Source organism: Bos indicus, chromosome 7 (assembly GCF_029378745.1).
Source record: "Bos indicus isolate NIAB-ARS_2022 breed Sahiwal x Tharparkar chromosome 7, NIAB-ARS_B.indTharparkar_mat_pri_1.0, whole genome shotgun sequence".
NCBI lineage: Eukaryota > Metazoa > Chordata > Mammalia > Artiodactyla > Bovidae > Bos > Bos indicus.
Genome location: NC_091766.1, coordinates 18305 through 81553, shown reverse-complemented (window position 1 = coordinate 81553; position 63249 = coordinate 18305). Strand labels below are relative to the sequence as shown.

Here is a 63249-nt window from a genome sequence, read left to right as displayed (position 1 = left end):
CTACCCTGGGATAGCGACCAGAGAACGACTGGCCCGAGAGCTCGGCATTGACGAAAGCAGAGTTCAGGTAGGCCCCCCGCCTCTCCACCCGTTCTCCCTTTCAAGGCTCTCCATGCCGATCCAAGGCAGCTGAAAGCATCTGGCGGCCTTTCTCCTGAGAAGGAATTCTCTCTGTTTGCCCCTAGGTCTGGTTTCAAAACCAACGTAGAAGACGGTCAAAGCAGAGCCGGCCGCCGTCTGAACACGTGCGCCAAGAAGGGGAAGGGGGGCCAACGTCCACGCCCAGGCCACCGTCGCCACCTCCCCGACCTCAGTCTTCCTCTCAAGGTAAATTAGCCAGCGTTCTCTCCAAAGGCAAGTCCCCCAGAGGGGGTCCCGAACCCTCCCCCCTCTTGCCAGAGAATACTCTCTGCTGGTGGATGAGCACGGGAGGCCCAGAAACACCACGGGGGTGGGGGTGGGGGGTTAGGGGGGAGGGGGAGGGGGGTGAGGAGGAGGAGGAAACAGGGCTGTGTGGTTGCTGCCCCCATCAGTGTCCCAGATCGGGGCAAGACGCCCCCAGTCGGCGTGGGCGGGCCGCAGGGTTCCCCCTTCGCACCCCCTCCCCAGCCCCCGTCGGGAACCTTAGGCTCCGGCTGCCCGGGCAGCCTTGGCCGAGGACCATGCTTCAGGGCACTCGGCGGCAAGGCCGGAGGAGGAGAGAGACACCCAGGGACATGCGTGTGTGGGGAGTGTGCGTGCACACGCACGCGCCCACCAGGGACCCAGGCACGCGATCCATCTGTGGGTGTATTCCTTAGAGCCCTGCCCCGGCGGCAGAGCCACCTGTAGTGATTCAGGGGTGTGGGCCTCTCCCTCCCCTCCACACCCTCTAGGGTGTCTGTGCCGTGAACGCCCCACGGGCCTTAACGTCCTCCCCTCTCGGTGTGTTCCTTTCGTTGGTAGAAGACTCGGCCAGAGAGGCCCGGAGAAAGAGGACAGTCATCTCTCCTTCTCAGACCAGGATCCTCGTGCAAGCCTTCACGAGGGATCGCTTCCCGGGGATTGCCGCCAGGGAGGAACTGGCCCGTCAGACGGGAATCCCAGAACCTCGCATCCAGGTAAGTTCTCCAGCCAGCGCACGGGCCCAGGACGTGGCCCAGGAGCAAGGAGGGTTCAGCCCTGCCAAGCGTCTGGAGCTGGATACACGTAGGCTGGGGCTGGGGCTGGGGCTTGGGGGGGAAGGGGCCGAAAGTCGGCGGCCTGAGTGGAGGGTTTTGGGCCGCTTCTGGCCGTGCGGGCACCCCTCATTTCCCAGGGCCAAGGGATTCGTTTGCAGAAAATGGCCCTGCAGAAGTCGCCCTGGGCCTGACAGACCAGAGGCCGGGCGGCCGGGCGGGCTGTCGAACGGGCGCCGCCGCGGCGCCAGCACGGTGGGTGATCTGGACGGCCACGGCTTCTGATGTGCCTGTCTGCCTTTTGCTCCCCTAGATATGGTTTCAAAACCGAAGAGCTCGGCACCCCCAGCGGAGCCCAAGCGGGCCCGGCAACGGCCGGGCCCAGGGGCCAGGCGGCGCACCAGCCACGACGACGACTCCTGCTCCAGAGGACCGAAGGGCCCCACCCGCTGTCCAGAGCACCTCTCCTCCCCTTCGCCCCTCTCAGCCACAGGAGAGCATGCCACCCTTGGCTGCAGCTGCTCCTTTTGGGGCCCCCACTTTCTGGGTGCCCGGGGCTGCCTCTGGGGTCTGCGTGGGCCAGCCGTTGATGATCTTCGTGGTCCAGCCCAGCCCGGCGGCCCTCCAGCCAAGTGGGAGGCCACCGCCTCCTCCCCAGGGAGCAGCTCCCTGGGCCGCGTGCTCCCCTGCCGTCACGGCCCCCGGGCTGCCTGGGCAAGGGGCCATCCTGCCGCCTGGGCAGCCGGAGACACACATCCCGCGGTGGCCGGAGTCACCCTCCGGCGAAGGCACGGCCCCTCCGCTGGAGCCGCAGCCCCAGGCCCCCAGCCTTCCAAGCTCGACGAGCCTCCTAGATGAGCTCTTGGCGGCCACGGGCGTCCCGGACACGCAGGCGCCTTCCCCGGGGGCCGCTGCCGACGAAGGGGTGGGCCCTGCCCTCCCAGGGGCACCCAGCTTCCTAGACGAGCTCTTGGCGGCCACGGGCACCCCGGACACGCCGGGGCCTTCCCTGGGGCCCTCTGCCGATGAACGAGCACACCTCGCCCTCCCGGGCGAGCTCCTGGCTGCCGCGGGCCTCCCGGGCTCGCCGGGCCCTTCTCCGGGGTCCTCTCCTGTCGTCGCAGGGCCCCACCCAGCCCTCCCCGGGCCACCCAGCCTCCTAGAGGAAATCTTGGCTGCCACGGCCATCCAGGACACGCCCTGGTCTTCCCCGGGGTCCCCTGCGGGGGAAGAAGGAGTTGAGGCCACCCTGGAAACACCCCTCAGTGAGGACGAGTACCAGGCCCTCCTCGACATGCTGCCAGGCTCCCCAGGCCCTGGGGCTTAGAGGGAGAGGAAGGAAGGGGCCACCTTCTCCCCCTAGCCACGTTCAGGTCTCCTTGCCTGGGATGTGGGGCCACGGAGCTCGGGGAAAGGGAGGGAGGGTGGGTGGGTGGGTGGGAGCTGTTTTGTGTGGGAAGAGGAGAGAATACAGACGGGATGTCTACGGACAACCCTGGGGACAAACCCGAGTGCTGGACCTTTGGGAAGCTGGGCCCCGCCCCAAACGGGGACACCCTACCTGAAGCCTCAAGCCCTCCCTGCATGGCAGTGACCAAGGGGCTGCCTCAGAGGGAACATTCCATGGGCCCGGGAAAGAAACCCCGTGCCCGGCACAAGTTCTTTGTGTCTGGCTCTTCTGTCTTCTGGTCCCGTCTTTCCAGCAGTCCACATAGGAGGAGAACTCCTTCCCTATGCCAGGGGCAGCAGAGGGAGGGGGAGCGGGAGACCGGGGAGTGCGAAGGTGGGAGGGTGGGAGGTGCCAGGTGGGAGGGGGCCGAGTGGGTGGGGGGCGCAGGGAGAGAGTTGGGGAAGGCTGAGTGGGAGAGCGGGAGAGGGAGGGAGGCGGGGGGAGTTGGGGACAGAGGGAGGGAGGGAGAGGGGGGTCGGGGGAGGGGGGGGGGGTGGGGGTGGGCAGAGCCCGCGTCTGGGACTCAGCTTCAAGCCCCCGGCACGCCCTGCAGGTATCCCTAGAATGCTGCGTCAGGGACACGTTTCCCTGGGTTTCAAGGTGCCTTCTCTGGGCGGGTGTCCGGAGGTCAGATCCTCGGAGCCAGCAGTAGGGACCTACCCACACAACCGCTTTCACGACCAGACTCCCTGTCCATGTGTGCCCACATGCCCGGTCGTATATCTGCAAAGGCCCGTCATCTCCCTGTCTCTCTCTCTGACCCTCACAGTACAGTGACTCAGCTCGCCCTGCCGCCAGCATCCTCCCGTCACCGGCAGACATACAGACAGACATACGTGCTTTACTTGCAAACCCGTTCCTGAGTTTCACAGGCCCCATGGTTTTGAAGTACATACGAACGCCTGCCTGTTCTCACGTGAAGCCCCGTGGTGGGTTTAGAAGCCCGGCTGGCCAAAGAATACATCGGCCCAGACGGTGGGGTGGGGGCAGGGGGAGTTGGGGGCGGGGGTGCGGTGGTGGTGTGCTGCTGTGGCTCGTTCGTTTCTTTTCAGTTCACTCTTTTCACCCTGTTCACCGCGCAAAGAGAAGTGCCTCTCATCGTCCATCCCCCGCGGTGCTTGACACCGCCTTCTTCCTCCTTTGTCTGCTCCGGCCTCCTGATTTCCTCCTCCTCCTCGCCGCCCTCCATGTCTTCGAGAAAGCACACGCTCTTTCCATGTCACCTTGTTGGCGCACGGGTGACGGCTCCGTTGTGTCCAGAACGTCCATGCTTCCTTCCTTGGCTTAGTGGAACCTCCTCCCTAACAGTGTGTGTGTGTGTGTGTGTGTGTGTGTGTGTGTGTGTGTGTGTGTGTGTTGGGGGGGGGGGGCGCGCGGGGGTAGGTTGTACACTGTCTGTCCCCTTTCGCGGGTATCTCCAGGGCACTTGGGCTGGGGGGTGGGCTGGGGAGACGCGGGCCTCAGGCTCCACATGAAGAAGCCCCAAATGGCACGAGCTGCTGTTTGAGACGCTGGCCCTTCACATCTCTGGCCGGAGCCTTGAGCTCCAGGCGGCTCAAAGCCCTGGGGGTGGTGGTCTGGGACTGCTGCAGGGAAAGGACGCCAAGAGGGCACGGAGGAGTTGGGGAGGGGCGTGGGGAACGGAGGCAAGGAAAGCGAGGGATCTAGGTGGAGGCATTGGAGAGAGCATCGGGTGTCCCGCCATGCCTCGCAGGAGCCGGCGGGGGCAATTGAGGTCAAGGGACGTGTGGAATGTGAAAAGGCGGGAAAACCCAGAGCGGCTTGGAAGGCAAGGCAGGCTGGGCAAGGGGGCGTGGCCGGCCACGTCAAAGGGACCCCAGGGGAATTCCCGGGCAGTTAGCTCTCTGGGCACTGCTGACGGCCCCTGGGCCCGGGGTTGACCCCACCCGCTGCGTGGGAGGGCCACAAACCAAAGCCCCCGAACTGCCCGCCCAGCCCAACGGTGGACCTTGGGGGTCTGGGGCACGGGCCGGGCCCGTGGAAGCCCACTGGCTCCACTGGATTCTTGTCCAGGGTCTCTCCTGCGAAAGAGGCCAGGGGCGTCCCCTCCATCTACGCACCCACCCCTATTTACATAAATAGGGGCGGAGCCGCCTCCCGCTCTCCAAGGTCCTGAGCGGCTGGGTCCCGGCCCACTAGGCCAGCAGTCTGCAGCGTCCGTGCGGCTCTCCCACCATGGCTTCGTCCGGCTCCTCCAGCACCTCACGCGGTACGTTCGCCCTCGGGTCCCTGGGGTCGGGTCACGTCTCGGGGGATCCGTGGATCGCCTCGGCCACGGGTTCACGGCAAACGTGTCCACCCACCACCGAGAACGGCAGGGACCGGCCGGCTGGGGCCACGGTTCCCAGGAGTCGGCTGTGCCCAAAGGGGCATCGTTTGTTCGTTTTGCTCCTTTGGCACACACGTGGCTTCTCCCTTCTCTTTTCTGGGAAGACGGTGTTGTTTGAAGGGGGTGGGGGTGGGGGTGGGGGTGGGGGGTGGGGGTTGCGGGGGCTGGGATGGGGCCCTTTATCCTCCTCTTCCTGCCGGAATGGGAGTCGGGGAGCTCTGGGGCTTGGCCTCCTTCAGTGGCTTTCTCACAACAATGGCCTGGTGCCTTCTGCCATTGAGGGTTGGGCTTCGCTTCGTTTCCCTTTCCTTTTCCGCTACTGGCGGCAAATATGGCCCGTGCTCGTGTTAGCCCGGAGAAGCCAGGTCCCCTCCCGTTGGCATCGTGATGGAGGGAAATGTGGGAGAAGCCCCATCCAGACGTTTCCCAGGCATCTCGACCAGACGGGTGGAAACATGCGGCGGGATAGTGTCGTGGTCTTCGTCGGGGGGGGTGGGGGTGGGGGTGGGGGTGGGGTGGGGGGTGGGGACTCTTTGCCGCCTTTGTTTTGGGGCTGGGTTTGGTTTCCTTTCTGCTTGCTCGCGTTTCTTGCATTCCGGCCTGGGTGGGGGTGGGTGTGGGGGCTACCGCCCCTTGCCTCTCAGCCTGGCTGTCGGGCTGTAGCCAAGCGACTTCCAAATGCACACCCCGTCCCCGGGCTCCCGGCTCTGCTCAGGCACAGGGGCAACTGCCCTGGGCGGGGAGCATGCTTGGGCTCCTCCGTCGAGTCCTCCACCAGGTGCTCTGGTCTGAGGCGCTTCCCTTTCTTCTCTTCTTCCACAGGCCCCATCGCCACAGGATCTCGAAGGAGGAGGCTCGTTCTGAAGCCGAGCCAGAAGGACGCCCTGCAAGCGCTCTTTCAACAGAACCCCTACCCTGGGATAGCGACCAGAGAACGACTGGCCCGAGAGCTCGGCATTGACGAAAGCAGAGTTCAGGTAGGCCCCCCGCCTCTCCACCCGTTCTCCCTTTCAAGGCTCTCCATGCCGATCCAAGGCAGCTGAAAGCATCTGGCGGCCTTTCTCCTGAGAAGGAATTCTCTCTGTTTGCCCCTAGGTCTGGTTTCAAAACCAACGTAGAAGACGGTCAAAGCAGAGCCGGCCGCCGTCTGAACACGTGCGCCAAGAAGGGGAAGGGGGGCCAACGTCCACGCCCAGGCCACCGTCGCCACCTCCCCGACCTCAGTCTTCCTCTCAAGGTAAATTAGCCAGCGTTCTCTCCAAAGGCAAGTCCCCCAGAGGGGGTCCCGAACCCTCCCCCCTCTTGCCAGAGAATACTCTCTGCTGGTGGATGAGCACGGGAGGCCCAGAAACACCACGGGGGTGGGGGTGGGGGGTCAGGGGGGAGGGGGGGTGAGGAGGAGGAGGAAACAGGGCTGTGTGGTTGCTGCCCCCATCAGTGTCCCAGATCGGGGCAAGACGCCCCCAGTCGGCGTGGGCGGGCCGCAGGGTTCCCCCTTCGCACCCCCTCCCCAGCCCCCGTCGGGAACCTTAGGCTCCGGCTGCCCGGGCAGCCTTGGCCGAGGACCATGCTTCAGGGCACTCGGCGGCAAGGCCGGAGGAGGAGAGAGACACCCAGGGACATGCGTGTGTGGGGAGTGTGCGTGCACACGCACGCGCCCACCAGGGACCCAGGCACGCGATCCATCTGTGGGTGTATTCCTTAGAGCCCTGCCCCGGCGGCAGAGCCACCTGTAGTGATTCAGGGGTGTGGGCCTCTCCCTCCCCTCCACACCCTCTAGGGTGTCTGTGCCGTGAACGCCCCACGGGCCTTAACGTCCTCCCCTCTCGGTGTGTTCCTTTCGTTGGTAGAAGACTCGGCCAGAGAGGCCCGGAGAAAGAGGACAGTCATCTCTCCTTCTCAGACCAGGATCCTCGTGCAAGCCTTCACGAGGGATCGCTTCCCGGGGATTGCCGCCAGGGAGGAACTGGCCCGTCAGACGGGAATCCCAGAACCTCGCATCCAGGTAAGTTCTCCAGCCAGCGCACGGGCCCAGGACGTGGCCCAGGAGCAAGGAGGGTTCAGCCCTGCCAAGCGTCTGGAGCTGGATACACGTAGGCTGGGGCTGGGGCTGGGGCTTGGGGGGGAAGGGGCCGAAAGTCGGCGGCCTGAGTGGAGGGTTTTGGGCCGCTTCTGGCCGTGCGGGCACCCCTCATTTCCCAGGGCCAAGGGATTCGTTTGCAGAAAATGGCCCTGCAGAAGTCGCCCTGGGCCTGACAGACCAGAGGCCGGGCGGCCGGGCGGGCTGTCGAACGGGCGCCGCCGCGGCGCCAGCACGGTGGGTGATCTGGACGGCCACGGCTTCTGATGTGCCTGTCTGCCTTTTGCTCCCCTAGATATGGTTTCAAAACCGAAGAGCTCGGCACCCCCAGCGGAGCCCAAGCGGGCCCGGCAACGGCCGGGCCCAGGGGCCAGGCGGCGCACCAGCCACGACGACGACTCCTGCTCCAGAGGACCGAAGGGCCCCACCCGCTGTCCAGAGCACCTCTCCTCCCCTTCGCCCCTCTCAGCCACAGGAGAGCATGCCACCCTTGGCTGCAGCTGCTCCTTTTGGGGCCCCCACTTTCTGGGTGCCCGGGGCTGCCTCTGGGGTCTGCGTGGGCCAGCCGTTGATGATCTTCGTGGTCCAGCCCAGCCCGGCGGCCCTCCAGCCAAGTGGGAGGCCACCGCCTCCTCCCCAGGGAGCAGCTCCCTGGGCCGCGTGCTCCCCTGCCGTCACGGCCCCCGGGCTGCCTGGGCAAGGGGCCATCCTGCCGCCTGGGCAGCCGGAGACACACATCCCGCGGTGGCCGGAGTCACCCTCCGGCGAAGGCACGGCCCCTCCGCTGGAGCCGCAGCCCCAGGCCCCCAGCCTTCCAAGCTCGACGAGCCTCCTAGATGAGCTCTTGGCGGCCACGGGCGTCCCGGACACGCAGGCGCCTTCCCCGGGGGCCGCTGCCGACGAAGGGGTGGGCCCTGCCCTCCCAGGGGCACCCAGCTTCCTAGACGAGCTCTTGGCGGCCACGGGCACCCCGGACACGCCGGGGCCTTCCCTGGGGCCCTCTGCCGATGAACGAGCACACCTCGCCCTCCCGGGCGAGCTCCTGGCTGCCGCGGGCCTCCCGGGCTCGCCGGGCCCTTCTCCGGGGTCCTCTCCTGTCGTCGCAGGGCCCCACCCAGCCCTCCCCGGGCCACCCAGCCTCCTAGAGGAAATCTTGGCTGCCACGGCCATCCAGGACACGCCCTGGTCTTCCCCGGGGTCCCCTGCGGGGGAAGAAGGAGTTGAGGCCACCCTGGAAACACCCCTCAGTGAGGACGAGTACCAGGCCCTCCTCGACATGCTGCCAGGCTCCCCAGGCCCTGGGGCTTAGAGGGAGAGGAAGGAAGGGGCCACCTTCTCCCCCTAGCCACGTTCAGGTCTCCTTGCCTGGGATGTGGGGCCACGGAGCTCGGGGAAAGGGAGGGAGGGTGGGTGGGTGGGTGGGAGCTGTTTTGTGTGGGAAGAGGAGAGAATACAGACGGGATGTCTACGGACAACCCTGGGGACAAACCCGAGTGCTGGACCTTTGGGAAGCTGGGCCCCGCCCCAAACGGGGACACCCTACCTGAAGCCTCAAGCCCTCCCTGCATGGCAGTGACCAAGGGGCTGCCTCAGAGGGAACATTCCATGGGCCCGGGAAAGAAACCCCGTGCCCGGCACAAGTTCTTTGTGTCTGGCTCTTCTGTCTTCTGGTCCCGTCTTTCCAGCAGTCCACATAGGGAAGGAGAACTCCTTCCCTATGCCAGGGGCAGCAGAGGGAGGGGGAGCGGGAGACCGGGGAGTGCGAAGGTGGGAGGGTGGGAGGTGCCAGGTGGGAGGGGGCCGAGTGGGTGGGGGGCGCAGGGAGAGAGTTGGGGAAGGCTGAGTGGGAGAGCGGGAGAGGGAGGGAGGCGGGGGGAGTTGGGGACAGAGGGAGGGAGGGAGAGGGGGGTCGGGGGAGGGGGGGGGGTGGGGGTGGGCAGAGCCCGCGTCTGGGACTCAGCTTCAAGCCCCCGGCACGCCCTGCAGGTATCCCTAGAATGCTGCGTCAGGGACACGTTTCCCTGGGTTTCAAGGTGCCTTCTCTGGGCGGGTGTCCGGAGGTCAGATCCTCGGAGCCAGCAGTAGGGACCTACCCACACAACCGCTTTCACGACCAGACTCCCTGTCCATGTGTGCCCACATGCCCGGTCGTATATCTGCAAAGGCCCGTCATCTCCCTGTCTCTCTCTCTGACCCTCACAGTACAGTGACTCAGCTCGCCCTGCCGCCAGCATCCTCCCGTCACCGGCAGACATACAGACAGACATACGTGCTTTACTTGCAAACCCGTTCCTGAGTTTCACAGGCCCCATGGTTTTGAAGTACATACGAACGCCTGCCTGTTCTCACGTGAAGCCCCGTGGTGGGTTTAGAAGCCCGGCTGGCCAAAGAATACATCGGCCCAGACGGTGGGGTGGGGGCAGGGGGAGTTGGGGGCGGGGTGCGGTGGTGGTGTGCTGCTGTGGCTCGTTCGTTTCTTTTCAGTTCACTCTTTTCACCCTGTTCACCGCGCAAAGAGAAGTGCCTCTCATCGTCCATCCCCCGCGGTGCTTGACACCGCCTTCTTCCTCCTTTGTCTGCTCCGGCCTCCTGATTTCCTCCTCCTCCTCGCCGCCCTCCATGTCTTCGAGAAAGCACACGCTCTTTCCATGTCACCTTGTTGGCGCACGGGTGACGGCTCCGTTGTGTCCAGAACGTCCATGCTTCCTTCCTTGGCTTAGTGGAACCTCCTCCCTAACAGTGTGTGTGTGTGTGTGTGTGTGTGTGTGTGTGTGTGTGTGTGTGTGTTGGGGGGGGGGGCGCGCGGGGGTAGGTTGTACACTGTCTGTCCCCTTTCGCGGGTATCTCCAGGGCACTTGGGCTGGGGGGTGGGCTGGGGAGACGCGGGCCTCAGGCTCCACATGAAGAAGCCCCAAATGGCACGAGCTGCTGTTTGAGACGCTGGCCCTTCACATCTCTGGCCGGAGCCTTGAGCTCCAGGCGGCTCAAAGCCCTGGGGGTGGTGGTCTGGGACTGCTGCAGGGAAAGGACGCCAAGAGGGCACGGAGGAGTTGGGGAGGGGCGTGGGGAACGGAGGCAAGGAAAGCGAGGGATCTAGGTGGAGGCATTGGAGAGAGCATCGGGTGTCCCGCCATGCCTCGCAGGAGCCGGCGGGGGCAATTGAGGTCAAGGGACGTGTGGAATGTGAAAAGGCGGGAAAACCCAGAGCGGCTTGGAAGGCAAGGCAGGCTGGGCAAGGGGGCGTGGCCGGCCACGTCAAAGGGACCCCAGGGGAATTCCCGGGCAGTTAGCTCTCTGGGCACTGCTGACGGCCCCTGGGCCCGGGGTTGACCCCACCCGCTGCGTGGGAGGGCCACAAACCAAAGCCCCCGAACTGCCCGCCCAGCCCAACGGTGGACCTTGGGGGTCTGGGGCACGGGCCGGGCCCGTGGAAGCCCACTGGCTCCACTGGATTCTTGTCCAGGGTCTCTCCTGCGAAAGAGGCCAGGGGCGTCCCCTCCATCTACGCACCCACCCCTATTTACATAAATAGGGGCGGAGCCGCCTCCCGCTCTCCAAGGTCCTGAGCGGCTGGGTCCCGGCCCACTAGGCCAGCAGTCTGCAGCGTCCGTGCGGCTCTCCCACCATGGCTTCGTCCGGCTCCTCCAGCACCTCACGCGGTACGTTCGCCCTCGGGTCCCTGGGGTCGGGTCACGTCTCGGGGGATCCGTGGATCGCCTCGGCCACGGGTTCACGGCAAACGTGTCCACCCACCACCGAGAACGGCAGGGACCGGCCGGCTGGGGCCACGGTTCCCAGGAGTCGGCTGTGCCCAAAGGGGCATCGTTTGTTCGTTTTGCTCCTTTGGCACACACGTGGCTTCTCCCTTCTCTTTTCTGGGAAGACGGTGTTGTTTGAAGGGGGTGGGGGTGGGGGTGGGGGTGGGGGGTGGGGGTTGCGGGGGCTGGGATGGGGCCCTTTATCCTCCTCTTCCTGCCGGAATGGGAGTCGGGGAGCTCTGGGGCTTGGCCTCCTTCAGTGGCTTTCTCACAACAATGGCCTGGTGCCTTCTGCCATTGAGGGTTGGGCTTCGCTTCGTTTCCCTTTCCTTTTCCGCTACTGGCGGCAAATATGGCCCGTGCTCGTGTTAGCCCGGAGAAGCCAGGTCCCCTCCCGTTGGCATCGTGATGGAGGGAAATGTGGGAGAAGCCCCATCCAGACGTTTCCCAGGCATCTCGACCAGACGGGTGGAAACATGCGGCGGGATAGTGTCGTGGTCTTCGTCGGGGGGGGTGGGGGTGGGGGTGGGGGTGGGGTGGGGGGTGGGGACTCTTTGCCGCCTTTGTTTTGGGGCTGGGTTTGGTTTCCTTTCTGCTTGCTCGCGTTTCTTGCATTCCGGCCTGGGTGGGGGTGGGTGTGGGGGCTACCGCCCCTTGCCTCTCAGCCTGGCTGTCGGGCTGTAGCCAAGCGACTTCCAAATGCACACCCCGTCCCCGGGCTCCCGGCTCTGCTCAGGCACAGGGGCAACTGCCCTGGGCGGGGAGCATGCTTGGGCTCCTCCGTCGAGTCCTCCACCAGGTGCTCTGGTCTGAGGCGCTTCCCTTTCTTCTCTTCTTCCACAGGCCCCATCGCCACAGGATCTCGAAGGAGGAGGCTCGTTCTGAAGCCGAGCCAGAAGGACGCCCTGCAAGCGCTCTTTCAACAGAACCCCTACCCTGGGATAGCGACCAGAGAACGACTGGCCCGAGAGCTCGGCATTGACGAAAGCAGAGTTCAGGTAGGCCCCCCGCCTCTCCACCCGTTCTCCCTTTCAAGGCTCTCCATGCCGATCCAAGGCAGCTGAAAGCATCTGGCGGCCTTTCTCCTGAGAAGGAATTCTCTCTGTTTGCCCCTAGGTCTGGTTTCAAAACCAACGTAGAAGACGGTCAAAGCAGAGCCGGCCGCCGTCTGAACACGTGCGCCAAGAAGGGGAAGGGGGGCCAACGTCCACGCCCAGGCCACCGTCGCCACCTCCCCGACCTCAGTCTTCCTCTCAAGGTAAATTAGCCAGCGTTCTCTCCAAAGGCAAGTCCCCCAGAGGGGGTCCCGAACCCTCCCCCCTCTTGCCAGAGAATACTCTCTGCTGGTGGATGAGCACGGGAGGCCCAGAAACACCACGGGGGTGGGGGTGGGGGGTCAGGGGGGAGGGGGGGTGAGGAGGAGGAGGAAACAGGGCTGTGTGGTTGCTGCCCCCATCAGTGTCCCAGATCGGGGCAAGACGCCCCCAGTCGGCGTGGGCGGGCCGCAGGGTTCCCCCTTCGCACCCCCTCCCCAGCCCCCGTCGGGAACCTTAGGCTCCGGCTGCCCGGGCAGCCTTGGCCGAGGACCATGCTTCAGGGCACTCGGCGGCAAGGCCGGAGGAGGAGAGAGACACCCAGGGACATGCGTGTGTGGGGAGTGTGCGTGCACACGCACGCGCCCACCAGGGACCCAGGCACGCGATCCATCTGTGGGTGTATTCCTTAGAGCCCTGCCCCGGCGGCAGAGCCACCTGTAGTGATTCAGGGGTGTGGGCCTCTCCCTCCCCTCCACACCCTCTAGGGTGTCTGTGCCGTGAACGCCCCACGGGCCTTAACGTCCTCCCCTCTCGGTGTGTTCCTTTCGTTGGTAGAAGACTCGGCCAGAGAGGCCCGGAGAAAGAGGACAGTCATCTCTCCTTCTCAGACCAGGATCCTCGTGCAAGCCTTCACGAGGGATCGCTTCCCGGGGATTGCCGCCAGGGAGGAACTGGCCCGTCAGACGGGAATCCCAGAACCTCGCATCCAGGTAAGTTCTCCAGCCAGCGCACGGGCCCAGGACGTGGCCCAGGAGCAAGGAGGGTTCAGCCCTGCCAAGCGTCTGGAGCTGGATACACGTAGGCTGGGGCTGGGGCTGGGGCTTGGGGGGGAAGGGGCCGAAAGTCGGCGGCCTGAGTGGAGGGTTTTGGGCCGCTTCTGGCCGTGCGGGCACCCCTCATTTCCCAGGGCCAAGGGATTCGTTTGCAGAAAATGGCCCTGCAGAAGTCGCCCTGGGCCTGACAGACCAGAGGCCGGGCGGCCGGGCGGGCTGTCGAACGGGCGCCGCCGCGGCGCCAGCACGGTGGGTGATCTGGACGGCCACGGCTTCTGATGTGCCTGTCTGCCTTTTGCTCCCCTAGATATGGTTTCAAAACCGAAGAGCTCGGCACCCCCAGCGGAGCCCAAGCGGGCCCGGCAACGGCCGGGCCCAGGGGCCAGGCGGCGCACCAGCCACGACGACGACTCCTGCTCCAGAGGACCGAAGGGCCCCACCCGCTGTCCAGAGCACCTCTCCTCCCCTTCGCCCCTCTCAGCCACAGGAGAGCATGCCACCCTTGGCTGCAGCTGCTCCTTTTGGGGCCCCCACTTTCTGGGTGCCCGGGGCTGCCTCTGGGGTCTGCGTGGGCCAGCCGTTGATGATCTTCGTGGTCCAGCCCAGCCCGGCGGCCCTCCAGCCAAGTGGGAGGCCACCGCCTCCTCCCCAGGGAGCAGCTCCCTGGGCCGCGTGCTCCCCTGCCGTCACGGCCCCCGGGCTGCCTGGGCAAGGGGCCATCCTGCCGCCTGGGCAGCCGGAGACACACATCCCGCGGTGGCCGGAGTCACCCTCCGGCGAAGGCACGGCCCCTCCGCTGGAGCCGCAGCCCCAGGCCCCCAGCCTTCCAAGCTCGACGAGCCTCCTAGATGAGCTCTTGGCGGCCACGGGCGTCCCGGACACGCAGGCGCCTTCCCCGGGGGCCGCTGCCGACGAAGGGGTGGGCCCTGCCCTCCCAGGGGCACCCAGCTTCCTAGACGAGCTCTTGGCGGCCACGGGCACCCCGGACACGCCGGGGCCTTCCCTGGGGCCCTCTGCCGATGAACGAGCACACCTCGCCCTCCCGGGCGAGCTCCTGGCTGCCGCGGGCCTCCCGGGCTCGCCGGGCCCTTCTCCGGGGTCCTCTCCTGTCGTCGCAGGGCCCCACCCAGCCCTCCCCGGGCCACCCAGCCTCCTAGAGGAAATCTTGGCTGCCACGGCCATCCAGGACACGCCCTGGTCTTCCCCGGGGTCCCCTGCGGGGGAAGAAGGAGTTGAGGCCACCCTGGAAACACCCCTCAGTGAGGACGAGTACCAGGCCCTCCTCGACATGCTGCCAGGCTCCCCAGGCCCTGGGGCTTAGAGGGAGAGGAAGGAAGGGGCCACCTTCTCCCCCTAGCCACGTTCAGGTCTCCTTGCCTGGGATGTGGGGCCACGGAGCTCGGGGAAAGGGAGGGAGGGTGGGTGGGTGGGTGGGAGCTGTTTTGTGTGGGAAGAGGAGAGAATACAGACGGGATGTCTACGGACAACCCTGGGGACAAACCCGAGTGCTGGACCTTTGGGAAGCTGGGCCCCGCCCCAAACGGGGACACCCTACCTGAAGCCTCAAGCCCTCCCTGCATGGCAGTGACCAAGGGGCTGCCTCAGAGGGAACATTCCATGGGCCCGGGAAAGAAACCCCGTGCCCGGCACAAGTTCTTTGTGTCTGGCTCTTCTGTCTTCTGGTCCCGTCTTTCCAGCAGTCCACATAGGGAAGGAGAACTCCTTCCCTATGCCAGGGGCAGCAGAGGGAGGGGGAGCGGGAGACCGGGGAGTGCGAAGGTGGGAGGGTGGGAGGTGCCAGGTGGGAGGGGGCCGAGTGGGTGGGGGGCGCAGGGAGAGAGTTGGGGAAGGCTGAGTGGGAGAGCGGGAGAGGGAGGGAGGCGGGGGGAGTTGGGGACAGAGGGAGGGAGGGAGAGGGGGGTCGGGGGAGGGGGGGGGGTGGGGGTGGGCAGAGCCCGCGTCTGGGACTCAGCTTCAAGCCCCCGGCACGCCCTGCAGGTATCCCTAGAATGCTGCGTCAGGGACACGTTTCCCTGGGTTTCAAGGTGCCTTCTCTGGGCGGGTGTCCGGAGGTCAGATCCTCGGAGCCAGCAGTAGGGACCTACCCACACAACCGCTTTCACGACCAGACTCCCTGTCCATGTGTGCCCACATGCCCGGTCGTATATCTGCAAAGGCCCGTCATCTCCCTGTCTCTCTCTCTGACCCTCACAGTACAGTGACTCAGCTCGCCCTGCCGCCAGCATCCTCCCGTCACCGGCAGACATACAGACAGACATACGTGCTTTACTTGCAAACCCGTTCCTGAGTTTCACAGGCCCCATGGTTTTGAAGTACATACGAACGCCTGCCTGTTCTCACGTGAAGCCCCGTGGTGGGTTTAGAAGCCCGGCTGGCCAAAGAATACATCGGCCCAGACGGTGGGGTGGGGGCAGGGGGAGTTGGGGGCGGGGTGCGGTGGTGGTGTGCTGCTGTGGCTCGTTCGTTTCTTTTCAGTTCACTCTTTTCACCCTGTTCACCGCGCAAAGAGAAGTGCCTCTCATCGTCCATCCCCCGCGGTGCTTGACACCGCCTTCTTCCTCCTTTGTCTGCTCCGGCCTCCTGATTTCCTCCTCCTCCTCGCCGCCCTCCATGTCTTCGAGAAAGCACACGCTCTTTCCATGTCACCTTGTTGGCGCACGGGTGACGGCTCCGTTGTGTCCAGAACGTCCATGCTTCCTTCCTTGGCTTAGTGGAACCTCCTCCCTAACAGTGTGTGTGTGTGTGTGTGTGTGTGTGTGTGTGTGTGTGTGTGTGTGTGTTGGGGGGGGGGGCGCGCGGGGGTAGGTTGTACACTGTCTGTCCCCTTTCGCGGGTATCTCCAGGGCACTTGGGCTGGGGGGTGGGCTGGGGAGACGCGGGCCTCAGGCTCCACATGAAGAAGCCCCAAATGGCACGAGCTGCTGTTTGAGACGCTGGCCCTTCACATCTCTGGCCGGAGCCTTGAGCTCCAGGCGGCTCAAAGCCCTGGGGGTGGTGGTCTGGGACTGCTGCAGGGAAAGGACGCCAAGAGGGCACGGAGGAGTTGGGGAGGGGCGTGGGGAACGGAGGCAAGGAAAGCGAGGGATCTAGGTGGAGGCATTGGAGAGAGCATCGGGTGTCCCGCCATGCCTCGCAGGAGCCGGCGGGGGCAATTGAGGTCAAGGGACGTGTGGAATGTGAAAAGGCGGGAAAACCCAGAGCGGCTTGGAAGGCAAGGCAGGCTGGGCAAGGGGGCGTGGCCGGCCACGTCAAAGGGACCCCAGGGGAATTCCCGGGCAGTTAGCTCTCTGGGCACTGCTGACGGCCCCTGGGCCCGGGGTTGACCCCACCCGCTGCGTGGGAGGGCCACAAACCAAAGCCCCCGAACTGCCCGCCCAGCCCAACGGTGGACCTTGGGGGTCTGGGGCACGGGCCGGGCCCGTGGAAGCCCACTGGCTCCACTGGATTCTTGTCCAGGGTCTCTCCTGCGAAAGAGGCCAGGGGCGTCCCCTCCATCTACGCACCCACCCCTATTTACATAAATAGGGGCGGAGCCGCCTCCCGCTCTCCAAGGTCCTGAGCGGCTGGGTCCCGGCCCACTAGGCCAGCAGTCTGCAGCGTCCGTGCGGCTCTCCCACCATGGCTTCGTCCGGCTCCTCCAGCACCTCACGCGGTACGTTCGCCCTCGGGTCCCTGGGGTCGGGTCACGTCTCGGGGGATCCGTGGATCGCCTCGGCCACGGGTTCACGGCAAACGTGTCCACCCACCACCGAGAACGGCAGGGACCGGCCGGCTGGGGCCACGGTTCCCAGGAGTCGGCTGTGCCCAAAGGGGCATCGTTTGTTCGTTTTGCTCCTTTGGCACACACGTGGCTTCTCCCTTCTCTTTTCTGGGAAGACGGTGTTGTTTGAAGGGGGTGGGGGTGGGGGTGGGGGTGGGGGGTGGGGGTTGCGGGGGCTGGGATGGGGCCCTTTATCCTCCTCTTCCTGCCGGAATGGGAGTCGGGGAGCTCTGGGGCTTGGCCTCCTTCAGTGGCTTTCTCACAACAATGGCCTGGTGCCTTCTGCCATTGAGGGTTGGGCTTCGCTTCGTTTCCCTTTCCTTTTCCGCTACTGGCGGCAAATATGGCCCGTGCTCGTGTTAGCCCGGAGAAGCCAGGTCCCCTCCCGTTGGCATCGTGATGGAGGGAAATGTGGGAGAAGCCCCATCCAGACGTTTCCCAGGCATCTCGACCAGACGGGTGGAAACATGCGGCGGGATAGTGTCGTGGTCTTCGTCGGGGGGGGTGGGGGTGGGGGTGGGGGTGGGGTGGGGGGTGGGGACTCTTTGCCGCCTTTGTTTTGGGGCTGGGTTTGGTTTCCTTTCTGCTTGCTCGCGTTTCTTGCATTCCGGCCTGGGTGGGGGTGGGTGTGGGGGCTACCGCCCCTTGCCTCTCAGCCTGGCTGTCGGGCTGTAGCCAAGCGACTTCCAAATGCACACCCCGTCCCCGGGCTCCCGGCTCTGCTCAGGCACAGGGGCAACTGCCCTGGGCGGGGAGCATGCTTGGGCTCCTCCGTCGAGTCCTCCACCAGGTGCTCTGGTCTGAGGCGCTTCCCTTTCTTCTCTTCTTCCACAGGCCCCATCGCCACAGGATCTCGAAGGAGGAGGCTCGTTCTGAAGCCGAGCCAGAAGGACGCCCTGCAAGCGCTCTTTCAACAGAACCCCTACCCTGGGATAGCGACCAGAGAACGACTGGCCCGAGAGCTCGGCATTGACGAAAGCAGAGTTCAGGTAGGCCCCCCGCCTCTCCACCCGTTCTCCCTTTCAAGGCTCTCCATGCCGATCCAAGGCAGCTGAAAGCATCTGGCGGCCTTTCTCCTGAGAAGGAATTCTCTCTGTTTGCCCCTAGGTCTGGTTTCAAAACCAACGTAGAAGACGGTCAAAGCAGAGCCGGCCGCCGTCTGAACACGTGCGCCAAGAAGGGGAAGGGGGGCCAACGTCCACGCCCAGGCCACCGTCGCCACCTCCCCGACCTCAGTCTTCCTCTCAAGGTAAATTAGCCAGCGTTCTCTCCAAAGGCAAGTCCCCCAGAGGGGGTCCCGAACCCTCCCCCCTCTTGCCAGAGAATACTCTCTGCTGGTGGATGAGCACGGGAGGCCCAGAAACACCACGGGGGTGGGGGTGGGGGGTCAGGGGGGAGGGGGGGTGAGGAGGAGGAGGAAACAGGGCTGTGTGGTTGCTGCCCCCATCAGTGTCCCAGATCGGGGCAAGACGCCCCCAGTCGGCGTGGGCGGGCCGCAGGGTTCCCCCTTCGCACCCCCTCCCCAGCCCCCGTCGGGAACCTTAGGCTCCGGCTGCCCGGGCAGCCTTGGCCGAGGACCATGCTTCAGGGCACTCGGCGGCAAGGCCGGAGGAGGAGAGAGACACCCAGGGACATGCGTGTGTGGGGAGTGTGCGTGCACACGCACGCGCCCACCAGGGACCCAGGCACGCGATCCATCTGTGGGTGTATTCCTTAGAGCCCTGCCCCGGCGGCAGAGCCACCTGTAGTGATTCAGGGGTGTGGGCCTCTCCCTCCCCTCCACACCCTCTAGGGTGTCTGTGCCGTGAACGCCCCACGGGCCTTAACGTCCTCCCCTCTCGGTGTGTTCCTTTCGTTGGTAGAAGACTCGGCCAGAGAGGCCCGGAGAAAGAGGACAGTCATCTCTCCTTCTCAGACCAGGATCCTCGTGCAAGCCTTCACGAGGGATCGCTTCCCGGGGATTGCCGCCAGGGAGGAACTGGCCCGTCAGACGGGAATCCCAGAACCTCGCATCCAGGTAAGTTCTCCAGCCAGCGCACGGGCCCAGGACGTGGCCCAGGAGCAAGGAGGGTTCAGCCCTGCCAAGCGTCTGGAGCTGGATACACGTAGGCTGGGGCTGGGGCTGGGGCTTGGGGGGGAAGGGGCCGAAAGTCGGCGGCCTGAGTGGAGGGTTTTGGGCCGCTTCTGGCCGTGCGGGCACCCCTCATTTCCCAGGGCCAAGGGATTCGTTTGCAGAAAATGGCCCTGCAGAAGTCGCCCTGGGCCTGACAGACCAGAGGCCGGGCGGCCGGGCGGGCTGTCGAACGGGCGCCGCCGCGGCGCCAGCACGGTGGGTGATCTGGACGGCCACGGCTTCTGATGTGCCTGTCTGCCTTTTGCTCCCCTAGATATGGTTTCAAAACCGAAGAGCTCGGCACCCCCAGCGGAGCCCAAGCGGGCCCGGCAACGGCCGGGCCCAGGGGCCAGGCGGCGCACCAGCCACGACGACGACTCCTGCTCCAGAGGACCGAAGGGCCCCACCCGCTGTCCAGAGCACCTCTCCTCCCCTTCGCCCCTCTCAGCCACAGGAGAGCATGCCACCCTTGGCTGCAGCTGCTCCTTTTGGGGCCCCCACTTTCTGGGTGCCCGGGGCTGCCTCTGGGGTCTGCGTGGGCCAGCCGTTGATGATCTTCGTGGTCCAGCCCAGCCCGGCGGCCCTCCAGCCAAGTGGGAGGCCACCGCCTCCTCCCCAGGGAGCAGCTCCCTGGGCCGCGTGCTCCCCTGCCGTCACGGCCCCCGGGCTGCCTGGGCAAGGGGCCATCCTGCCGCCTGGGCAGCCGGAGACACACATCCCGCGGTGGCCGGAGTCACCCTCCGGCGAAGGCACGGCCCCTCCGCTGGAGCCGCAGCCCCAGGCCCCCAGCCTTCCAAGCTCGACGAGCCTCCTAGATGAGCTCTTGGCGGCCACGGGCGTCCCGGACACGCAGGCGCCTTCCCCGGGGGCCGCTGCCGACGAAGGGGTGGGCCCTGCCCTCCCAGGGGCACCCAGCTTCCTAGACGAGCTCTTGGCGGCCACGGGCACCCCGGACACGCCGGGGCCTTCCCTGGGGCCCTCTGCCGATGAACGAGCACACCTCGCCCTCCCGGGCGAGCTCCTGGCTGCCGCGGGCCTCCCGGGCTCGCCGGGCCCTTCTCCGGGGTCCTCTCCTGTCGTCGCAGGGCCCCACCCAGCCCTCCCCGGGCCACCCAGCCTCCTAGAGGAAATCTTGGCTGCCACGGCCATCCAGGACACGCCCTGGTCTTCCCCGGGGTCCCCTGCGGGGGAAGAAGGAGTTGAGGCCACCCTGGAAACACCCCTCAGTGAGGACGAGTACCAGGCCCTCCTCGACATGCTGCCAGGCTCCCCAGGCCCTGGGGCTTAGAGGGAGAGGAAGGAAGGGGCCACCTTCTCCCCCTAGCCACGTTCAGGTCTCCTTGCCTGGGATGTGGGGCCACGGAGCTCGGGGAAAGGGAGGGAGGGTGGGTGGGTGGGTGGGAGCTGTTTTGTGTGGGAAGAGGAGAGAATACAGACGGGATGTCTACGGACAACCCTGGGGACAAACCCGAGTGCTGGACCTTTGGGAAGCTGGGCCCCGCCCCAAACGGGGACACCCTACCTGAAGCCTCAAGCCCTCCCTGCATGGCAGTGACCAAGGGGCTGCCTCAGAGGGAACATTCCATGGGCCCGGGAAAGAAACCCCGTGCCCGGCACAAGTTCTTTGTGTCTGGCTCTTCTGTCTTCTGGTCCCGTCTTTCCAGCAGTCCACATAGGGAAGGAGAACTCCTTCCCTATGCCAGGGGCAGCAGAGGGAGGGGGAGCGGGAGACCGGGGAGTGCGAAGGTGGGAGGGTGGGAGGTGCCAGGTGGGAGGGGGCCGAGTGGGTGGGGGGCGCAGGGAGAGAGTTGGGGAAGGCTGAGTGGGAGAGCGGGAGAGGGAGGGAGGCGGGGGGAGTTGGGGACAGAGGGAGGGAGGGAGAGGGGGGTCGGGGGAGGGGGGGGGGTGGGGGTGGGCAGAGCCCGCGTCTGGGACTCAGCTTCAAGCCCCCGGCACGCCCTGCAGGTATCCCTAGAATGCTGCGTCAGGGACACGTTTCCCTGGGTTTCAAGGTGCCTTCTCTGGGCGGGTGTCCGGAGGTCAGATCCTCGGAGCCAGCAGTAGGGACCTACCCACACAACCGCTTTCACGACCAGACTCCCTGTCCATGTGTGCCCACATGCCCGGTCGTATATCTGCAAAGGCCCGTCATCTCCCTGTCTCTCTCTCTGACCCTCACAGTACAGTGACTCAGCTCGCCCTGCCGCCAGCATCCTCCCGTCACCGGCAGACATACAGACAGACATACGTGCTTTACTTGCAAACCCGTTCCTGAGTTTCACAGGCCCCATGGTTTTGAAGTACATACGAACGCCTGCCTGTTCTCACGTGAAGCCCCGTGGTGGGTTTAGAAGCCCGGCTGGCCAAAGAATACATCGGCCCAGACGGTGGGGTGGGGGCAGGGGGAGTTGGGGGCGGGGTGCGGTGGTGGTGTGCTGCTGTGGCTCGTTCGTTTCTTTTCAGTTCACTCTTTTCACCCTGTTCACCGCGCAAAGAGAAGTGCCTCTCATCGTCCATCCCCCGCGGTGCTTGACACCGCCTTCTTCCTCCTTTGTCTGCTCCGGCCTCCTGATTTCCTCCTCCTCCTCGCCGCCCTCCATGTCTTCGAGAAAGCACACGCTCTTTCCATGTCACCTTGTTGGCGCACGGGTGACGGCTCCGTTGTGTCCAGAACGTCCATGCTTCCTTCCTTGGCTTAGTGGAACCTCCTCCCTAACAGTGTGTGTGTGTGTGTGTGTGTGTGTGTGTGTGTGTGTGTGTGTGTGTTGGGGGGGGGGGCGCGCGGGGGTAGGTTGTACACTGTCTGTCCCCTTTCGCGGGTATCTCCAGGGCACTTGGGCTGGGGGGTGGGCTGGGGAGACGCGGGCCTCAGGCTCCACATGAAGAAGCCCCAAATGGCACGAGCTGCTGTTTGAGACGCTGGCCCTTCACATCTCTGGCCGGAGCCTTGAGCTCCAGGCGGCTCAAAGCCCTGGGGGTGGTGGTCTGGGACTGCTGCAGGGAAAGGACGCCAAGAGGGCACGGAGGAGTTGGGGAGGGGCGTGGGGAACGGAGGCAAGGAAAGCGAGGGATCTAGGTGGAGGCATTGGAGAGAGCATCGGGTGTCCCGCCATGCCTCGCAGGAGCCGGCGGGGGCAATTGAGGTCAAGGGACGTGTGGAATGTGAAAAGGCGGGAAAACCCAGAGCGGCTTGGAAGGCAAGGCAGGCTGGGCAAGGGGGCGTGGCCGGCCACGTCAAAGGGACCCCAGGGGAATTCCCGGGCAGTTAGCTCTCTGGGCACTGCTGACGGCCCCTGGGCCCGGGGTTGACCCCACCCGCTGCGTGGGAGGGCCACAAACCAAAGCCCCCGAACTGCCCGCCCAGCCCAACGGTGGACCTTGGGGGTCTGGGGCACGGGCCGGGCCCGTGGAAGCCCACTGGCTCCACTGGATTCTTGTCCAGGGTCTCTCCTGCGAAAGAGGCCAGGGGCGTCCCCTCCATCTACGCACCCACCCCTATTTACATAAATAGGGGCGGAGCCGCCTCCCGCTCTCCAAGGTCCTGAGCGGCTGGGTCCCGGCCCACTAGGCCAGCAGTCTGCAGCGTCCGTGCGGCTCTCCCACCATGGCTTCGTCCGGCTCCTCCAGCACCTCACGCGGTACGTTCGCCCTCGGGTCCCTGGGGTCGGGTCACGTCTCGGGGGATCCGTGGATCGCCTCGGCCACGGGTTCACGGCAAACGTGTCCACCCACCACCGAGAACGGCAGGGACCGGCCGGCTGGGGCCACGGTTCCCAGGAGTCGGCTGTGCCCAAAGGGGCATCGTTTGTTCGTTTTGCTCCTTTGGCACACACGTGGCTTCTCCCTTCTCTTTTCTGGGAAGACGGTGTTGTTTGAAGGGGGTGGGGGTGGGGGTGGGGGTGGGGGGTGGGGGTTGCGGGGGCTGGGATGGGGCCCTTTATCCTCCTCTTCCTGCCGGAATGGGAGTCGGGGAGCTCTGGGGCTTGGCCTCCTTCAGTGGCTTTCTCACAACAATGGCCTGGTGCCTTCTGCCATTGAGGGTTGGGCTTCGCTTCGTTTCCCTTTCCTTTTCCGCTACTGGCGGCAAATATGGCCCGTGCTCGTGTTAGCCCGGAGAAGCCAGGTCCCCTCCCGTTGGCATCGTGATGGAGGGAAATGTGGGAGAAGCCCCATCCAGACGTTTCCCAGGCATCTCGACCAGACGGGTGGAAACATGCGGCGGGATAGTGTCGTGGTCTTCGTCGGGGGGGGTGGGGGTGGGGGTGGGGGTGGGGTGGGGGGTGGGGACTCTTTGCCGCCTTTGTTTTGGGGCTGGGTTTGGTTTCCTTTCTGCTTGCTCGCGTTTCTTGCATTCCGGCCTGGGTGGGGGTGGGTGTGGGGGCTACCGCCCCTTGCCTCTCAGCCTGGCTGTCGGGCTGTAGCCAAGCGACTTCCAAATGCACACCCCGTCCCCGGGCTCCCGGCTCTGCTCAGGCACAGGGGCAACTGCCCTGGGCGGGGAGCATGCTTGGGCTCCTCCGTCGAGTCCTCCACCAGGTGCTCTGGTCTGAGGCGCTTCCCTTTCTTCTCTTCTTCCACAGGCCCCATCGCCACAGGATCTCGAAGGAGGAGGCTCGTTCTGAAGCCGAGCCAGAAGGACGCCCTGCAAGCGCTCTTTCAACAGAACCCCTACCCTGGGATAGCGACCAGAGAACGACTGGCCCGAGAGCTCGGCATTGACGAAAGCAGAGTTCAGGTAGGCCCCCCGCCTCTCCACCCGTTCTCCCTTTCAAGGCTCTCCATGCCGATCCAAGGCAGCTGAAAGCATCTGGCGGCCTTTCTCCTGAGAAGGAATTCTCTCTGTTTGCCCCTAGGTCTGGTTTCAAAACCAACGTAGAAGACGGTCAAAGCAGAGCCGGCCGCCGTCTGAACACGTGCGCCAAGAAGGGGAAGGGGGGCCAACGTCCACGCCCAGGCCACCGTCGCCACCTCCCCGACCTCAGTCTTCCTCTCAAGGTAAATTAGCCAGCGTTCTCTCCAAAGGCAAGTCCCCCAGAGGGGGTCCCGAACCCTCCCCCCTCTTGCCAGAGAATACTCTCTGCTGGTGGATGAGCACGGGAGGCCCAGAAACACCACGGGGGTGGGGGTGGGGGGTCAGGGGGGAGGGGGGGTGAGGAGGAGGAGGAAACAGGGCTGTGTGGTTGCTGCCCCCATCAGTGTCCCAGATCGGGGCAAGACGCCCCCAGTCGGCGTGGGCGGGCCGCAGGGTTCCCCCTTCGCACCCCCTCCCCAGCCCCCGTCGGGAACCTTAGGCTCCGGCTGCCCGGGCAGCCTTGGCCGAGGACCATGCTTCAGGGCACTCGGCGGCAAGGCCGGAGGAGGAGAGAGACACCCAGGGACATGCGTGTGTGGGGAGTGTGCGTGCACACGCACGCGCCCACCAGGGACCCAGGCACGCGATCCATCTGTGGGTGTATTCCTTAGAGCCCTGCCCCGGCGGCAGAGCCACCTGTAGTGATTCAGGGGTGTGGGCCTCTCCCTCCCCTCCACACCCTCTAGGGTGTCTGTGCCGTGAACGCCCCACGGGCCTTAACGTCCTCCCCTCTCGGTGTGTTCCTTTCGTTGGTAGAAGACTCGGCCAGAGAGGCCCGGAGAAAGAGGACAGTCATCTCTCCTTCTCAGACCAGGATCCTCGTGCAAGCCTTCACGAGGGATCGCTTCCCGGGGATTGCCGCCAGGGAGGAACTGGCCCGTCAGACGGGAATCCCAGAACCTCGCATCCAGGTAAGTTCTCCAGCCAGCGCACGGGCCCAGGACGTGGCCCAGGAGCAAGGAGGGTTCAGCCCTGCCAAGCGTCTGGAGCTGGATACACGTAGGCTGGGGCTGGGGCTGGGGCTTGGGGGGGAAGGGGCCGAAAGTCGGCGGCCTGAGTGGAGGGTTTTGGGCCGCTTCTGGCCGTGCGGGCACCCCTCATTTCCCAGGGCCAAGGGATTCGTTTGCAGAAAATGGCCCTGCAGAAGTCGCCCTGGGCCTGACAGACCAGAGGCCGGGCGGCCGGGCGGGCTGTCGAACGGGCGCCGCCGCGGCGCCAGCACGGTGGGTGATCTGGACGGCCACGGCTTCTGATGTGCCTGTCTGCCTTTTGCTCCCCTAGATATGGTTTCAAAACCGAAGAGCTCGGCACCCCCAGCGGAGCCCAAGCGGGCCCGGCAACGGCCGGGCCCAGGGGCCAGGCGGCGCACCAGCCACGACGACGACTCCTGCTCCAGAGGACCGAAGGGCCCCACCCGCTGTCCAGAGCACCTCTCCTCCCCTTCGCCCCTCTCAGCCACAGGAGAGCATGCCACCCTTGGCTGCAGCTGCTCCTTTTGGGGCCCCCACTTTCTGGGTGCCCGGGGCTGCCTCTGGGGTCTGCGTGGGCCAGCCGTTGATGATCTTCGTGGTCCAGCCCAGCCCGGCGGCCCTCCAGCCAAGTGGGAGGCCACCGCCTCCTCCCCAGGGAGCAGCTCCCTGGGCCGCGTGCTCCCCTGCCGTCACGGCCCCCGGGCTGCCTGGGCAAGGGGCCATCCTGCCGCCTGGGCAGCCGGAGACACACATCCCGCGGTGGCCGGAGTCACCCTCCGGCGAAGGCACGGCCCCTCCGCTGGAGCCGCAGCCCCAGGCCCCCAGCCTTCCAAGCTCGACGAGCCTCCTAGATGAGCTCTTGGCGGCCACGGGCGTCCCGGACACGCAGGCGCCTTCCCCGGGGGCCGCTGCCGACGAAGGGGTGGGCCCTGCCCTCCCAGGGGCACCCAGCTTCCTAGACGAGCTCTTGGCGGCCACGGGCACCCCGGACACGCCGGGGCCTTCCCTGGGGCCCTCTGCCGATGAACGAGCACACCTCGCCCTCCCGGGCGAGCTCCTGGCTGCCGCGGGCCTCCCGGGCTCGCCGGGCCCTTCTCCGGGGTCCTCTCCTGTCGTCGCAGGGCCCCACCCAGCCCTCCCCGGGCCACCCAGCCTCCTAGAGGAAATCTTGGCTGCCACGGCCATCCAGGACACGCCCTGGTCTTCCCCGGGGTCCCCTGCGGGGGAAGAAGGAGTTGAGGCCACCCTGGAAACACCCCTCAGTGAGGACGAGTACCAGGCCCTCCTCGACATGCTGCCAGGCTCCCCAGGCCCTGGGGCTTAGAGGGAGAGGAAGGAAGGGGCCACCTTCTCCCCCTAGCCACGTTCAGGTCTCCTTGCCTGGGATGTGGGGCCACGGAGCTCGGGGAAAGGGAGGGAGGGTGGGTGGGTGGGTGGGAGCTGTTTTGTGTGGGAAGAGGAGAGAATACAGACGGGATGTCTACGGACAACCCTGGGGACAAACCCGAGTGCTGGACCTTTGGGAAGCTGGGCCCCGCCCCAAACGGGGACACCCTACCTGAAGCCTCAAGCCCTCCCTGCATGGCAGTGACCAAGGGGCTGCCTCAGAGGGAACATTCCATGGGCCCGGGAAAGAAACCCCGTGCCCGGCACAAGTTCTTTGTGTCTGGCTCTTCTGTCTTCTGGTCCCGTCTTTCCAGCAGTCCACATAGGGAAGGAGAACTCCTTCCCTATGCCAGGGGCAGCAGAGGGAGGGGGAGCGGGAGACCGGGGAGTGCGAAGGTGGGAGGGTGGGAGGTGCCAGGTGGGAGGGGGCCGAGTGGGTGGGGGGCGCAGGGAGAGAGTTGGGGAAGGCTGAGTGGGAGAGCGGGAGAGGGAGGGAGGCGGGGGGAGTTGGGGACAGAGGGAGGGAGGGAGAGGGGGGTCGGGGGAGGGGGGGGGTGGGGGTGGGCAGAGCCCGCGTCTGGGACTCAGCTTCAAGCCCCCGGCACGCCCTGCAGGTATCCCTAGAATGCTGCGTCAGGGACACGTTTCCCTGGGTTTCAAGGTGCCTTCTCTGGGCGGGTGTCCGGAGGTCAGATCCTCGGAGCCAGCAGTAGGGACCTACCCACACAACCGCTTTCACGACCAGACTCCCTGTCCATGTGTGCCCACATGCCCGGTCGTATATCTGCAAAGGCCCGTCATCTCCCTGTCTCTCTCTCTGACCCTCACAGTACAGTGACTCAGCTCGCCCTGCCGCCAGCATCCTCCCGTCACCGGCAGACATACAGACAGACATACGTGCTTTACTTGCAAACCCGTTCCTGAGTTTCACAGGCCCCATGGTTTTGAAGTACATACGAACGCCTGCCTGTTCTCACGTGAAGCCCCGTGGTGGGTTTAGAAGCCCGGCTGGCCAAAGAATACATCGGCCCAGACGGTGGGGTGGGGGCAGGGGGAGTTGGGGGCGGGGTGCGGTGGTGGTGTGCTGCTGTGGCTCGTTCGTTTCTTTTCAGTTCACTCTTTTCACCCTGTTCACCGCGCAAAGAGAAGTGCCTCTCATCGTCCATCCCCCGCGGTGCTTGACACCGCCTTCTTCCTCCTTTGTCTGCTCCGGCCTCCTGATTTCCTCCTCCTCCTCGCCGCCCTCCATGTCTTCGAGAAAGCACACGCTCTTTCCATGTCACCTTGTTGGCGCACGGGTGACGGCTCCGTTGTGTCCAGAACGTCCATGCTTCCTTCCTTGGCTTAGTGGAACCTCCTCCCTAACAGTGTGTGTGTGTGTGTGTGTGTGTGTGTGTGTGTGTGTGTGTGTGTGTGTTGGGGGGGGGGGGCGCGCGGGGGTAGGTTGTACACTGTCTGTCCCCTTTCGCGGGTATCTCCAGGGCACTTGGGCTGGGGGGTGGGCTGGGGAGACGCGGGCCTCAGGCTCCACATGAAGAAGCCCCAAATGGCACGAGCTGCTGTTTGAGACGCTGGCCCTTCACATCTCTGGCCGGAGCCTTGAGCTCCAGGCGGCTCAAAGCCCTGGGGGTGGTGGTCTGGGACTGCTGCAGGGAAAGGACGCCAAGAGGGCACGGAGGAGTTGGGGAGGGGCGTGGGGAACGGAGGCAAGGAAAGCGAGGGATCTAGGTGGAGGCATTGGAGAGAGCATCGGGTGTCCCGCCATGCCTCGCAGGAGCCGGCGGGGGCAATTGAGGTCAAGGGACGTGTGGAATGTGAAAAGGCGGGAAAACCCAGAGCGGCTTGGAAGGCAAGGCAGGCTGGGCAAGGGGGCGTGGCCGGCCACGTCAAAGGGACCCCAGGGGAATTCCCGGGCAGTTAGCTCTCTGGGCACTGCTGACGGCCCCTGGGCCCGGGGTTGACCCCACCCGCTGCGTGGGAGGGCCACAAACCAAAGCCCCCGAACTGCCCGCCCAGCCCAACGGTGGACCTTGGGGGTCTGGGGCACGGGCCGGGCCCGTGGAAGCCCACTGGCTCCACTGGATTCTTGTCCAGGGTCTCTCCTGCGAAAGAGGCCAGGGGCGTCCCCTCCATCTACGCACCCACCCCTATTTACATAAATAGGGGCGGAGCCGCCTCCCGCTCTCCAAGGTCCTGAGCGGCTGGGTCCCGGCCCACTAGGCCAGCAGTCTGCAGCGTCCGTGCGGCTCTCCCACCATGGCTTCGTCCGGCTCCTCCAGCACCTCACGCGGTACGTTCGCCCTCGGGTCCCTGGGGTCGGGTCACGTCTCGGGGGATCCGTGGATCGCCTCGGCCACGGGTTCACGGCAAACGTGTCCACCCACCACCGAGAACGGCAGGGACCGGCCGGCTGGGGCCACGGTTCCCAGGAGTCGGCTGTGCCCAAAGGGGCATCGTTTGTTCGTTTTGCTCCTTTGGCACACACGTGGCTTCTCCCTTCTCTTTTCTGGGAAGACGGTGTTGTTTGAAGGGGGTGGGGGTGGGGGTGGGGGTGGGGGGTGGGGGTTGCGGGGGCTGGGATGGGGCCCTTTATCCTCCTCTTCCTGCCGGAATGGGAGTCGGGGAGCTCTGGGGCTTGGCCTCCTTCAGTGGCTTTCTCACAACAATGGCCTGGTGCCTTCTGCCATTGAGGGTTGGGCTTCGCTTCGTTTCCCTTTCCTTTTCCGCTACTGGCGGCAAATATGGCCCGTGCTCGTGTTAGCCCGGAGAAGCCAGGTCCCCTCCCGTTGGCATCGTGATGGAGGGAAATGTGGGAGAAGCCCCATCCAGACGTTTCCCAGGCATCTCGACCAGACGGGTGGAAACATGCGGCGGGATAGTGTCGTGGTCTTCGTCGGGGGGGGTGGGGGTGGGGGTGGGGGTGGGGTGGGGGGTGGGGACTCTTTGCCGCCTTTGTTTTGGGGCTGGGTTTGGTTTCCTTTCTGCTTGCTCGCGTTTCTTGCATTCCGGCCTGGGTGGGGGTGGGTGTGGGGGCTACCGCCCCTTGCCTCTCAGCCTGGCTGTCGGGCTGTAGCCAAGCGACTTCCAAATGCACACCCCGTCCCCGGGCTCCCGGCTCTGCTCAGGCACAGGGGCAACTGCCCTGGGCGGGGAGCATGCTTGGGCTCCTCCGTCGAGTCCTCCACCAGGTGCTCTGGTCTGAGGCGCTTCCCTTTCTTCTCTTCTTCCACAGGCCCCATCGCCACAGGATCTCGAAGGAGGAGGCTCGTTCTGAAGCCGAGCCAGAAGGACGCCCTGCAAGCGCTCTTTCAACAGAACCCCTACCCTGGGATAGCGACCAGAGAACGACTGGCCCGAGAGCTCGGCATTGACGAAAGCAGAGTTCAGGTAGGCCCCCCGCCTCTCCACCCGTTCTCCCTTTCAAGGCTCTCCATGCCGATCCAAGGCAGCTGAAAGCATCTGGCGGCCTTTCTCCTGAGAAGGAATTCTCTCTGTTTGCCCCTAGGTCTGGTTTCAAAACCAACGTAGAAGACGGTCAAAGCAGAGCCGGCCGCCGTCTGAACACGTGCGCCAAGAAGGGGAAGGGGGGCCAACGTCCACGCCCAGGCCACCGTCGCCACCTCCCCGACCTCAGTCTTCCTCTCAAGGTAAATTAGCCAGCGTTCTCTCCAAAGGCAAGTCCCCCAGAGGGGGTCCCGAACCCTCCCCCCTCTTGCCAGAGAATACTCTCTGCTGGTGGATGAGCACGGGAGGCCCAGAAACACCACGGGGGTGGGGGTGGGGGGTCAGGGGGGAGGGGGGGTGAGGAGGAGGAGGAAACAGGGCTGTGTGGTTGCTGCCCCCATCAGTGTCCCAGATCGGGGCAAGACGCCCCCAGTCGGCGTGGGCGGGCCGCAGGGTTCCCCCTTCGCACCCCCTCCCCAGCCCCCGTCGGGAACCTTAGGCTCCGGCTGCCCGGGCAGCCTTGGCCGAGGACCATGCTTCAGGGCACTCGGCGGCAAGGCCGGAGGAGGAGAGAGACACCCAGGGACATGCGTGTGTGGGGAGTGTGCGTGCACACGCACGCGCCCACCAGGGACCCAGGCACGCGATCCATCTGTGGGTGTATTCCTTAGAGCCCTGCCCCGGCGGCAGAGCCACCTGTAGTGATTCAGGGGTGTGGGCCTCTCCCTCCCCTCCACACCCTCTAGGGTGTCTGTGCCGTGAACGCCCCACGGGCCTTAACGTCCTCCCCTCTCGGTGTGTTCCTTTCGTTGGTAGAAGACTCGGCCAGAGAGGCCCGGAGAAAGAGGACAGTCATCTCTCCTTCTCAGACCAGGATCCTCGTGCAAGCCTTCACGAGGGATCGCTTCCCGGGGATTGCCGCCAGGGAGGAACTGGCCCGTCAGACGGGAATCCCAGAACCTCGCATCCAGGTAAGTTCTCCAGCCAGCGCACGGGCCCAGGACGTGGCCCAGGAGCAAGGAGGGTTCAGCCCTGCCAAGCGTCTGGAGCTGGATACACGTAGGCTGGGGCTGGGGCTGGGGCTTGGGGGGGAAGGGGCCGAAAGTCGGCGGCCTGAGTGGAGGGTTTTGGGCCGCTTCTGGCCGTGCGGGCACCCCTCATTTCCCAGGGCCAAGGGATTCGTTTGCAGAAAATGGCCCTGCAGAAGTCGCCCTGGGCCTGACAGACCAGAGGCCGGGCGGCCGGGCGGGCTGTCGAACGGGCGCCGCCGCGGCGCCAGCACGGTGGGTGATCTGGACGGCCACGGCTTCTGATGTGCCTGTCTGCCTTTTGCTCCCCTAGATATGGTTTCAAAACCGAAGAGCTCGGCACCCCCAGCGGAGCCCAAGCGGGCCCGGCAACGGCCGGGCCCAGGGGCCAGGCGGCGCACCAGCCACGACGACGACTCCTGCTCCAGAGGACCGAAGGGCCCCACCCGCTGTCCAGAGCACCTCTCCTCCCCTTCGCCCCTCTCAGCCACAGGAGAGCATGCCACCCTTGGCTGCAGCTGCTCCTTTTGGGGCCCCCACTTTCTGGGTGCCCGGGGCTGCCTCTGGGGTCTGCGTGGGCCAGCCGTTGATGATCTTCGTGGTCCAGCCCAGCCCGGCGGCCCTCCAGCCAAGTGGGAGGCCACCGCCTCCTCCCCAGGGAGCAGCTCCCTGGGCCGCGTGCTCCCCTGCCGTCACGGCCCCCGGGCTGCCTGGGCAAGGGGCCATCCTGCCGCCTGGGCAGCCGGAGACACACATCCCGCGGTGGCCGGAGTCACCCTCCGGCGAAGGCACGGCCCCTCCGCTGGAGCCGCAGCCCCAGGCCCCCAGCCTTCCAAGCTCGACGAGCCTCCTAGATGAGCTCTTGGCGGCCACGGGCGTCCCGGACACGCAGGCGCCTTCCCCGGGGGCCGCTGCCGACGAAGGGGTGGGCCCTGCCCTCCCAGGGGCACCCAGCTTCCTAGACGAGCTCTTGGCGGCCACGGGCACCCCGGACACGCCGGGGCCTTCCCTGGGGCCCTCTGCCGATGAACGAGCACACCTCGCCCTCCCGGGCGAGCTCCTGGCTGCCGCGGGCCTCCCGGGCTCGCCGGGCCCTTCTCCGGGGTCCTCTCCTGTCGTCGCAGGGCCCCACCCAGCCCTCCCCGGGCCACCCAGCCTCCTAGAGGAAATCTTGGCTGCCACGGCCATCCAGGACACGCCCTGGTCTTCCCCGGGGTCCCCTGCGGGGGAAGAAGGAGTTGAGGCCACCCTGGAAACACCCCTCAGTGAGGACGAGTACCAGGCCCTCCTCGACATGCTGCCAGGCTCCCCAGGCCCTGGGGCTTAGAGGGAGAGGAAGGAAGGGGCCACCTTCTCCCCCTAGCCACGTTCAGGTCTCCTTGCCTGGGATGTGGGGCCACGGAGCTCGGGGAAAGGGAGGGAGGGTGGGTGGGTGGGTGGGAGCTGTTTTGTGTGGGAAGAGGAGAGAATACAGACGGGATGTCTACGGACAACCCTGGGGACAAACCCGAGTGCTGGACCTTTGGGAAGCTGGGCCCCGCCCCAAACGGGGACACCCTACCTGAAGCCTCAAGCCCTCCCTGCATGGCAGTGACCAAGGGGCTGCCTCAGAGGGAACATTCCATGGGCCCGGGAAAGAAACCCCGTGCCCGGCACAAGTTCTTTGTGTCTGGCTCTTCTGTCTTCTGGTCCCGTCTTTCCAGCAGTCCACATAGGGAAGGAGAACTCCTTCCCTATGCCAGGGGCAGCAGAGGGAGGGGGAGCGGGAGACCGGGGAGTGCGAAGGTGGGAGGGTGGGAGGTGCCAGGTGGGAGGGGGCCGAGTGGGTGGGGGGCGCAGGGAGAGAGTTGGGGAAGGCTGAGTGGGAGAGCGGGAGAGGGAGGGAGGCGGGGGGAGTTGGGGACAGAGGGAGGGAGGGAGAGGGGGGTCGGGGGAGGGGGGGGGGTGGGGGTGGGCAGAGCCCGCGTCTGGGACTCAGCTTCAAGCCCCCGGCACGCCCTGCAGGTATCCCTAGAATGCTGCGTCAGGGACACGTTTCCCTGGGTTTCAAGGTGCCTTCTCTGGGCGGGTGTCCGGAGGTCAGATCCTCGGAGCCAGCAGTAGGGACCTACCCACACAACCGCTTTCACGACCAGACTCCCTGTCCATGTGTGCCCACATGCCCGGTCGTATATCTGCAAAGGCCCGTCATCTCCCTGTCTCTCTCTCTGACCCTCACAGTACAGTGACTCAGCTCGCCCTGCCGCCAGCATCCTCCCGTCACCGGCAGACATACAGACAGACATACGTGCTTTACTTGCAAACCCGTTCCTGAGTTTCACAGGCCCCATGGTTTTGAAGTACATACGAACGCCTGCCTGTTCTCACGTGAAGCCCCGTGGTGGGTTTAGAAGCCCGGCTGGCCAAAGAATACATCGGCCCAGACGGTGGGGTGGGGGCAGGGGGAGTTGGGGGCGGGGTGCGGTGGTGGTGTGCTGCTGTGGCTCGTTCGTTTCTTTTCAGTTCACTCTTTTCACCCTGTTCACCGCGCAAAGAGAAGTGCCTCTCATCGTCCATCCCCCGCGGTGCTTGACACCGCCTTCTTCCTCCTTTGTCTGCTCCGGCCTCCTGATTTCCTCCTCCTCCTCGCCGCCCTCCATGTCTTCGAGAAAGCACACGCTCTTTCCATGTCACCTTGTTGGCGCACGGGTGACGGCTCCGTTGTGTCCAGAACGTCCATGCTTCCTTCCTTGGCTTAGTGGAACCTCCTCCCTAACAGTGTGTGTGTGTGTGTGTGTGTGTGTGTGTGTGTGTGTGTGTGTGTGTGTTGGGGGGGGGGGCGCGCGGGGGTAGGTTGTACACTGTCTGTCCCCTTTCGCGGGTATCTCCAGGGCACTTGGGCTGGGGGGTGGGCTGGGGAGACGCGGGCCTCAGGCTCCACATGAAGAAGCCCCAAATGGCACGAGCTGCTGTTTGAGACGCTGGCCCTTCACATCTCTGGCCGGAGCCTTGAGCTCCAGGCGGCTCAAAGCCCTGGGGGTGGTGGTCTGGGACTGCTGCAGGGAAAGGACGCCAAGAGGGCACGGAGGAGTTGGGGAGGGGCGTGGGGAACGGAGGCAAGGAAAGCGAGGGATCTAGGTGGAGGCATTGGAGAGAGCATCGGGTGTCCCGCCATGCCTCGCAGGAGCCGGCGGGGGCAATTGAGGTCAAGGGACGTGTGGAATGTGAAAAGGCGGGAAAACCCAGAGCGGCTTGGAAGGCAAGGCAGGCTGGGCAAGGGGGCGTGGCCGGCCACGTCAAAGGGACCCCAGGGGAATTCCCGGGCAGTTAGCTCTCTGGGCACTGCTGACGGCCCCTGGGCCCGGGGTTGACCCCACCCGCTGCGTGGGAGGGCCACAAACCAAAGCCCCCGAACTGCCCGCCCAGCCCAACGGTGGACCTTGGGGGTCTGGGGCACGGGCCGGGCCCGTGGAAGCCCACTGGCTCCACTGGATTCTTGTCCAGGGTCTCTCCTGCGAAAGAGGCCAGGGGCGTCCCCTCCATCTACGCACCCACCCCTATTTACATAAATAGGGGCGGAGCCGCCTCCCGCTCTCCAAGGTCCTGAGCGGCTGGGTCCCGGCCCACTAGGCCAGCAGTCTGCAGCGTCCGTGCGGCTCTCCCACCATGGCTTCGTCCGGCTCCTCCAGCACCTCACGCGGTACGTTCGCCCTCGGGTCCCTGGGGTCGGGTCACGTCTCGGGGGATCCGTGGATCGCCTCGGCCACGGGTTCACGGCAAACGTGTCCACCCACCACCGAGAACGGCAGGGACCGGCCGGCTGGGGCCACGGTTCCCAGGAGTCGGCTGTGCCCAAAGGGGCATCGTTTGTTCGTTTTGCTCCTTTGGCACACACGTGGCTTCTCCCTTCTCTTTTCTGGGAAGACGGTGTTGTTTGAAGGGGGTGGGGGTGGGGGTGGGGGTGGGGGGTGGGGGTTGCGGGGGCTGGGATGGGGCCCTTTATCCTCCTCTTCCTGCCGGAATGGGAGTCGGGGAGCTCTGGGGCTTGGCCTCCTTCAGTGGCTTTCTCACAACAATGGCCTGGTGCCTTCTGCCATTGAGGGTTGGGCTTCGCTTCGTTTCCCTTTCCTTTTCCGCTACTGGCGGCAAATATGGCCCGTGCTCGTGTTAGCCCGGAGAAGCCAGGTCCCCTCCCGTTGGCATCGTGATGGAGGGAAATGTGGGAGAAGCCCCATCCAGACGTTTCCCAGGCATCTCGACCAGACGGGTGGAAACATGCGGCGGGATAGTGTCGTGGTCTTCGTCGGGGGGGGTGGGGGTGGGGGTGGGGGTGGGGTGGGGGGTGGGGACTCTTTGCCGCCTTTGTTTTGGGGCTGGGTTTGGTTTCCTTTCTGCTTGCTCGCGTTTCTTGCATTCCGGCCTGGGTGGGGGTGGGTGTGGGGGCTACCGCCCCTTGCCTCTCAGCCTGGCTGTCGGGCTGTAGCCAAGCGACTTCCAAATGCACACCCCGTCCCCGGGCTCCCGGCTCTGCTCAGGCACAGGGGCAACTGCCCTGGGCGGGGAGCATGCTTGGGCTCCTCCGTCGAGTCCTCCACCAGGTGCTCTGGTCTGAGGCGCTTCCCTTTCTTCTCTTCTTCCACAGGCCCCATCGCCACAGGATCTCGAAGGAGGAGGCTCGTTCTGAAGCCGAGCCAGAAGGACGCCCTGCAAGCGCTCTTTCAACAGAACCCCTACCCTGGGATAGCGACCAGAGAACGACTGGCCCGAGAGCTCGGCATTGACGAAAGCAGAGTTCAGGTAGGCCCCCCGCCTCTCCACCCGTTCTCCCTTTCAAGGCTCTCCATGCCGATCCAAGGCAGCTGAAAGCATCTGGCGGCCTTTCTCCTGAGAAGGAATTCTCTCTGTTTGCCCCTAGGTCTGGTTTCAAAACCAACGTAGAAGACGGTCAAAGCAGAGCCGGCCGCCGTCTGAACACGTGCGCCAAGAAGGGGAAGGGGGGCCAACGTCCACGCCCAGGCCACCGTCGCCACCTCCCCGACCTCAGTCTTCCTCTCAAGGTAAATTAGCCAGCGTTCTCTCCAAAGGCAAGTCCCCCAGAGGGGGTCCCGAACCCTCCCCCCTCTTGCCAGAGAATACTCTCTGCTGGTGGATGAGCACGGGAGGCCCAGAAACACCACGGGGGTGGGGGTGGGGGGTCAGGGGGGAGGGGGGGTGAGGAGGAGGAGGAAACAGGGCTGTGTGGTTGCTGCCCCCATCAGTGTCCCAGATCGGGGCAAGACGCCCCCAGTCGGCGTGGGCGGGCCGCAGGGTTCCCCCTTCGCACCCCCTCCCCAGCCCCCGTCGGGAACCTTAGGCTCCGGCTGCCCGGGCAGCCTTGGCCGAGGACCATGCTTCAGGGCACTCGGCGGCAAGGCCGGAGGAGGAGAGAGACACCCAGGGACATGCGTGTGTGGGGAGTGTGCGTGCACACGCACGCGCCCACCAGGGACCCAGGCACGCGATCCATCTGTGGGTGTATTCCTTAGAGCCCTGCCCCGGCGGCAGAGCCACCTGTAGTGATTCAGGGGTGTGGGCCTCTCCCTCCCCTCCACACCCTCTAGGGTGTCTGTGCCGTGAACGCCCCACGGGCCTTAACGTCCTCCCCTCTCGGTGTGTTCCTTTCGTTGGTAGAAGACTCGGCCAGAGAGGCCCGGAGAAAGAGGACAGTCATCTCTCCTTCTCAGACCAGGATCCTCGTGCAAGCCTTCACGAGGGATCGCTTCCCGGGGATTGCCGCCAGGGAGGAACTGGCCCGTCAGACGGGAATCCCAGAACCTCGCATCCAGGTAAGTTCTCCAGCCAGCGCACGGGCCCAGGACGTGGCCCAGGAGCAAGGAGGGTTCAGCCCTGCCAAGCGTCTGGAGCTGGATACACGTAGGCTGGGGCTGGGGCTGGGGCTTGGGGGGGAAGGGGCCGAAAGTCGGCGGCCTGAGTGGAGGGTTTTGGGCCGCTTCTGGCCGTGCGGGCACCCCTCATTTCCCAGGGCCAAGGGATTCGTTTGCAGAAAATGGCCCTGCAGAAGTCGCCCTGGGCCTGACAGACCAGAGGCCGGGCGGCCGGGCGGGCTGTCGAACGGGCGCCGCCGCGGCGCCAGCACGGTGGGTGATCTGGACGGCCACGGCTTCTGATGTGCCTGTCTGCCTTTTGCTCCCCTAGATATGGTTTCAAAACCGAAGAGCTCGGCACCCCCAGCGGAGCCCAAGCGGGCCCGGCAACGGCCGGGCCCAGGGGCCAGGCGGCGCACCAGCCACGACGACGACTCCTGCTCCAGAGGACCGAAGGGCCCCACCCGCTGTCCAGAGCACCTCTCCTCCCCTTCGCCCCTCTCAGCCACAGGAGAGCATGCCACCCTTGGCTGCAGCTGCTCCTTTTGGGGCCCCCACTTTCTGGGTGCCCGGGGCTGCCTCTGGGGTCTGCGTGGGCCAGCCGTTGATGATCTTCGTGGTCCAGCCCAGCCCGGCGGCCCTCCAGCCAAGTGGGAGGCCACCGCCTCCTCCCCAGGGAGCAGCTCCCTGGGCCGCGTGCTCCCCTGCCGTCACGGCCCCCGGGCTGCCTGGGCAAGGGGCCATCCTGCCGCCTGGGCAGCCGGAGACACACATCCCGCGGTGGCCGGAGTCACCCTCCGGCGAAGGCACGGCCCCTCCGCTGGAGCCGCAGCCCCAGGCCCCCAGCCTTCCAAGCTCGACGAGCCTCCTAGATGAGCTCTTGGCGGCCACGGGCGTCCCGGACACGCAGGCGCCTTCCCCGGGGGCCGCTGCCGACGAAGGGGTGGGCCCTGCCCTCCCAGGGGCACCCAGCTTCCTAGACGAGCTCTTGGCGGCCACGGGCACCCCGGACACGCCGGGGCCTTCCCTGGGGCCCTCTGCCGATGAACGAGCACACCTCGCCCTCCCGGGCGAGCTCCTGGCTGCCGCGGGCCTCCCGGGCTCGCCGGGCCCTTCTCCGGGGTCCTCTCCTGTCGTCGCAGGGCCCCACCCAGCCCTCCCCGGGCCACCCAGCCTCCTAGAGGAAATCTTGGCTGCCACGGCCATCCAGGACACGCCCTGGTCTTCCCCGGGGTCCCCTGCGGGGGAAGAAGGAGTTGAGGCCACCCTGGAAACACCCCTCAGTGAGGACGAGTACCAGGCCCTCCTCGACATGCTGCCAGGCTCCCCAGGCCCTGGGGCTTAGAGGGAGAGGAAGGAAGGGGCCACCTTCTCCCCCTAGCCACGTTCAGGTCTCCTTGCCTGGGATGTGGGGCCACGGAGCTCGGGGAAAGGGAGGGAGGGTGGGTGGGTGGGTGGGAGCTGTTTTGTGTGGGAAGAGGAGAGAATACAGACGGGATGTCTACGGACAACCCTGGGGACAAACCCGAGTGCTGGACCTTTGGGAAGCTGGGCCCCGCCCCAAACGGGGACACCCTACCTGAAGCCTCAAGCCCTCCCTGCATGGCAGTGACCAAGGGGCTGCCTCAGAGGGAACATTCCATGGGCCCGGGAAAGAAACCCCGTGCCCGGCACAAGTTCTTTGTGTCTGGCTCTTCTGTCTTCTGGTCCCGTCTTTCCAGCAGTCCACATAGGGAAGGAGAACTCCTTCCCTATGCCAGGGGCAGCAGAGGGAGGGGGAGCGGGAGACCGGGGAGTGCGAAGGTGGGAGGGTGGGAGGTGCCAGGTGGGAGGGGGCCGAGTGGGTGGGGGGCGCAGGGAGAGAGTTGGGGAAGGCTGAGTGGGAGAGCGGGAGAGGGAGGGAGGCGGGGGGAGTTGGGGACAGAGGGAGGGAGGGAGAGGGGGGTCGGGGGAGGGGGGGGGGTGGGGGTGGGCAGAGCCCGCGTCTGGGACTCAGCTTCAAGCCCCCGGCACGCCCTGCAGGTATCCCTAGAATGCTGCGTCAGGGACACGTTTCCCTGGGTTTCAAGGTGCCTTCTCTGGGCGGGTGTCCGGAGGTCAGATCCTCGGAGCCAGCAGTAGGGACCTACCCACACAACCGCTTTCACGACCAGACTCCCTGTCCATGTGTGCCCACATGCCCGGTCGTATATCTGCAAAGGCCCGTCATCTCCCTGTCTCTCTCTCTGACCCTCACAGTACAGTGACTCAGCTCGCCCTGCCGCCAGCATCCTCCCGTCACCGGCAGACATACAGACAGACATACGTGCTTTACTTGCAAACCCGTTCCTGAGTTTCACAGGCCCCATGGTTTTGAAGTACATACGAACGCCTGCCTGTTCTCACGTGAAGCCCCGTGGTGGGTTTAGAAGCCCGGCTGGCCAAAGAATACATCGGCCCAGACGGTGGGGTGGGGGCAGGGGGAGTTGGGGGCGGGGTGCGGTGGTGGTGTGCTGCTGTGGCTCGTTCGTTTCTTTTCAGTTCACTCTTTTCACCCTGTTCACCGCGCAAAGAGAAGTGCCTCTCATCGTCCATCCCCCGCGGTGCTTGACACCGCCTTCTTCCTCCTTTGTCTGCTCCGGCCTCCTGATTTCCTCCTCCTCCTCGCCGCCCTCCATGTCTTCGAGAAAGCACACGCTCTTTCCATGTCACCTTGTTGGCGCACGGGTGACGGCTCCGTTGTGTCCAGAACGTCCATGCTTCCTTCCTTGGCTTAGTGGAACCTCCTCCCTAACAGTGTGTGTGTGTGGTGTGTGTGTGTGTGTGTGTGTGTGTGTGTGTGTGTGTGTGTGTGTTGGGGGGGGGGGGCGCGCGGGGGTAGGTTGTACACTGTCTGTCCCCTTTCGCGGGTATCTCCAGGGCACTTGGGCTGGGGGGTGGGCTGGGGAGACGCGGGCCTCAGGCTCCACATGAAGAAGCCCCAAATGGCACGAGCTGCTGTTTGAGACGCTGGCCCTTCACATCTCTGGCCGGAGCCTTGAGCTCCAGGCGGCTCAAAGCCCTGGGGGTGGTGGTCTGGGACTGCTGCAGGGAAAGGACGCCAAGAGGGCACGGAGGAGTTGGGGAGGGGCGTGGGGAACGGAGGCAAGGAAAGCGAGGGATCTCGGTGGAGGCATTGGAGAGAGCATCGGGTGTCCCGCCATGCCTCGCAGGAGCCGGCGGGGGCAATTGAGGTCAAGGGACGTGTGGAATGTGAAAAGGCGGGAAAACCCAGAGCGGCTTGGAAGGCAAGGCAGGCTGGGCAAGGGGGCGTGGCCGGCCACGTCAAAGGGACCCCAGGGGAATTCCCGGGCAGTTAGCTCTCTGGGCACTGCTGACGGCCCCTGGGCCCGGGGTTGACCCCACCCGCTGCGTGGGAGGGCCACAAACCAAAGCCCCCGAACTGCCCGCCCAGCCCAACGGTGGACCTTGGGGGTCTGGGGCACGGGCCGGGCCCGTGGAAGCCCACTGGCTCCACTGGATTCTTGTCCAGGGTCTCTCCTGCGAAAGAGGCCAGGGGCGTCCCCTCCATCTACGCACCCACCCCTATTTACATAAATAGGGGCGGAGCCGCCTCCCGCTCTCCAAGGTCCTGAGCGGCTGGGTCCCGGCCCACTAGGCCAGCAGTCTGCAGCGTCCGTGCGGCTCTCCCACCATGGCTTCGTCCGGCTCCTCCAGCACCTCACGCGGTACGTTCGCCCTCGGGTCCCTGGGGTCGGGTCACGTCTCGGGGGATCCGTGGATCGCCTCGGCCACGGGTTCACGGCAAACGTGTCCACCCACCACCGAGAACGGCAGGGACCGGCCGGCTGGGGCCACGGTTCCCAGGAGTCGGCTGTGCCCAAAGGGGCATCGTTTGTTCGTTTTGCTCCTTTGGCACACACGTGGCTTCTCCCTTCTCTTTTCTGGGAAGACGGTGTTGTTTGAAGGGGGTGGGGGTGGGGGTGGGGGTGGGGGGTGGGGGTTGCGGGGGCTGGGATGGGGCCCTTTATCCTCCTCTTCCTGCCGGAATGGGAGTCGGGGAGCTCTGGGGCTTGGCCTCCTTCAGTGGCTTTCTCACAACAATGGCCTGGTGCCTTCTGCCATTGAGGGTTGGGCTTCGCTTCGTTTCCCTTTCCTTTTCCGCTACTGGCGGCAAATATGGCCCGTGCTCGTGTTAGCCCGGAGAAGCCAGGTCCCCTCCCGTTGGCATCGTGATGGAGGGAAATGTGGGAGAAGCCCCATCCAGACGTTTCCCAGGCATCTCGACCAGACGGGTGGAAACATGCGGCGGGATAGTGTCGTGGTCTTCGTCGGGGGGGGGGGGGGGTGGGGGTGGGGGTGGGGGTGGGGGTGGGGTGGGGGGTGGGGACTCCTTGCCGCCTTTGTTTTGGGGCTGGGTTTGGTTTCCTTTCTGCTTGCTCGCGTTTCTTGCATTCCGGCCTGGGTGGGGGTGGGTGTGGGGGCTACCGCCCCTTGCCTCTCAGCCTGGCTGTCGGGCTGTAGCCAAGCGACTTCCAAATGCACACCCCGTCCCCGGGCTCCCGGCTCTGCTCAGGCACAGGGGCAACTGCCCTGGGCGGGGAGCATGCTTGGGCTCCTCCGTCGAGTCCTCCACCAGGTGCTCTGGTCTGAGGCGCTTCCCTTTCTTCTCTTCTTCCACAGGCCCCATCGCCACAGGATCTCGAAGGAGGAGGCTCGTTCTGAAGCCGAGCCAGAAGGACGCCCTGCAAGCGCTCTTTCAACAGAACCCCTACCCTGGGATAGCGACCAGAGAACGACTGGCCCGAGAGCTCGGCATTGACGAAAGCAGAGTTCAGGTAGGCCCCCCGCCTCTCCACCCGTTCTCCCTTTCAAGGCTCTCCATGCCGATCCAAGGCAGCTGAAAGCATCTGGCGGCCTTTCTCCTGAGAAGGAATTCTCTCTGTTTGCCCCTAGGTCTGGTTTCAAAACCAACGTAGAAGACGGTCAAAGCAGAGCCGGCCGCCGTCTGAACACGTGCGCCAAGAAGGGGAAGGGGGGCCAACGTCCACGCCCAGGCCACCGTCGCCACCTCCCCGACCTCAGTCTTCCTCTCAAGGTAAATTAGCCAGCGTTCTCTCCAAAGGCAAGTCCCCCAGAGGGGGTCCCGAACCCTCCCCCCTCTTGCCAGAGAATACTCTCTGCTGGTGGATGAGCACGGGAGGCCCAGAAACACCACGGGGGTGGGGGTGGGGGGTCAGGGGGGAGGGGGGGTGAGGAGGAGGAGGAAACAGGGCTGTGTGGTTGCTGCCCCCATCAGTGTCCCAGATCGGGGCAAGACGCCCCCAGTCGGCGTGGGCGGGCCGCAGGGTTCCCCCTTCGCACCCCCTCCCCAGCCCCCGTCGGGAACCTTAGGCTCCGGCTGCCCGGGCAGCCTTGGCCGAGGACCATGCTTCAGGGCACTCGGCGGCAAGGCCGGAGGAGGAGAGAGACACCCAGGGACATGCGTGTGTGGGGAGTGTGCGTGCACACGCACGCGCCCACCAGGGACCCAGGCACGCGATCCATCTGTGGGTGTATTCCTTAGAGCCCTGCCCCGGCGGCAGAGCCACCTGTAGTGATTCAGGGGTGTGGGCCTCTCCCTCCCCTCCACACCCTCTAGGGTGTCTGTGCCGTGAACGCCCCACGGGCCTTAACGTCCTCCCCTCTCGGTGTGTTCCTTTCGTTGGTAGAAGACTCGGCCAGAGAGGCCCGGAGAAAGAGGACAGTCATCTCTCCTTCTCAGACCAGGATCCTCGTGCAAGCCTTCACGAGGGATCGCTTCCCGGGGATTGCCGCCAGGGAGGAACTGGCCCGTCAGACGGGAATCCCAGAACCTCGCATCCAGGTAAGTTCTCCAGCCAGCGCACGGGCCCAGGACGTGGCCCAGGAGCAAGGAGGGTTCAGCCCTGCCAAGCGTCTGGAGCTGGATACACGTAGGCTGGGGCTGGGGCTGGGGCTTGGGGGGGAAGGGGCCGAAAGTCGGCGGCCTGAGTGGAGGGTTTTGGGCCGCTTCTGGCCGTGCGGGCACCCCTCATTTCCCAGGGCCAAGGGATTCGTTTGCAGAAAATGGCCCTGCAGAAGTCGCCCTGGGCCTGACAGACCAGAGGCCGGGCGGCCGGGCGGGCTGTCGAACGGGCGCCGCCGCGGCGCCAGCACGGTGGGTGATCTGGACGGCCACGGCTTCTGATGTGCCTGTCTGCCTTTTGCTCCCCTAGATATGGTTTCAAAACCGAAGAGCTCGGCACCCCCAGCGGAGCCCAAGCGGGCCCGGCAACGGCCGGGCCCAGGGGCCAGGCGGCGCACCAGCCACGACGACGACTCCTGCTCCAGAGGACCGAAGGGCCCCACCCGCTGTCCAGAGCACCTCTCCTCCCCTTCGCCCCTCTCAGCCACAGGAGAGCATGCCACCCTTGGCTGCAGCTGCTCCTTTTGGGGCCCCCACTTTCTGGGTGCCCGGGGCTGCCTCTGGGGTCTGCGTGGGCCAGCCGTTGATGATCTTCGTGGTCCAGCCCAGCCCGGCGGCCCTCCAGCCAAGTGGGAGGCCACCGCCTCCTCCCCAGGGAGCAGCTCCCTGGGCCGCGTGCTCCCCTGCCGTCACGGCCCCCGGGCTGCCTGGGCAAGGGGCCATCCTGCCGCCTGGGCAGCCGGAGACACACATCCCGCGGTGGCCGGAGTCACCCTCCGGCGAAGGCACGGCCCCTCCGCTGGAGCCGCAGCCCCAGGCCCCCAGCCTTCCAAGCTCGACGAGCCTCCTAGATGAGCTCTTGGCGGCCACGGGCGTCCCGGACACGCAGGCGCCTTCCCCGGGGGCCGCTGCCGACGAAGGGGTGGGCCCTGCCCTCCCAGGGGCACCCAGCTTCCTAGACGAGCTCTTGGCGGCCACGGGCACCCCGGACACGCCGGGGCCTTCCCTGGGGCCCTCTGCCGATGAACGAGCACACCTCGCCCTCCCGGGCGAGCTCCTGGCTGCCGCGGGCCTCCCGGGCTCGCCGGGCCCTTCTCCGGGGTCCTCTCCTGTCGTCGCAGGGCCCCACCCAGCCCTCCCCGGGCCACCCAGCCTCCTAGAGGAAATCTTGGCTGCCACGGCCATCCAGGACACGCCCTGGTCTTCCCCGGGGTCCCCTGCGGGGGAAGAAGGAGTTGAGGCCACCCTGGAAACACCCCTCAGTGAGGACGAGTACCAGGCCCTCCTCGACATGCTGCCAGGCTCCCCAGGCCCTGGGGCTTAGAGGGAGAGGAAGGAAGGGGCCACCTTCTCCCCCTAGCCACGTTCAGGTCTCCTTGCCTGGGATGTGGGGCCACGGAGCTCGGGGAAAGGGAGGGAGGGTGGGTGGGTGGGTGGGAGCTGTTTTGTGTGGGAAGAGGAGAGAATACAGACGGGATGTCTACGGACAACCCTGGGGACAAACCCGAGTGCTGGACCTTTGGGAAGCTGGGCCCCGCCCCAAACGGGGACACCCTACCTGAAGCCTCAAGCCCTCCCTGCATGGCAGTGACCAAGGGGCTGCCTCAGAGGGAACATTCCATGGGCCCGGGAAAGAAACCCCGTGCCCGGCACAAGTTCTTTGTGTCTGGCTCTTCTGTCTTCTGGTCCCGTCTTTCCAGCAGTCCACATAGGGAAGGAGAACTCCTTCCCTATGCCAGGGGCAGCAGAGGGAGGGGGAGCGGGAGACCGGGGAGTGCGAAGGTGGGAGGGTGGGAGGTGCCAGGTGGGAGGGGGCCGAGTGGGTGGGGGGCGCAGGGAGAGAGTTGGGGAAGGCTGAGTGGGAGAGCGGGAGAGGGAGGGAGGCGGGGGGAGTTGGGGACAGAGGGAGGGAGGGAGAGGGGGGTCGGGGGAGGGGGGGGGGGTGGGGGTGGGCAGAGCCCGCGTCTGGGACTCAGCTTCAAGCCCCCGGCACGCCCTGCAGGTATCCCTAGAATGCTGCGTCAGGGACACGTTTCCCTGGGTTTCAAGGTGCCTTCTCTGGGCGGGTGTCCGGAGGTCAGATCCTCGGAGCCAGCAGTAGGGACCTACCCACACAACCGCTTTCACGACCAGACTCCCTGTCCATGTGTGCCCACATGCCCGGTCGTATATCTGCAAAGGCCCGTCATCTCCCTGTCTCTCTCTCTGACCCTCACAGTACAGTGACTCAGCTCGCCCTGCCGCCAGCATCCTCCCGTCACCGGCAGACATACAGACAGACATACGTGCTTTACTTGCAAACCCGTTCCTGAGTTTCACAGGCCCCATGGTTTTGAAGTACATACGAACGCCTGCCTGTTCTCACGTGAAGCCCCGTGGTGGGTTTAGAAGCCCGGCTGGCCAAAGAATACATCGGCCCAGACGGTGGGGTGGGGGCAGGGGGAGTTGGGGGCGGGGTGCGGTGGTGGTGTGCTGCTGTGGCTCGTTCGTTTCTTTTCAGTTCACTCTTTTCACCCTGTTCACCGCGCAAAGAGAAGTGCCTCTCATCGTCCATCCCCCGCGGTGCTTGACACCGCCTTCTTCCTCCTTTGTCTGCTCCGGCCTCCTGATTTCCTCCTCCTCCTCGCCGCCCTCCATGTCTTCGAGAAAGCACACGCTCTTTCCATGTCACCTTGTTGGCGCACGGGTGACGGCTCCGTTGTGTCCAGAACGTCCATGCTTCCTTCCTTGGCTTAGTGGAACCTCCTCCCTAACAGTGTGTGTGTGTGGTGTGTGTGTGTGTGTGTGTGTGTGTGTGTGTGTGTGTGTGTGTGTGTGTTGGGGGGGGGGGGGCGCGCGGGGGTAGGTTGTACACTGTCTGTCCCCTTTCGCGGGTATCTCCAGGGCACTTGGGCTGGGGGGTGGGCTGGGGAGACGCGGGCCTCAGGCTCCACATGAAGAAGCCCCAAATGGCACGAGCTGCTGTTTGAGACGCTGGCCCTTCACATCTCTGGCCGGAGCCTTGAGCTCCAGGCGGCTCAAAGCCCTGGGGGTGGTGGTCTGGGACTGCTGCAGGGAAAGGACGCCAAGAGGGCACGGAGGAGTTGGGGAGGGGCGTGGGGAACGGAGGCAAGGAAAGCGAGGGATCTAGGTGGAGGCATTGGAGAGAGCATCGGGTGTCCCGCCATGCCTCGCAGGAGCCGGCGGGGGCAATTGAGGTCAAGGGACGTGTGGAATGTGAAAAGGCGGGAAAACCCAGAGCGGCTTGGAAGGCAAGGCAGGCTGGGCAAGGGGGCGTGGCCGGCCACGTCAAAGGGACCCCAGGGGAATTCCCGGGCAGTTAGCTCTCTGGGCACTGCTGACGGCCCCTGGGCCCGGGGTTGACCCCACCCGCTGCGTGGGAGGGCCACAAACCAAAGCCCCCGAACTGCCCGCCCAGCCCAACGGTGGACCTTGGGGGTCTGGGGCACGGGCCGGGCCCGTGGAAGCCCACTGGCTCCACTGGATTCTTGTCCAGGGTCTCTCCTGCGAAAGAGGCCAGGGGCGTCCCCTCCATCTACGCACCCACCCCTATTTACATAAATAGGGGCGGAGCCGCCTCCCGCTCTCCAAGGTCCTGAGCGGCTGGGTCCCGGCCCACTAGGCCAGCAGTCTGCAGCGTCCGTGCGGCTCTCCCACCATGGCTTCGTCCGGCTCCTCCAGCACCTCACGCGGTACGTTCGCCCTCGGGTCCCTGGGGTCGGGTCACGTCTCGGGGGATCCGTGGATCGCCTCGGCCACGGGTTCACGGCAAACGTGTCCACCCACCACCGAGAACGGCAGGGACCGGCCGGCTGGGGCCACGGTTCCCAGGAGTCGGCTGTGCCCAAAGGGGCATCGTTTGTTCGTTTTGCTCCTTTGGCACACACGTGGCTTCTCCCTTCTCTTTTCTGGGAAGACGGTGTTGTTTGAAGGGGGTGGGGGTGGGGGTGGGGGTGGGGGGTGGGGGTTGCGGGGGCTGGGATGGGGCCCTTTATCCTCCTCTTCCTGCCGGAATGGGAGTCGGGGAGCTCTGGGGCTTGGCCTCCTTCAGTGGCTTTCTCACAACAATGGCCTGGTGCCTTCTGCCATTGAGGGTTGGGCTTCGCTTCGTTTCCCTTTCCTTTTCCGCTACTGGCGGCAAATATGGCCCGTGCTCGTGTTAGCCCGGAGAAGCCAGGTCCCCTCCCGTTGGCATCGTGATGGAGGGAAATGTGGGAGAAGCCCCATCCAGACGTTTCCCAGGCATCTCGACCAGACGGGTGGAAACATGCGGCGGGATAGTGTCGTGGTCTTCGTCGGGGGGGGGGGGGGGGGTGGGGGTGGGGGGTGGGGGTGGGGGTGGGGTGGGGGGTGGGGACTCCTTGCCGCCTTTGTTTTGGGGCTGGGTTTGGTTTCCTTTCTGCTTGCTCGCGTTTCTTGCATTCCGGCCTGGGTGGGGGTGGGTGTGGGGGCTACCGCCCCTTGCCTCTCAGCCTGGCTGTCGGGCTGTAGCCAAGCGACTTCCAAATGCACACCCCGTCCCCGGGCTCCCGGCTCTGCTCAGGCACAGGGGCAACTGCCCTGGGCGGGGAGCATGCTTGGGCTCCTCCGTCGAGTCCTCCACCAGGTGCTCTGGTCTGAGGCGCTTCCCTTTCTTCTCTTCTTCCACAGGCCCCATCGCCACAGGATCTCGAAGGAGGAGGCTCGTTCTGAAGCCGAGCCAGAAGGACGCCCTGCAAGCGCTCTTTCAACAGAACCCCTACCCTGGGATAGCGACCAGAGAACGACTGGCCCGAGAGCTCGGCATTGACGAAAGCAGAGTTCAGGTAGGCCCCCCGCCTCTCCACCCGTTCTCCCTTTCAAGGCTCTCCATGCCGATCCAAGGCAGCTGAAAGCATCTGGCGGCCTTTCTCCTGAGAAGGAATTCTCTCTGTTTGCCCCTAGGTCTGGTTTCAAAACCAACGTAGAAGACGGTCAAAGCAGAGCCGGCCGCCGTCTGAACACGTGCGCCAAGAAGGGGAAGGGGGGCCAACGTCCACGCCCAGGCCACCGTCGCCACCTCCCCGACCTCAGTCTTCCTCTCAAGGTAAATTAGCCAGCGTTCTCTCCAAAGGCAAGTCCCCCAGAGGGGGTCCCGAACCCTCCCCCCTCTTGCCAGAGAATACTCTCTGCTGGTGGATGAGCACGGGAGGCCCAGAAACACCACGGGGGTGGGGGTGGGGGGTCAGGGGGGAGGGGGGGTGAGGAGGAGGAGGAAACAGGGCTGTGTGGTTGCTGCCCCCATCAGTGTCCCAGATCGGGGCAAGACGCCCCCAGTCGGCGTGGGCGGGCCGCAGGGTTCCCCCTTCGCACCCCCTCCCCAGCCCCCGTCGGGAACCTTAGGCTCCGGCTGCCCGGGCAGCCTTGGCCGAGGACCATGCTTCAGGGCACTCGGCGGCAAGGCCGGAGGAGGAGAGAGACACCCAGGGACATGCGTGTGTGGGGAGTGTGCGTGCACACGCACGCGCCCACCAGGGACCCAGGCACGCGATCCATCTGTGGGTGTATTCCTTAGAGCCCTGCCCCGGCGGCAGAGCCACCTGTAGTGATTCAGGGGTGTGGGCCTCTCCCTCCCCTCCACACCCTCTAGGGTGTCTGTGCCGTGAACGCCCCACGGGCCTTAACGTCCTCCCCTCTCGGTGTGTTCCTTTCGTTGGTAGAAGACTCGGCCAGAGAGGCCCGGAGAAAGAGGACAGTCATCTCTCCTTCTCAGACCAGGATCCTCGTGCAAGCCTTCACGAGGGATCGCTTCCCGGGGATTGCCGCCAGGGAGGAACTGGCCCGTCAGACGGGAATCCCAGAACCTCGCATCCAGGTAAGTTCTCCAGCCAGCGCACGGGCCCAGGACGTGGCCCAGGAGCAAGGAGGGTTCAGCCCTGCCAAGCGTCTGGAGCTGGATACACGTAGGCTGGGGCTGGGGCTGGGGCTTGGGGGGGAAGGGGCCGAAAGTCGGCGGCCTGAGTGGAGGGTTTTGGGCCGCTTCTGGCCGTGCGGGCACCCCTCATTTCCCAGGGCCAAGGGATTCGTTTGCAGAAAATGGCCCTGCAGAAGTCGCCCTGGGCCTGACAGACCAGAGGCCGGGCGGCCGGGCGGGCTGTCGAACGGGCGCCGCCGCGGCGCCAGCACGGTGGGTGATCTGGACGGCCACGGCTTCTGATGTGCCTGTCTGCCTTTTGCTCCCCTAGATATGGTTTCAAAACCGAAGAGCTCGGCACCCCCAGCGGAGCCCAAGCGGGCCCGGCAACGGCCGGGCCCAGGGGCCAGGCGGCGCACCAGCCACGACGACGACTCCTGCTCCAGAGGACCGAAGGGCCCCACCCGCTGTCCAGAGCACCTCTCCTCCCCTTCGCCCCTCTCAGCCACAGGAGAGCATGCCACCCTTGGCTGCAGCTGCTCCTTTTGGGGCCCCCACTTTCTGGGTGCCCGGGGCTGCCTCTGGGGTCTGCGTGGGCCAGCCGTTGATGATCTTCGTGGTCCAGCCCAGCCCGGCGGCCCTCCAGCCAAGTGGGAGGCCACCGCCTCCTCCCCAGGGAGCAGCTCCCTGGGCCGCGTGCTCCCCTGCCGTCACGGCCCCCGGGCTGCCTGGGCAAGGGGCCATCCTGCCGCCTGGGCAGCCGGAGACACACATCCCGCGGTGGCCGGAGTCACCCTCCGGCGAAGGCACGGCCCCTCCGCTGGAGCCGCAGCCCCAGGCCCCCAGCCTTCCAAGCTCGACGAGCCTCCTAGATGAGCTCTTGGCGGCCACGGGCGTCCCGGACACGCAGGCGCCTTCCCCGGGGGCCGCTGCCGACGAAGGGGTGGGCCCTGCCCTCCCAGGGGCACCCAGCTTCCTAGACGAGCTCTTGGCGGCCACGGGCACCCCGGACACGCCGGGGCCTTCCCTGGGGCCCTCTGCCGATGAACGAGCACACCTCGCCCTCCCGGGCGAGCTCCTGGCTGCCGCGGGCCTCCCGGGCTCGCCGGGCCCTTCTCCGGGGTCCTCTCCTGTCGTCGCAGGGCCCCACCCAGCCCTCCCCGGGCCACCCAGCCTCCTAGAGGAAATCTTGGCTGCCACGGCCATCCAGGACACGCCCTGGTCTTCCCCGGGGTCCCCTGCGGGGGAAGAAGGAGTTGAGGCCACCCTGGAAACACCCCTCAGTGAGGACGAGTACCAGGCCCTCCTCGACATGCTGCCAGGCTCCCCAGGCCCTGGGGCTTAGAGGGAGAGGAAGGAAGGGGCCACCTTCTCCCCCTAGCCACGTTCAGGTCTCCTTGCCTGGGATGTGGGGCCACGGAGCTCGGGGAAAGGGAGGGAGGGTGGGTGGGTGGGTGGGAGCTGTTTTGTGTGGGAAGAGGAGAGAATACAGACGGGATGTCTACGGACAACCCTGGGGACAAACCCGAGTGCTGGACCTTTGGGAAGCTGGGCCCCGCCCCAAACGGGGACACCCTACCTGAAGCCTCAAGCCCTCCCTGCATGGCAGTGACCAAGGGGCTGCCTCAGAGGGAACATTCCATGGGCCCGGGAAAGAAACCCCGTGCCCGGCACAAGTTCTTTGTGTCTGGCTCTTCTGTCTTCTGGTCCCGTCTTTCCAGCAGTCCACATAGGGAAGGAGAACTCCTTCCCTATGCCAGGGGCAGCAGAGGGAGGGGGAGCGGGAGACCGGGGAGTGCGAAGGTGGGAGGGTGGGAGGTGCCAGGTGGGAGGGGGCCGAGTGGGTGGGGGGCGCAGGGAGAGAGTTGGGGAAGGCTGAGTGGGAGAGCGGGAGAGGGAGGGAGGCGGGGGGAGTTGGGGACAGAGGGAGGGAGGGAGAGGGGGGTCGGGGGAGGGGGGGGGGTGGGGGTGGGCAGAGCCCGCGTCTGGGACTCAGCTTCAAGCCCCCGGCACGCCCTGCAGGTATCCCTAGAATGCTGCGTCAGGGACACGTTTCCCTGGGTTTCAAGGTGCCTTCTCTGGGCGGGTGTCCGGAGGTCAGATCCTCGGAGCCAGCAGTAGGGACCTACCCACACAACCGCTTTCACGACCAGACTCCCTGTCCATGTGTGCCCACATGCCCGGTCGTATATCTGCAAAGGCCCGTCATCTCCCTGTCTCTCTCTCTGACCCTCACAGTACAGTGACTCAGCTCGCCCTGCCGCCAGCATCCTCCCGTCACCGGCAGACATACAGACAGACATACGTGCTTTACTTGCAAACCCGTTCCTGAGTTTCACAGGCCCCATGGTTTTGAAGTACATACGAACGCCTGCCTGTTCTCACGTGAAGCCCCGTGGTGGGTTTAGAAGCCCGGCTGGCCAAAGAATACATCGGCCCAGACGGTGGGGTGGGGGCAGGGGGAGTTGGGGGCGGGGTGCGGTGGTGGTGTGCTGCTGTGGCTCGTTCGTTTCTTTTCAGTTCACTCTTTTCACCCTGTTCACCGCGCAAAGAGAAGTGCCTCTCATCGTCCATCCCCCGCGGTGCTTGACACCGCCTTCTTCCTCCTTTGTCTGCTCCGGCCTCCTGATTTCCTCCTCCTCCTCGCCGCCCTCCATGTCTTCGAGAAAGCACACGCTCTTTCCATGTCACCTTGTTGGCGCACGGGTGACGGCTCCGTTGTGTCCAGAACGTCCATGCTTCCTTCCTTGGCTTAGTGGAACCTCCTCCCTAACAGTGTGTGTGTGTGGTGTGTGTGTGTGTGTGTGTGTGTGTGTGTGTGTGTGTGTGTGTGTGTTGGGGGGGGGGGGGCGCGCGGGGGTAGGTTGTACACTGTCTGTCCCCTTTCGCGGGTATCTCCAGGGCACTTGGGCTGGGGGGTGGGCTGGGGAGACGCGGGCCTCAGGCTCCACATGAAGAAGCCCCAAATGGCACGAGCTGCTGTTTGAGACGCTGGCCCTTCACATCTCTGGCCGGAGCCTTGAGCTCCAGGCGGCTCAAAGCCCTGGGGGTGGTGGTCTGGGACTGCTGCAGGGAAAGGACGCCAAGAGGGCACGGAGGAGTTGGGGAGGGGCGTGGGGAACGGAGGCAAGGAAAGCGAGGGATCTAGGTGGAGGCATTGGAGAGAGCATCGGGTGTCCCGCCATGCCTCGCAGGAGCCGGCGGGGGCAATTGAGGTCAAGGGACGTGTGGAATGTGAAAAGGCGGGAAAACCCAGAGCGGCTTGGAAGGCAAGGCAGGCTGGGCAAGGGGGCGTGGCCGGCCACGTCAAAGGGACCCCAGGGGAATTCCCGGGCAGTTAGCTCTCTGGGCACTGCTGACGGCCCCTGGGCCCGGGGTTGACCCCACCCGCTGCGTGGGAGGGCCACAAACCAAAGCCCCCGAACTGCCCGCCCAGCCCAACGGTGGACCTTGGGGGTCTGGGGCACGGGCCGGGCCCGTGGAAGCCCACTGGCTCCACTGGATTCTTGTCCAGGGTCTCTCCTGCGAAAGAGGCCAGGGGCGTCCCCTCCATCTACGCACCCACCCCTATTTACATAAATAGGGGCGGAGCCGCCTCCCGCTCTCCAAGGTCCTGAGCGGCTGGGTCCCGGCCCACTAGGCCAGCAGTCTGCAGCGTCCGTGCGGCTCTCCCACCATGGCTTCGTCCGGCTCCTCCAGCACCTCACGCGGTACGTTCGCCCTCGGGTCCCTGGGGTCGGGTCACGTCTCGGGGGATCCGTGGATCGCCTCGGCCACGGGTTCACGGCAAACGTGTCCACCCACCACCGAGAACGGCAGGGACCGGCCGGCTGGGGCCACGGTTCCCAGGAGTCGGCTGTGCCCAAAGGGGCATCGTTTGTTCGTTTTGCTCCTTTGGCACACACGTGGCTTCTCCCTTCTCTTTTCTGGGAAGACGGTGTTGTTTGAAGGGGGTGGGGGTGGGGGTGGGGGTGGGGGTGGGGGGTGGGGGTTGCGGGGGCTGGGATGGGGCCCTTTATCCTCCTCTTCCTGCCGGAATGGGAGTCGGGGAGCTCTGGGGCTTGGCCTCCTTCAGTGGCTTTCTCACAACAATGGCCTGGTGCCTTCTGCCATTGAGGGTTGGGCTTCGCTTCGTTTCCCTTTCCTTTTCCGCTACTGGCGGCAAATATGGCCCGTGCTCGTGTTAGCCCGGAGAAGCCAGGTCCCCTCCCGTTGGCATCGTGATGGAGGGAAATGTGGGAGAAGCCCCATCCAGACGTTTCCCAGGCATCTCGACCAGACGGGTGGAAACATGCGGCGGGATAGTGTCGTGGTCTTCGTCGGGGGGGGGGGGGGGGGGGGTGGGGGGGGGGGGGGGGGGGGGGGGGGGGGGGTGGGGGGGTGGGGACTCCTTGCCGCCTTTGTTTTGGGGCTGGGTTTGGTTTCCTTTCTGCTTGCTCGCGTTTCTTGCATTCCGGCCTGGGTGGGGGTGGGTGTGGGGGCTACCGCCCCTTGCCTCTCAGCCTGGCTGTCGGGCTGTAGCCAAGCGACTTCCAAATGCACACCCCGTCCCCGGGCTCCCGGCTCTGCTCAGGCACAGGGGCAACTGCCCTGGGCGGGGAGCATGCTTGGGCTCCTCCGTCGAGTCCTCCACCAGGTGCTCTGGTCTGAGGCGCTTCCCTTTCTTCTCTTCTTCCACAGGCCCCATCGCCACAGGATCTCGAAGGAGGAGGCTCGTTCTGAAGCCGAGCCAGAAGGACGCCCTGCAAGCGCTCTTTCAACAGAACCCCTACCCTGGGATAGCGACCAGAGAACGACTGGCCCGAGAGCTCGGCATTGACGAAAGCAGAGTTCAGGTAGGCCCCCCGCCTCTCCACCCGTTCTCCCTTTCAAGGCTCTCCATGCCGATCCAAGGCAGCTGAAAGCATCTGGCGGCCTTTCTCCTGAGAAGGAATTCTCTCTGTTTGCCCCTAGGTCTGGTTTCAAAACCAACGTAGAAGACGGTCAAAGCAGAGCCGGCCGCCGTCTGAACACGTGCGCCAAGAAGGGGAAGGGGGGCCAACGTCCACGCCCAGGCCACCGTCGCCACCTCCCCGACCTCAGTCTTCCTCTCAAGGTAAATTAGCCAGCGTTCTCTCCAAAGGCAAGTCCCCCAGAGGGGGTCCCGAACCCTCCCCCCTCTTGCCAGAGAATACTCTCTGCTGGTGGATGAGCACGGGAGGCCCAGAAACACCACGGGGGTGGGGGTGGGGGGTCAGGGGGGAGGGGGGGTGAGGAGGAGGAGGAAACAGGGCTGTGTGGTTGCTGCCCCCATCAGTGTCCCAGATCGGGGCAAGACGCCCCCAGTCGGCGTGGGCGGGCCGCAGGGTTCCCCCTTCGCACCCCCTCCCCAGCCCCCGTCGGGAACCTTAGGCTCCGGCTGCCCGGGCAGCCTTGGCCGAGGACCATGCTTCAGGGCACTCGGCGGCAAGGCCGGAGGAGGAGAGAGACACCCAGGGACATGCGTGTGTGGGGAGTGTGCGTGCACACGCACGCGCCCACCAGGGACCCAGGCACGCGATCCATCTGTGGGTGTATTCCTTAGAGCCCTGCCCCGGCGGCAGAGCCACCTGTAGTGATTCAGGGGTGTGGGCCTCTCCCTCCCCTCCACACCCTCTAGGGTGTCTGTGCCGTGAACGCCCCACGGGCCTTAACGTCCTCCCCTCTCGGTGTGTTCCTTTCGTTGGTAGAAGACTCGGCCAGAGAGGCCCGGAGAAAGAGGACAGTCATCTCTCCTTCTCAGACCAGGATCCTCGTGCAAGCCTTCACGAGGGATCGCTTCCCGGGGATTGCCGCCAGGGAGGAACTGGCCCGTCAGACGGGAATCCCAGAACCTCGCATCCAGGTAAGTTCTCCAGCCAGCGCACGGGCCCAGGACGTGGCCCAGGAGCAAGGAGGGTTCAGCCCTGCCAAGCGTCTGGAGCTGGATACACGTAGGCTGGGGCTGGGGCTGGGGCTTGGGGGGGAAGGGGCCGAAAGTCGGCGGCCTGAGTGGAGGGTTTTGGGCCGCTTCTGGCCGTGCGGGCACCCCTCATTTCCCAGGGCCAAGGGATTCGTTTGCAGAAAATGGCCCTGCAGAAGTCGCCCTGGGCCTGACAGACCAGAGGCCGGGCGGCCGGGCGGGCTGTCGAACGGGCGCCGCCGCGGCGCCAGCACGGTGGGTGATCTGGACGGCCACGGCTTCTGATGTGCCTGTCTGCCTTTTGCTCCCCTAGATATGGTTTCAAAACCGAAGAGCTCGGCACCCCCAGCGGAGCCCAAGCGGGCCCGGCAACGGCCGGGCCCAGGGGCCAGGCGGCGCACCAGCCACGACGACGACTCCTGCTCCAGAGGACCGAAGGGCCCCACCCGCTGTCCAGAGCACCTCTCCTCCCCTTCGCCCCTCTCAGCCACAGGAGAGCATGCCACCCTTGGCTGCAGCTGCTCCTTTTGGGGCCCCCACTTTCTGGGTGCCCGGGGCTGCCTCTGGGGTCTGCGTGGGCCAGCCGTTGATGATCTTCGTGGTCCAGCCCAGCCCGGCGGCCCTCCAGCCAAGTGGGAGGCCACCGCCTCCTCCCCAGGGAGCAGCTCCCTGGGCCGCGTGCTCCCCTGCCGTCACGGCCCCCGGGCTGCCTGGGCAAGGGGCCATCCTGCCGCCTGGGCAGCCGGAGACACACATCCCGCGGTGGCCGGAGTCACCCTCCGGCGAAGGCACGGCCCCTCCGCTGGAGCCGCAGCCCCAGGCCCCCAGCCTTCCAAGCTCGACGAGCCTCCTAGATGAGCTCTTGGCGGCCACGGGCGTCCCGGACACGCAGGCGCCTTCCCCGGGGGCCGCTGCCGATGAACGAGCACACCTCACCCTCCCAGGGGAGTTCCTGGCTGCTTCGGGCCTCCCATGCTAACCATTCTCACTTGTTTCCATTCAAGTACCCTTCATTTTCCAATCCAAGGGATTCACTTGCAAAAAATTCCCCAGTAGAAATCACCCTGGGCCTTACAGGCCACAGGCCAATCTTCCATGCAGGCTTTCTTATAGTTGCTTCAGAGGCACCAGCATGGTGAATTGGACATCACATGTTCTGATGTGCCTACCTACTTTTGCTCCCCTAGAGATATGGTTTCAAAACTGTAGAGTTCAGCACCCCAGCAGAGCCCAGCACCACACCCTTTTCAAGTTTTCCTGTACCAGGTGTTCTTTAGACATGCTCTGCTTAATGTTTCAAACATTACTGACAGGATCAACCAGGTAGCGGAGTGAACACATGGGAACAGGCATGCCATGATGTGAGCTGGGGGATAGTCCCAAGATAGCTGAGACATAGTCCCAGGATGTGACACATTGAGGCATGTGAACCAGAATGCCCAGGAGGTGATTAAGCCAGGAGGGTGTTTCATTAAAGCACTGAGAAGTGTGGGAAACCCAGCCAATCATCCCATTACCACTTCCTACCCTTGCCAATAATGATCACACACACCCTCAGTCCTCAGTGGTCACAGTGGTCCACCACTACCCCACCAAGGTACAAGGGAAGGACAGCTCCTATGCCCCACCCCCTCACAAGCCTACCTGCCCAGGTGGTCCTGGGAGCCAGGCCACTCCAGGTATGGCCAATGTACACTTAACTGTCCATCTTTTCCACCAACCCCAGAGGGATGGGTGATACTGGGCAGTGAGGACAGGGCATCCAGCCCACAGAGACCAGAGACCTGACCCACACTAAGGCAAGTGCATCAGAGCAGGGCTCAGTGGGGGGGTGGGGGCAGGGGTCACAGATGCTCCCCCTCATCCAGCATGTGACAGCAGTGGCAGACAGGTGGCACCAAAATGGGCAGATGGGGGCCACAGCAGGCCCAGGAAGTGAGACCCACCAGGGCACTGCTCCAGGGCGCTGCATACAAGGAGCAAACCGAGGCAGATGGACAGAGAGGGGCACCAACAAGGTTCAGCCACATGAGACCAACACCACAGAACCAGCAGTGGGGGTGGGGTGGCCACATACCACCAACAAGGGGAATGGCTCAAAGCAACCCAGGAGACACAAGTCATCCACCAGGGTGCACCACAGGATCTAGTGAGATCTACCAGAGGCCTCCCAGCACAGGAACAGTCCCCACAACACACCTGGGACAATGGACTGGCACCCCCCACCCTCATGGGGCTCATGCCCACAACCACCTACACACCCAGAGCCACAGCCAGCCAAAGAGAACACTCTCCTACCACATAAGGGCATTGTTCCACCCAGGGATACCACCAGCCAATGGAGAGGCCAGGGGACAATACCCACATCAGGCAAGGCAACACAGGCAGTCACACATTCAGGACAAGGAGAAAAGGCCAGCAGTGGCAGGGAGGGGCCAGTAAGCATGCATGGCAGGGGCCATAGGACAGGAGCACAGGTACCATCTGGGGCCCAGAAAACACCAAGACATGGCCAGGCCACCAGGAAAACCAGCATGGGATCTCACCACCACCCACATATGAGGGCAGTCCTGGGACACCACCTGGGACACCAGCCAATCCTGGCCATCCCCAGGGCAGGTCCTATAACCCAGTCCTGCCACCAAGGCCTTTCATGCCATCCACCTATCTACCTCCATCCATCCTCAACAGACCTTCTATCTAGTCTGTCCCCAAGGCTCAACCATCCTAGGGACATGCTCTCAAGCAAAGCAGCCCAGACAGAGACCACACACTGCCACTGGCTGCAGCTAAGGGGCAAGGGCAGGCACAATAGGCTCCTCCTCACCACAGTCGTGGGGCTGGGGAAGCCAGGGCCAACCAGGCATTGCACTCCACACCCCCCTTCCCCATGAGCTCACACCACAGGACCAACCACACATATGGCACACACACAACCCCCAACTTGCTGGATGCCAAGCAGGGCCCCACAGGACCCTCCCATGACTCAGTGGGGAGGCATGGACCACAGTAGACAATAAATAGCACATGGCCTCACCACCAGGCCAGTGCACCCACCCCCACCACAAAGGGAAGGGGATTTTCTGCCCACATGCTCCAGCAATCACCAAGGTAGTAACTGCACACTTGGGAGGGACAGCAGCTAGGAGTTCCAGTACCCCAAGCTTCCTTCTTGAATCACTAGAGAAAGTTTGCTCATCATGGGCATGCCATCCCTCACCCCATTATCTCTCCTTCAGGCCCACAGAGGCACCCCACAAGCTGCCAATCCTCAGCTGGGCAGGGTAAGGGGGTCTACAGTACAGGTAAGTGGACAACCACACAGGAGCATGTGCACAGTCAGGGCCAGAGCAGAGCCCACCCCCGACCCCCTGCAAGGCCTCATCCATCAGCCTCCACAACAAGGGGAACAAGTATGCATTTCCTACTTTCTGGACACCCCCCCAAAAGAGCCACTCATGGGACATACATAGCACCATGGCAGGGACCCAAGGGGAACACTGGGTTAAGGGGAATGACACCAGCACTCAGTCTCAGGCACCTGAGGGATGACCTGGAGCACTCTAGGGGCACACCTAGGGTCAAACAAGGCACATGCTCACACACCCACAGACGGTAGACACTGCAGCCACAACACAGCCCTCCCTACCATGGAGAGGGTAGGGAGGGCTTCTCACAGGACACACACCATGAAGGCAAAGCAAGAGCATCTTCTGTGTCAGAAAACCAACAGCCCCACTGATGCCCCAAGGTAGGGGACAGAAGACCAAAGATCAGGGCCAGAGGCTGCACCCAATCTCTGCCTTCCTCACCCTCCCCAGCAGGCAGGGGGAAAGACAGGCAAGGAGCCCCACAGACAGACCAAGAAAAGCAGACACATTCACCAGGAACCCTCATCCCTCAGCCCTCATCCAGCACAGCTTAGTCTCAAGCCCAGGAAAGCACAACCACACCACATCAATCAGTTGAGCCAAGGTGAAGCTGGGGGGAGGCACAGCAAGAACAGTAACCAGAGGGGCCCACCTTAAGCCTCACCAGCAGCCTCCCCCCACCACCTCACCTCAGGCAAGGATAGCCAATGATCCCAGGAGGAAAATGCCTGACATGTGGCACAGAACCCACAGGGCAGGGGTTGTTCCAGCCATCACCAGGTGCCTGCAGCAGAGAGCAGCAGGGACCACACAGGGTAGAAGACCCACACTGCCTTACCCTGCCACCTTCAGGTCTCCTGGAGATCAGAGGTGGCACCACCAGGTGGGTCAGCCACACACACCACATAGGAGCCAGCACACAGGCCCAGGCAGTTGGCTCCAGAGGCAAGGGCCAAATTGGGCACCAGCTGGTGACCCCAAGGCCCAAAGCCCCATGTGCATCCACAGACCCAAAATCCTTGGTAGCAAACACCAAAGCACACCATGTCAGCACTTGTCTGGTGACAAAAAAGGCCCATTAAGGGCGACAAAATGACAGCAGCTGATAGCAGGGCCCATCCTTGACTCACAGGCAGGGACTCCGGAACCTTGGCTAAGCCACCTGTCTTCAGCAGTATCCCATAAACACCAGGCCTGGAGCTCTCGGGGTTGGGGGGGCGTGGCAGGGACAGAGGTAAGAACAGGGGAGGGGAGTATGTGGTGGCAAAAGTAGGGACACGGACTCCAAGGAAGAGGGAGCTGGCCAGGGACGCTCTCCCTGCTTCACCCACACGGGTAGATGTACTGTTCAGTCCGAGTCTCTGACTGGGTTTGGGTTCGATGTGCAAAAAGAAAGAACCATCAGCGAGGCACCTCCAATGAGACGAGCGGGCCCCAACCAGGGACCACGCCTGGGGCCCAGACTTTCCTAGAGGGGACACCCAGGACGCCCCAAGCTGGTCCCCAACTCCTGGCTGGAATTCAGGGAGTTCGGGAGGGGTGAGAAAAAGTCGTGTCTGACGACTGAGACCCACGAGGGCACGCTGTAGGGTCGAGCTCGCCCTCCCCAGCCACCCAAGGAAGCAGGGTCCGGTCCATCCACATTTTTGGACCTATCAGGACTTTGAAAAAGAAAACGCATGTGTGCCAAGAGACACCTCAGGCGACCAGACCCCACGGGGGACTGCACACATGCCCGCACTGGCTGGCCTCTCCCGGTCAACCCTCATGACTCCGGCTGGCGGGTCCCCACCTCTGGAGTGTGACACGCAAAACACTTGGGTCAGAAAGAACCCGAGGGCCTGGACCCAGGTGCGCCCTCCAGTGACCTCCACGCCACAGTCCCGGCCGGTCCCACCTCTGGAGGGGTCCGAGGGCGAAGTGAAAGCTCCTGAGGGCGGCCCAGGAGGCCAGACCTCCAAGTCCGAGTCCAGGCACTCCGGGCAGGGAAGACCCTCTCCCTGCCCACCGTGCTGCCCGGCCCAGGTAGGGTCCGGCCAGTCCGTCTCTGCGGCCGCAGAGGCACCGGGAGATGCTGGTCGACCCTGTCAGGTCTCCCCAGATCCCTACTCTGGAGCATCGCGACAGTCATTCCCCTCAGAAACCTAGAGAACCAATCTCCAGCGACAGCAGGACGTCCCTAGGCCTCAGCGCCACCGGGACTGTCACTGCCAGCATAGCCGGTGTCTGAGAGCTCTGCCTCAGGCCCGGTGGCTGAGTCACAACCCTCATGAAGGTCTCGCTGAAACTCCGGAGGGGAGGGACAATATAAAAGCGGCCGCCAGGTGGCTCCCGACAACCGGCTCGAACGTGCCGCGGACGGGTCGCAGTCTCCGGCCGCCGAGGACGCCACAGCGCCGGCCGCCCAAACGCCCAAGCTCGGCCCGGAGCCTCCGCCGCTGAGGGACACGAGATGCGACGCGACCCCGGCCACAGAGGAAGGGAGCTGCTGCTGCTGCTAAGTCGCTCAGTCATGTCCGACTCTGTGCGACCCCAAAGACGGCAGCCCACCAGGCTCCACCGTCCCTGGGATTCTCCAGCCAAGAACACTGGAGTGGATTGCCATTTCCTTCTCCAACGCATGAAAGTGAAAAGTGAAAGTAAAGTCACTCAGTCGTGTCAGGAGCTGGGAAATATCTCCTCAGGACGCTGCCATGAAGGAGATGCACTCCCCCACGTGATTCCAGGGTGGTGGCGGAACATTCCAGGAGACGCCTGCAGCGGGGCTCGCACAGGGTGGTGTCGGTGGAGAGAGGGGCACCAGTGACATCTCAGGCTCCTCAGGCCCCCCTCCTCCGAAAGAGGGAGGGAGAGAACGGCAAAGCAAAACCAGGCAAGTGCTGCTCAGAGAACAAAGCAAGACTTTTGAAAGCAGACACAGACAAAGACACGCAAGCTCAGGAGCAAGAAAAGAAAAGAAAGAGACACTCGGACCCCCAACAAGAGAAAGCAAAACTCGATCTGGGTAGAGACCATGACAAAGTTCAAAGACAACAGACACAAACATGCATGGCTGGGTGGGGAAAGTGCCCTTGAGGTCAGGAGAACATGGATTTCAAAATAACTGGTCACAAACACTGGAAAAGCAGGTAGCTGGGCGGTCTGGGGTGTGAGTTGAGGGGTGTGGCAGTGAGGAGGACCGAGTCAATAGGGATCCATTAAATAAACCCTGGGTTCCATGACAAGAGCCAATTACATGAATAAACAACTTTTTGAAGTAGAACAGAAAGGAAATGAAACAAAAGCACCAGGCAGAAAAGTCAAGTCGTAGAACAGCTCTGGCAGCTTAAATGTCAGAGTGAGAGAGAGAATGCATACACATGTGCATATAAGCGTGTACATATGTATACGCATGCATATTCGCGTCTATATATACGTGCACACATGAGTATAAACAAATACGTATGAAGGGCATGCTCACGTACACTCATGTGTCTGTATGTGCACATGTATACCTAGACGTTTATAGTGTGTGTGTATGCTTGTGTGTATATACGTATACACAGCCATATATACACATATGTACACTGACATACACATGTTCATATGTGCAGATACATACACACATACATATAAATAAATGCGGACGTGTCAATGCATATAGATGCACATGTGTGTATACGTGTGATGTATATGCACAGGTGTGTATGCATGTATATGCGTACAGGTATGTGCATGCTTACATATACACATACCTTTGTGCGTATATGCACACATATATGCACACATGTATACATACAAATGTACGCACACATAGACATTTACATATAGCATATGTCCACACAGACGTATGAGTGTATACATGTATATATACACACAAGTATATATAAGTAAACACACATGGATGTACGTATGTAGAGATGCACGTGTGTGTATATAGTGCATATACATAGATTGATGTGCATAGACGCACACACATATATGCATATGCAAACGCACATGTACATGCATTACGCTCACGTGTATACATGCACATACATATAAGTCATTGTACATGTGCATATGTGCATGTATACACACATGTCTGTGTAGATGTCTACGTGTGCGCATGTGTGTATATATAGGTGTATATATGCACCTATATATACTCAGACATACACGTACATACAAGGATGGAAATACACATCCATGTGAGTGTGTGTGTGTGTGTGTGTGTGTGCGTGCATGTGAGCACACGCCCGTATATACGGGGAAGGAACAAGCATTTTGCAAAAGGGGCTTTTCTGTCCAAAACTGATCAAGGCGTCAGACAACTCAACCTCCAAAAGAGAAACAACCCCCGATGAGTGAAGTGGGCAGGAGGCCCAAACACCTTTATTCAAAATAAAGGTAGAACAGATAGACACACAGAAGCACAAGGTAGAAAACAAATCAATGGCAGGGCTAGACTGGGCTGGGGCTGCGGGGGTGGGGGCAGGCTCACAGAAGCACCCCGGCACATTTATCTGGACAATGATAATTCTAATTCAGAGGGGAAAGGCCCAGGAGCTGGAATCACAATTGTGACAGCAAGTTCAAAACATCAGAAGACAGTGGCTTCTGATAGATCAAACGTGTCTTTTCTGCAGCTGAGAAAAATGGTGGCAGACTCAGAGAGATCAGATCTCATCACCTGGCACCTTACAGAGAGATAACCCATATCACTAGGGAAAAGAGTCCTGTGATCCCTCGGAACACTCCACCAAAGATTCCCCATTTGACCTAACCCACCAACTCTACGGAGTGCCCACAGAGGGGACAAAGAAGAAATGGATGTATTTATGTGTGGTATCGACACCTATACCTAGGTAGACATCTGTATAAGCATAATGATAGAACTCTCTGTGTGCCTACGCCTATATCTATCTATTAATGTGCATGCGTGCACATGTGCCCGCAGACACATACACACACACACACACACACACACACACACAGAGGAATGAGACTCAACCACCAGAAGGGAATGAAATCTCACAGTCTGCAGGAACTTGGAGAGAACTTTAGAGGGTATTATGCTAAATGAAATACCTCAGATCTGTCATTTCCATGCAGAACCTACCAAATGATACATGGTGAACAGAACAGAATAAAACAGAAGCAGGGTCATAGATACCACAAAGGAACACATGGGTGGTGGCCAGAAGAGGGAGGGGAGGAACTGGTGGTGGGGATGGGGTTGGGGAGAGAATGAGTGAGTGCTACTGGTGAGGGAGACAGACAAAGCGGTGCAACCTTCCACTTATGAAATAAATGAGTCACAGGTAAGTCATGACACCAAATATCATTTGCCATGACACCAAGTGGTGATGGACAGTCACTAACTAGATGACTAGATGTATCCTGGTGACCGATGTGTCATGCACTACACTAAAAAGTCTCATCTGTACTGCTGAAAATTAGTGGGGGAACCAAAAAAAAAAAAAAGGAAAGAAAGAAAGAAGGAAGGAAGGAAGGAAGGAAAGAAGGCAAAAGAAAACGTTGTCAGTTAGATAGACGTCAGTTTGAGAAGAGTGGGATTTGGGGGGGGGGCGGGGAGAGAAACTAGGGTGGGAAGGAAGAGGAGCAGGAGGAGGAGAAAGAAAATGACCAATTGTCTTGAGGGGGAGGGGGAGAGAAAGGATCCAAAGGGTGGACAGGATGGTCAGGTGAGTGCCATAGGGAAAGGAAATGAAGCCAACGAACACACTCCCAATGGTGGTTTTGTTCAGTCCAAGATCAAGATGTGGATAGCACGGTGTCCTCCAGCACACAGCAACACACAGGCCTCACTTGGCGGGGAGTTCAGGATAACCCTGAAAACTGAAACGGACAAAAGAAGCCATCACGTTCATTCATGGCTGAAAAGTACCATTGTCCCA

The 63249-nt window shown here is 64.0% G+C and overlaps 10 protein-coding genes across 10 annotated transcripts in view; all 10 read left to right on the top strand.

The window, feature by feature from the left end:
- Window positions 1-2484, top strand: part of LOC139183877 (double homeobox protein 4-like protein 4) — a 3548-nt gene extending 1064 nt beyond the window's left edge. The window contains exons 2-6 of the mRNA XM_070792181.1: window positions 1-67; window positions 876-1188; window positions 1298-1412; window positions 1471-1525; window positions 1645-2484. The exon at window positions 1-67 is cut by the window's left edge and continues 88 nt beyond it. Coding sequence (XP_070648282.1) covers window positions 1-67; window positions 876-1188; window positions 1298-1412; window positions 1471-1525; window positions 1645-2484 — 1390 coding nt within the window. The remainder of the gene's footprint in view (window positions 68-875; window positions 1189-1297; window positions 1413-1470; window positions 1526-1644) is intronic.
- A 2319-nt stretch (window positions 2485-4803) lies between these two features.
- Window positions 4804-8346, top strand: LOC139183876 (double homeobox protein 4-like protein 4). Its single transcript, XM_070792180.1, has 6 exons — window positions 4804-4837; window positions 5780-5934; window positions 6738-7050; window positions 7160-7274; window positions 7333-7387; window positions 7507-8346. The coding sequence occupies exons 1-6, from the start codon at window positions 4804-4806 to the stop codon at window positions 8344-8346; spliced, it is 1512 nt and encodes a 503-aa protein (XP_070648281.1).
- Window positions 8347-10662: 2316 nt separating this feature from the next.
- Window positions 10663-14205, top strand: LOC139183875 (double homeobox protein 4-like protein 4). The gene is made up of 6 exons (XM_070792179.1): window positions 10663-10696; window positions 11639-11793; window positions 12597-12909; window positions 13019-13133; window positions 13192-13246; window positions 13366-14205. Exons 1-6 carry the CDS (start codon window positions 10663-10665, stop codon window positions 14203-14205), a joined length of 1512 nt encoding a protein of 503 aa, XP_070648280.1.
- A 2318-nt stretch (window positions 14206-16523) lies between these two features.
- LOC139183874 (double homeobox protein 4-like protein 4) lies at window positions 16524-20066 on the top strand. Its single transcript, XM_070792177.1, has 6 exons — window positions 16524-16557; window positions 17500-17654; window positions 18458-18770; window positions 18880-18994; window positions 19053-19107; window positions 19227-20066. The coding sequence occupies exons 1-6, from the start codon at window positions 16524-16526 to the stop codon at window positions 20064-20066; spliced, it is 1512 nt and encodes a 503-aa protein (XP_070648278.1).
- Window positions 20067-22382: 2316 nt separating this feature from the next.
- LOC139183873 (double homeobox protein 4-like protein 4) lies at window positions 22383-25925 on the top strand. The gene is made up of 6 exons (XM_070792176.1): window positions 22383-22416; window positions 23359-23513; window positions 24317-24629; window positions 24739-24853; window positions 24912-24966; window positions 25086-25925. Exons 1-6 carry the CDS (start codon window positions 22383-22385, stop codon window positions 25923-25925), a joined length of 1512 nt encoding a protein of 503 aa, XP_070648277.1.
- Window positions 25926-28243: 2318 nt separating this feature from the next.
- LOC139183872 (double homeobox protein 4-like protein 4) lies at window positions 28244-31786 on the top strand. Its single transcript, XM_070792175.1, has 6 exons — window positions 28244-28277; window positions 29220-29374; window positions 30178-30490; window positions 30600-30714; window positions 30773-30827; window positions 30947-31786. Exons 1-6 carry the CDS (start codon window positions 28244-28246, stop codon window positions 31784-31786), a joined length of 1512 nt encoding a protein of 503 aa, XP_070648276.1.
- A 2318-nt stretch (window positions 31787-34104) lies between these two features.
- LOC139183871 (double homeobox protein 4-like protein 4) lies at window positions 34105-37647 on the top strand. The gene is made up of 6 exons (XM_070792174.1): window positions 34105-34138; window positions 35081-35235; window positions 36039-36351; window positions 36461-36575; window positions 36634-36688; window positions 36808-37647. Exons 1-6 carry the CDS (start codon window positions 34105-34107, stop codon window positions 37645-37647), a joined length of 1512 nt encoding a protein of 503 aa, XP_070648275.1.
- A 2328-nt stretch (window positions 37648-39975) lies between these two features.
- On the top strand, window positions 39976-43531 carry LOC139183870 (double homeobox protein 4-like protein 4). Its single transcript, XM_070792173.1, has 6 exons — window positions 39976-40009; window positions 40965-41119; window positions 41923-42235; window positions 42345-42459; window positions 42518-42572; window positions 42692-43531. Exons 1-6 carry the CDS (start codon window positions 39976-39978, stop codon window positions 43529-43531), a joined length of 1512 nt encoding a protein of 503 aa, XP_070648274.1.
- Window positions 43532-45865: 2334 nt separating this feature from the next.
- On the top strand, window positions 45866-49424 carry LOC139183869 (double homeobox protein 4-like protein 4). The gene is made up of 6 exons (XM_070792172.1): window positions 45866-45899; window positions 46858-47012; window positions 47816-48128; window positions 48238-48352; window positions 48411-48465; window positions 48585-49424. Exons 1-6 carry the CDS (start codon window positions 45866-45868, stop codon window positions 49422-49424), a joined length of 1512 nt encoding a protein of 503 aa, XP_070648273.1.
- Window positions 49425-51755: 2331 nt separating this feature from the next.
- On the top strand, window positions 51756-54978 carry LOC139183868 (double homeobox protein 4-like protein 4). Its single transcript, XM_070792171.1, has 6 exons — window positions 51756-51789; window positions 52760-52914; window positions 53718-54030; window positions 54140-54254; window positions 54313-54367; window positions 54487-54978. The coding sequence occupies exons 1-6, from the start codon at window positions 51756-51758 to the stop codon at window positions 54976-54978; spliced, it is 1164 nt and encodes a 387-aa protein (XP_070648272.1).
- Window positions 54979-63249: the final 8271 nt, after the last annotated feature.

Coding starts and splice junctions, on each gene's coding strand:
- LOC139183876 (XM_070792180.1), top strand. CDS start 4,804: ATGGCTTCGTCCGGCTCCTCCAGCACCTCACGCG. Junction 4,838..5,779: donor CTCCTCCAGCACCTCACGCG/GTACGTTCGCCC, acceptor CTTCTTCCACAG/GCCCCATCGCCACAGGATCT. Junction 7,051..7,159: donor GCGTCTGGAGCTGGATACAC/GTAGGCTGGGGC, acceptor CTCATTTCCCAG/GGCCAAGGGATTCGTTTGCA.
- LOC139183875 (XM_070792179.1), top strand. CDS start 10,663: ATGGCTTCGTCCGGCTCCTCCAGCACCTCACGCG. Junction 11,794..12,596: donor TTGACGAAAGCAGAGTTCAG/GTAGGCCCCCCG, acceptor CACACCCTCTAG/GGTGTCTGTGCCGTGAACGC. Junction 13,134..13,191: donor GCCGCCGCGGCGCCAGCACG/GTGGGTGATCTG, acceptor TTGCTCCCCTAG/ATATGGTTTCAAAACCGAAG.
- LOC139183874 (XM_070792177.1), top strand. CDS start 16,524: ATGGCTTCGTCCGGCTCCTCCAGCACCTCACGCG. Junction 18,771..18,879: donor GCGTCTGGAGCTGGATACAC/GTAGGCTGGGGC, acceptor CTCATTTCCCAG/GGCCAAGGGATTCGTTTGCA. Junction 19,108..19,226: donor GCGGAGCCCAAGCGGGCCCG/GCAACGGCCGGG, acceptor CGCCCCTCTCAG/CCACAGGAGAGCATGCCACC.
- LOC139183873 (XM_070792176.1), top strand. CDS start 22,383: ATGGCTTCGTCCGGCTCCTCCAGCACCTCACGCG. Junction 22,417..23,358: donor CTCCTCCAGCACCTCACGCG/GTACGTTCGCCC, acceptor CTTCTTCCACAG/GCCCCATCGCCACAGGATCT. Junction 23,514..24,316: donor TTGACGAAAGCAGAGTTCAG/GTAGGCCCCCCG, acceptor CACACCCTCTAG/GGTGTCTGTGCCGTGAACGC.
- LOC139183872 (XM_070792175.1), top strand. CDS start 28,244: ATGGCTTCGTCCGGCTCCTCCAGCACCTCACGCG. Junction 29,375..30,177: donor TTGACGAAAGCAGAGTTCAG/GTAGGCCCCCCG, acceptor CACACCCTCTAG/GGTGTCTGTGCCGTGAACGC. Junction 30,491..30,599: donor GCGTCTGGAGCTGGATACAC/GTAGGCTGGGGC, acceptor CTCATTTCCCAG/GGCCAAGGGATTCGTTTGCA.
- LOC139183871 (XM_070792174.1), top strand. CDS start 34,105: ATGGCTTCGTCCGGCTCCTCCAGCACCTCACGCG. Junction 36,576..36,633: donor GCCGCCGCGGCGCCAGCACG/GTGGGTGATCTG, acceptor TTGCTCCCCTAG/ATATGGTTTCAAAACCGAAG. Junction 36,689..36,807: donor GCGGAGCCCAAGCGGGCCCG/GCAACGGCCGGG, acceptor CGCCCCTCTCAG/CCACAGGAGAGCATGCCACC.
- LOC139183870 (XM_070792173.1), top strand. CDS start 39,976: ATGGCTTCGTCCGGCTCCTCCAGCACCTCACGCG. Junction 41,120..41,922: donor TTGACGAAAGCAGAGTTCAG/GTAGGCCCCCCG, acceptor CACACCCTCTAG/GGTGTCTGTGCCGTGAACGC. Junction 42,236..42,344: donor GCGTCTGGAGCTGGATACAC/GTAGGCTGGGGC, acceptor CTCATTTCCCAG/GGCCAAGGGATTCGTTTGCA.
- LOC139183869 (XM_070792172.1), top strand. CDS start 45,866: ATGGCTTCGTCCGGCTCCTCCAGCACCTCACGCG. Junction 45,900..46,857: donor CTCCTCCAGCACCTCACGCG/GTACGTTCGCCC, acceptor CTTCTTCCACAG/GCCCCATCGCCACAGGATCT. Junction 47,013..47,815: donor TTGACGAAAGCAGAGTTCAG/GTAGGCCCCCCG, acceptor CACACCCTCTAG/GGTGTCTGTGCCGTGAACGC.
- LOC139183868 (XM_070792171.1), top strand. CDS start 51,756: ATGGCTTCGTCCGGCTCCTCCAGCACCTCACGCG. Junction 54,031..54,139: donor GCGTCTGGAGCTGGATACAC/GTAGGCTGGGGC, acceptor CTCATTTCCCAG/GGCCAAGGGATTCGTTTGCA. Junction 54,255..54,312: donor GCCGCCGCGGCGCCAGCACG/GTGGGTGATCTG, acceptor TTGCTCCCCTAG/ATATGGTTTCAAAACCGAAG.